The 69668-nt window shown below is 54.3% G+C and overlaps 2 protein-coding genes across 8 annotated transcripts; both read right to left on the bottom strand.

The window, feature by feature from the left end:
- Window positions 1-14460: 14460 nt before the first annotated feature.
- LOC133748831 (zinc finger protein 181-like) lies at window positions 14461-24546 on the bottom strand. Of its 7 annotated transcripts, none has more exons than XM_062177850.1 (5): window positions 24367-24435; window positions 23535-23604; window positions 19030-19150; window positions 18724-18807; window positions 14461-17296 (listed from the first exon to the last, which is right to left on the bottom strand). In XM_062177850.1, exons 2-5 carry the CDS (start codon window positions 23541-23543, stop codon window positions 15819-15821), a joined length of 1692 nt encoding a protein of 563 aa, XP_062033834.1. In that variant the 5' UTR covers window positions 23544-23604; window positions 24367-24435; the 3' UTR covers window positions 14461-15818. The 7 variants fall into 7 exon arrangements, with proteins under 7 accessions (XP_062033834.1, XP_062033828.1, XP_062033833.1 ...); XM_062177844.1 differs by lacking the exon at window positions 24367-24435 and adding an exon at window positions 24478-24546 and having other exon boundaries at window positions 14462-17296; XM_062177845.1 differs by lacking the exon at window positions 24367-24435 and adding an exon at window positions 24121-24218 and having other exon boundaries at window positions 14465-17296.
- A 6078-nt stretch (window positions 24547-30624) lies between these two features.
- LOC133748833 (zinc finger protein 501-like) lies at window positions 30625-39476 on the bottom strand. The gene is made up of 4 exons (XM_062177851.1): window positions 39443-39476; window positions 38173-38211; window positions 35628-35754; window positions 30625-34454 (listed from the first exon to the last, which is right to left on the bottom strand). The coding sequence occupies exons 2-4, from the start codon at window positions 38203-38205 to the stop codon at window positions 33166-33168; spliced, it is 1449 nt and encodes a 482-aa protein (XP_062033835.1). The 5' UTR covers window positions 38206-38211; window positions 39443-39476; the 3' UTR covers window positions 30625-33165.
- Window positions 39477-69668: the final 30192 nt, after the last annotated feature.

Consider the following 69668-nt stretch of genomic DNA (forward strand, 5'->3'; position numbering starts at 1 on the left):
TGTCGGGATTCCTGCTTTTCCCTCACCGGGCACTCGCCGTCCACCCGTTACCGTCCACACAGGATGGTCACTGTCTCCGCTGGTTCCCACAGGGGAGGCCTTTCCCTCCCACACCACTGGATGGAGCGCAGGGCGGGGTTCTCAGGAGATGCTCAGTGTTCAGGCCTTGGGGCTTTGGGGGCTTTGCCAGTAATCCAGCGGCGGGTTCTAGTGTCCTCTGATATCTACGCTGCCACCCTGCCACCTCTGCTTGGCTTTCTAGCCGTTGGTATCATCTGAAGATGTGGCAGTGACCTTCACTGGGGAGGAATGGGGCCATCTGACCTGGCCCAGAGGACCCTGACCAGGAAGTGATGCTGGCCACCTGCAGGCTCCTGGTCTCAATGGGTAAGACCTCATTTCTCTCCTACAGCCTCTTTGGTCCTCTCTATACGTGGTGAGGGATCCCCCTGTTCTCCCAGCAGCCTCAGCGTGCTGTGGTCTGAGACGTTCTCTCCTGTGGACTCCGCGTGTCTCCAGCAGGGATCGTAAGAGACGGTCCCTCTCAGCACGTTCATCCCAGTGTCCCGCAAAGGTGGCCCCAGTCGGATGTCCTTAATGTGGGTTCCCCCGAGACGTAAGGTGGCCGGTCCAGCATGGTCCAGTCACGCATCCTCATGGCCGTTAAGCAGGACCTCTGAGTGACGGGAGGGCCAGCCAGGCACAATGAGGCTGTTTGCCGTCCCCGCTACATGATCTCGGCTAAAGGCTGCTTCAGGCCCTGGTACGTGCGCCATGGCCTGGACTCCCTGTGACCTGTACCTTGGCTCCCTGCAGAGCGTGCCGATGCCCTGTCAGAGGGCGTGGGGGGCAGCCGAGAAAGCTGCCCGTTTTCCCTTTCTCTTTCCTGGCGCTGTTGGTTGATTGTTGGCTCAGGGCTGTGTCTGTGAGCTCTTGGCTAACTTCCTCATCTGCAGGTACAGTAGTGCTGAGCCTGGCACCATGAGCCTGCTGGGGCGTAATGCCGGTCTCTGGATTCGATCATTTTTATAGTAACCCTTCACTTACAGCCAGTGGCCTACGACCTGGGAGGTGCTTGGAAGAAAACTGGCCACAAAGCAAGTGACCGAATCCCAGGTTTTCTCCTACTTAAATCTTTAATGGGCAATTTGCCCAGAAATTGGTCTGAGTAAGAATTGAATGGAGGCCCAAGGTCTCCCCCTCCCCCCAGGCCTGGATGGGTCCCTCTCACAGGGCTCTTGAGGCCTGGCGTCCTCACGGTGGCTCCCAGGAGGTCCGTCATCAAGAAAGCGAGCACCGTGGTACTTTATGATCAATATGACGGAGATTGTGGGGCTGGGTGTTCCGAGCAGGTGGAGTCCCTGGGAGAGGGGGCGCCTGGCCCCCTAACAGACGAAGGAAGCTCTGAGCCCCCTTGTCCTCTGCTCCCTCATGGAGTTCACTGCCAGGCCCGCGGCAGACGCCAGGGAGCACTGGCTCAGTGACAGGTGGGTCTTTCTGGCCTGAGGACGAGGCTTTGTAGTTCCTGTGTCTCTGGGTCCTGAGACCTCCATTAGTGACCTCTCTCCAGTCTTCGCTGAGTCTGTTTACCTTCGGCAAAAATACGTTTGACCGCGTGGAACAGAGCACTGCCTCTGAGTGGTCAATGTGTTGTTCACTCCCGAGAAGCCTAAAACACTGTGCTGCCATGCTGGCCCCAGAGATGATATACATATTTTCTATTGTGTATAAAAAATTGTTACCATTCAGCATCTGACAGCTAAGTCTTCATGGGTCTGGAGGTAAGGGTACAATTTCGTTTTTCCCCATGGGTCACATAATTTTTGTAGAGCTGTTCGTTTGAACATTTCCTCCTTTGCACACTGGACTTCCTGCTACTTCTGTCAAATAGCAAAATCCCACAAACCTGTTTCTGAGGTTCCCTGTTCCGTCTGTTTCCTCTGACCACTGCCATCTGTGCCTGTCACACTGCCTTGATGTGTATAATTCCATCACAATACCAATTCCTCCTTGGCAAGACCTGTCCTACTCTTCTTTAGAGATATTTTATTTTCTAAACAAATTCCACCATCAGCTTGTCAACATCAATGGAAAACCCTGTTGGAACTTTACCTGATATTGTGTTGAATTTACAGATACTTGGGAGGAACGGGCAACTTTATATTATTCTCTGTTCACGTGTCTGTTACGTTCTCTAACTTCCTTTATTTGGGATGTTACCTATTTTGCGTCTTCTTAAGTATAGTCTTTATTCAGATACACCAGACTCGTGCTATCCATCCAGTTGCTGTCTGTCTCCACCTCCCGCACTCTCCTCCTGATTGCTCTGGGAGTCCTCTGCACCTTTAGCAATGCACTCCCACAGCACCTTGTCCAGGTAGCCGCCACTGGTCGCCTTCCGCCGCCCGTCTGGGCCGGGGCCGGTGTGCTTCCCTGTCACCGTAGTGCCGGGAACTTCCTGTCTCGGAGCACATTCCCACCCGCAGTGACAACCGTGACTTTGCCCACCCTCTGCTGCTGTGGAGAGTGAGGAGTCTCCACTCCAGGTTCTCTGTTCCTCGCCCCAGCTTTGCCTCTTGGATTCCCTTTTAAAGACGTCAAGAGGCCAAGGATTAGGGAGGAAATTGCAGACCCGAGTTTAAGAAGTAGAAACACGAGGCCCCAGAGGCACTGTCTTCATCTTTATTCTTCTCCGAAAGTGGGGATTTTGCTTGTTCTGTGTTGACATCACTAAGAGACACTTTCTGTATTGGATTCCCTCCAGGTGAGGAAGCAAACCCCGAGACCATAGCGCCCGCCGCTTCTTGGCTGGCTTTCTCTGCGCAATGTCCCTTCCAGGAACAACTGACCCTGAGGCCACAAGGGATCCTAGGCTGGAGAGAGCCGAGGATGAGGGAGGGCTACCAGAAGTACAAAAAGGGCACCTGAGGTCAGGATCAGACCCCCACAAGGAGATGCACCCTGGGAAATTGAGCCATCTAGGGCTAAGGGTGTGACAGGAGCAAGTCACGCTGCAGAGTGCCCTCCGTCAGTGTGACTCCCAGGGACCAGGCAGGGACCCCATCAGTGGTGCAGGGGATAACCCCTAATGCAAGGAATGTGGGAAAGGGTTTAGCAGGACTTGGGCGTTTGTGCGACATCAGCAGATTCACGGTGGGGTGAAGCCGTAGGAATGCAGCGAGTGTGGGCAGGCCCGTCGCTCCATGGCCGACTTCACCCGACATCGGAGGTTTCATACTGGGGAGAAGCCGTACTAGGGCACCGAGCGTGGCCAGGCCTTCAAACGCCGGTCTCAGCTCCCTGAGCATCAGCGGGGTCACATTGGGGACGAGCCCTGTGTGTGCCGAGAGCGCGGGAAGCTTTCACCCATCCCTCTCCTTTGTCGAACAGGATAGGACCCACATGAGAGAAGAGCCCTGTGTGCAGAAAATGTGGGGAAGTGTTCTGTACAGCTCTTCGGCCCAGCGCAGGAGGGTGCATGGTGGGAAGCAACTTCACGGGCACGGTGAATGTGGGAGGGCTCTCACTCACCGCTCCACTTCGATCCAGCATAGTGTGGCCCACACGGGAGAGAAACCCTTCTTGTGCAAAGAACGTGGAAAAGCTTTTTGCCTCAACTCGTCCTTGCCTCAACACCTGAGAATTCACACGGGAGAAAAACCCTGTGAGTGCCGTGAACACGGAAAGGCCTTCGCCCACCACTCTGTTGTTATCCGACACAATAGGGGCCCCAGTGGAGACAAGCCTTTGGCGTGTAAAGATGTGCAAAAGCTCATTACTGTAGCTCTTCCTTCACCGACACACGCGGATCCACACTGGAGAAACCCTGTGTTTGCAGGGCACGTGGAAAGGCCTTTACCCAGCCTGCAAACTTTGTTCAGCATAATCGGGTCCACACTGGAGAAAAACCTTTGAAGTGCAAAGAATGTGCAAAGGCCTTTCGTGACAGTCTTGCCGTAACTCAGCACAAGAGAACTCACACTGGAGAGAGACCCCTTGAGTGCAGTGAATGTGGAAAGACCCTCAGCCACAGTTCATTGTTCACTCACCATCAAAAGATCCACACTGGAGTTCAAATGACGAAGGAAGGCCTTGTGCAGACGTGATCGGCTCAGTCAGCTGCAGTGAGCCCACACTGGTGAGATACCTTTCCTTTTAAATAGAACAACCAAGGAAAATCTCCTGGCCACAGAAATATCTTACTCGGTATCTCAGAAATCATAGAATTGTTAGCGCCATGAAAGCTTTCTGTGACAGGTTGTGGTTTATCATCTAAAGAATTATAAACATTGTCAGGCAGAAGTCCCGTGTGATGTTTTGGCTGCCCTGAGAGGGACGGTTCCTGGAGTCCCCAGCCGACTTTCACAGCCTTCTCCTCACTGCTGACTTCAGTGTTCTGTTTTACCATCTAGGTCTTCCTTTGTGTCCCCCAGCACTTTCTCTGCCAAACTTTCCTCCACATTTCTTTTTTTAAAAAGATTTATTTATTTACTTGAAGGGTGGAGTTAGAGAGGCAGAGGCAGAGAGAGAGAGAGAAGTCTTCCATCTTCTGGTTCACTCCCCAAATGGCTGCAGTGGACGGAGGTGGGCTGAACGGAAGCCAGGAGCTTCTTCCTGATCTCCCACACAGGTGCAGGGGCCCAAGGACTTGGGCCCTTTTTTATTGTTGTTTTAAAGATTTATTTTATTTATTTGAAAGAGTTACAGAGAGAGAGAGAGAGAGGTCTTCCACCCACTGGTTCACTCCACAAATGACTATAATAGCCGGAGCTGGGCACATCCACAGCCAGGAACCAGGAGCTTCTTCTGGTCCCCCAGGTGGGTGCAGGGGCCCAAGGACTTGGGCCATCTTCCACTGCTTTCCCAGGTGCATTAGCAGGGAGCTGGATAGGAAGTGGAGCAGCCGGAACTCGAACCGGCTCCCATATGGGATGCCAGCACTGCAGGCGGCAGCTTTACCCACTACACTGCAGCGCCGGCCCCCTCCACGTTTCTTATCATTGAAGCCTTTTCCACTCATCTGTCACTGTAGGATCATTTTTATTGTCTCACTGTACGGTATAGAATGTGTTAACAGCAATTGCTTTATGGGAGGTTTTTTTCTTTATATTTTCTGTACCTTTCAGAGCCTTCAAATACTTTTCTTAAGTCCAGCCAGTCAAACATTTTCTCGGCAGTTATCAATAATAGCCTGCTTGACAGTATCCCAAGCTGGCCAGCGCAGCCATGTCTCAGAGAGTCTGGCTGTCAGTAGTCCAGTGCTTCCCTTGCTCATGTCGCGAGCTGCGTGAGCTTTGCTGTAAAGTTCCTTCACGTTGTGTACCTCGAAAGCCTTTAAGCACACACTCTGATGAAGAGGTTGGATGGCAGGTACAGTGTTTGGGGCTTCAAAAGAATATTTAGGGTGGAGTGGGCATTTGCAAGTTCTCTGTGGCAATGAGGCGTTATCCAGAGGTAATAGGAACTTGAAGGCAGCATTTTTGCGGTTGTGGGGCCAATCCTGGAATGTGTCTGATGTTACCATGCATATCTGTTCTACTCACCATGGACTGGCATACAGATCAGGGTTTTCCCTCTGTTTCCTGTGGGTTTGGGGTCCTTTGCAAAGTCAGGTCCACACTGAGTGTCATCTGTGGTATTCTCACACAGCAGCAAGGCTGGGTGACCTTTGCATGACTTAAAGTCAGGGACTGGGAGGCCGTGTGGGTCGAGTAGGTTTATTTGCCTAGGACCTCATAAAACGGGCCAGGCTCATCAACACTGAATCCTGTTTTCCACCAAACCCTTTTCCAAAGTGCATCTTTCCGATCTGCAGAATGTGCTTCGCCTGCAACATGAACAGCCTTTGTCCTGTATTACCACTTGAAATGTAGAACCCGTGGCTCAAGCTTAGGTTTCCACTTTTCTGATCTGAATATCGTAACCCTAGGTGTCTTTGACCTTTGCCCTCAGAGATGCTGTCTTGCATGCTTTGTGAGATCGGTCATCATCATACGAATTCACAAGTTGAGCCTCTTCCATGTTTCCCACAGCCTCACGTAGATGTTGCTTTAACACTTTCTGAACCAGCCTCATTCTTTTTTTTTTTTTATTTTATTTTTTTTTTATTTTTTTTTATTTTTTTACAGGCAGAGTGGACAGTGAGAGAGAGAGAGAGACAGAGAGAAAGGTCTTCCTTTGCCGTTGGTTCACCCTCTAATGGCCGCCGCGGTAGCGCGCTGCGGCCGGCGCACCGCGCTGTTCCGATGGCAGGAGCCAGGTACTTCTCCTGGTCTCCCATGGGGTGCAGGGCCCAAACACTTGGGCCATCCTCCACTGCACTCCCTGGCCACAGCAGAGAGCTGGCCTGGAAGATGGGCAACCGGGACAGGATCGGTGCCCTGACCGGGACTAGAACCCGGTGTGCCGGCGCCGCAAGGCGGAGGATTAGCCTGTTGAGCCACGGCGCCGGCCTGAACCAGCCTCATTCTAAACGGGGGATTCTTCTGCGCCTATCTGGTGGCCCTGTATGGTTGATTGACAAGCACTGAACTTACCGCCAACAGCGGTGTAACCCGTAGTTGAAGGAAGCTTACCTGACACATGCATTTTCTTCACAGGGCACTTCCTGCACGTAGGAACATTAGATGCCACCTCGGCACTATACATGGTGGCAATTTTTAATAGCAAAATCACACACACACACACACACACAGAATGCACCAAACAGACTGAAAAAGATGCTTCAAAGTGTGAGCTTTGAAATAATACAGCACCGTTGTGTGTCTCAGCCAGTGATATGAACGTTGGGCAAGTCAAAACTTTTACCACACCGCACATGACCACCAGAGTTCTTTGAGTATTAATTTGAGGGGTACAAATACATCTTAGTGAATAGATGAATTCACAAATCGAGAAGTCACAAAAATGTGCATAGTCAGTATGTTCCATTTTCTGTTCATCAGAAAAGCATTGCATCTTGAAGATCTCACTCTCCTTCGTGTGGCTATACCCGTGGCTATACATTTAGTCCAACTTGCCGGCTAACAGCCTGCTTCCTGGTGATGGACTGGGGTTTCAGGCCATTTACTGATGACAAGATTGGGTGGGTGACATGGAAAATGTCACCCTGACGTGCAGACACGGAAGCAGGCGGGAACCAGGAAAGAGAAGCAGGCGTCCCGGCCTCTTGGCTGGCAAGAGCTTGCTTGTTGGAGGAAGCAGCTCAAAGTGAAAGTGGCTTCACACGTAGAGCAGCAGTTCGCGGTGGGGTGGAGTAGCAGGGCCAGATCAACAGCACCGTGAAAATCTGAGTTCACCTCTGACTGCCCTGTTGCACTGGATTGCTCTGGATAATTTTAGCAAGTACCTAAGTATTTTCTCCTGTTTCCTAAAAATTTTGTAGTTGTTCTACTTTCGGGGTAGACATTTCTCAACTTAAGCTTAGGTCATTAATTCCAGGCCTTTTTCTTTTCCTACACAGGCTTTTAGCACTACAAATTTCTCTCGGGGCCGGCGCCGTGGCTCAACAGGCTAATCCTCCACCTTGCGGCGCCGGCACACCAGGTTCTAGTCCCAGTCGGGGCGCCGGATTCTGTCTCGGTTGCCCCTCTTCCAGGCCAGCTCTCTGCTATGGCCCGGGAGTGCAGTGGAGGATGGCCCAAGTGCTTGGGCCCTGCACCCCATGGGAGACCAGGAGAAGCACCTGGCTCCTGCCTTCGGATCAGCGCGGTGCGCCGGCCGCGGCGGCCATTGGAGGGTGAACCAACGGTAAAGGAAGACCTTTCTCTCTGTCTCTCTTTCTCACTGTCCACTCAAAATATTTTTGGTCAAAAATAAAAAAATAAAATAAAATAAATTTCTCTCTAAATGCTTACTTAGTAACATACATTTTGACATACATTTTGATTTCAATCAGTACTAATAATTTTGAAATTCCCTTTCAGTGTCTTCTTTGGTCTGTGGAATTTATCTTACGTTGACTGTGGTCCGAGCACACACTTTGTATAGCTTGAAACTCTTTCTTTACTGAGATTTGCTCTACGACCCGGAACATGTATATTTGGGTGATTAGTCCAAGTGCACTGAACATGACGCACGCTGTGCTCTCTGAGCGGAGCGTCTGAGTGCAGAGTGGGTGTAGATGGTCGAGAGCGCTGTCTCTGCACCCTCCCTGTCCCTGCTGGTTTTATCAACCACACAGAGTGGGGTTTAAAGATCCCTCTGCTGCGAGTGGAGGTCTAGCTATTCCTCCTAGCGTACCTATCATCTTTTCTTTATATTTAAGTGCTTTTATTAGGTGTATAAATATTTAGGTGATCGTCTTTGCTCTGAAATTAGTTTTATGTGGCATTATGGTTACCATGGTGTGTCTCTGTGCTTTCACTGTTTGTATCTTTATATTTACAGTGGTTTCCTTGTAGGCACGTTATTTCTTACTTTTTACCTGCTCTGAAAAAGCTGTCTTTTATTTAGAGTATTTACAACCTTTACATTCAGTCTGTCCATAGTTTTGGGCTTTTCACTTTGCCATTTTGCTATTGGTTTTCTCTTTATCCTTTTCTATATTAACTTTTTCTCCTTTTTCTGGCTTTGGATTGCGTATTTCTTATGGTCCCTTTGTTGTTGAAACTATTTAAATTGTTCGTTCATAGGATGGCCAGTCAGGCGTCACACGAGAGGTTTGAAGAACAACATCTGTTACACTCCCAAGTCCTAGAGAGACAGCCATTTTCCAACACAAGGAGGCCACACAGAGGGGGAAGGGACAGCAACAGGGTAAGCACCCAGGGAACAGGCCCAGAGAGCCAAGAGAACAAGGAGCCACAGCGAGGGCCCTTGCTGGGTGTCAGGATGAAGTACACAAGTGAAAGGCACAGGCAGCCTGCGTCAGGGCCAAGCTCGCCACACTGGTGCATCGGCTCACCTGGCTGGGGACACGGATGGGACAGGAAAATCAGTTTAATCGAGTGATGCTGTGGTAGCTCATCTCTAACAATCCGCATGTTGGATGGGTAGTGCTTACCTCCTAGACTGCGGGACAGCTTGCTGCAGCCACCGAAGGTAAACTTTGATGAAGACACCTAGGAAGACGCTTTGGTGAAGTTTTATCATTTGGTTCATAATCAGGCACTCCACTTTGTGGGAGAAAACCAAAAGCACACGGCCGGCGCCGCGGCTCAGTAGGCTAATCCTCCACCTTGCGGCACTGGCACACAGGGTTCTAGTCCCGGTTGGGGCACCGATCCTGTCCCGGTTGCCCCTCTTCCAGGCCAGCTCTCTGCTGTGGCCAGGGAGTGCAGTGGAGGATGGCCCAAGTCCTTGGGCCCTGCACCCCATGGGAGACCAGGAGAAGCACCTGGCTCCTGCCTTTGGATCAGCACGGTGCGCCGGCCACAGCGCGCCTACCGCGGCGGCCATTGGAGGGTGAACCAACGGCAAAAAGGAAGACCTTTCTCTCTGTCCCCCTCTACTGTCCACTCTGCCTGTCAAAAATAAAAAAAAAAAATAAAAAATAAATAAAAAAACAAAAGCACAGGTCAGCTACCTCTGGATTTAAGGAAACTTGTTGGAATATTCGGCTGCGTTATTAAATGCCTTCACTGCTTTGCCTGTTTCTCATAGCTTGGCCTATACCTGTCAAACGTCATTAAGTAGATAGAATAGGAGATACCTTGAATGGCACAAACTCCTCCTTCGCTGGTTACTAAATAGTTAAGAGCAGCTTATTGCACAAGGTGCAATGTTTCATTCACCCTTTGAGTATGATCAGAAGGGGGCCACCAAACCATGCTGGTTGGTAGACAGGGTTTGATTTTGTTTGACCAAGGCTGCTGTACTGGGGCCAACAGTGGTGGGTCCTGTAGCTGTGACCTCTAAAAGGACTGTTGCCCATCTTGCGTGAGGTCCACGGGTTGATGGAAATAGAAAGGTACCCATCAGATGAGAAAATATGACAGTCCCTGGTGTGACTGCCATACCCTGGGGTGTGGTTTCATTAGGGAAAATAGGAGTGGGTAGAGAGGAAAAACGTACAAGATGAAGGAGCACAGTGCACCTGTGAGGACATGAGGTAAGGAAGGTGAAGGTCCCACTCAGGGACTGGCCAGCAGGTGGGCTCCTGGGCACAAGTGGCAGGTTGGGGTGTTAGAGTGGCTTGATTAGAACATGCAGCCATCCCTGGTTAGTGGTTATGAAAACAAGGGGCCGGTGCTGTGGCACAGAGGGTTAACGCCCTGGCCTGAAGCGCCGGCATCCCATATGGGCACTGGTTCTAGTCCCAGCTGCTCCTCTTCCGATCCAGCTCTCTGCTGTGGCCTGGGAATGCAGTAGAAGATGGTCCAAGTCCTTGGGTCCCTGCATCTATGTGGGAGACCCGAAAGAAGCGCCTGGCTCCTGGCTTCGGATCGGCACAGCTCTGGCCGTTGCGGCCAAATGGGGAGTGAACCATCGGATGGAAGACCTCTCTCTCTCTCTCTCTCTCTGCCTCTCCTTTCTGTGTAACTCTGACTTTCAAATAAAAATAAATAAATCTTTAACAAAAGAATGAAATCAAGTGATTACTCAAGCAAATGGAGGACTTTGTTTATAAGGTACTAGACAGAAAAATAGACCCAAGGCCTTTAGGTCTCTAACAATACCTTAATGGAGTTGTGAAGTGTGTTAGAAAGATGTGCCTATGAAGATGACGGGCCCAGCGGCTGTTGGAGGTTGTAACAGTTGGTCAGTAAACTGTATGTAAGAAGCGGGGTATTCGTGTGTAATCAAGCCGGAAAAGTGACCAGAGAAGTCACCAGGGAGTGGAGAATTCTCTGCAGGGCCGAGGGCTTCACTGAGAGGCAGACGTCTCCTAGGGAAGTGGTCATTCCTACCACATTTCGGAACAGCAGAGATGGTAGTAATCTCTACTAGATTTTCTTTAGGTATTGGCGTGTAGGCTGTGCATTTTGACAGAGAGCAAGGAATAGAACAGGAACATGGGGATAGGCAGAAAGCTCAGAAACAGAACCCTTAGTGTCTAAGGAAAGGAAAGCAAAATTACCCCGTGTCCAAGGGCATCACTGGGTAGAGTTTGGTGTGTTGGGTGAAGTTGTCCCTGGCACAGGAGGTGAACTCATCTACAATGCCAAAATCTTTTTTTTTTTAAGATTTATTTTATTTATTTAAAAGTTACACAGAGAGAGGAGAGGCGTGGTTTGTGTGGGGGGGTCTTCCATCAATGGTTCACTCCCCATTTGGCCGCAACGGCCAGAGCTGTGCTGATCCAAAGCCAGGAGCCAGGAGCTTCCTCCGGGTCTCCCACATGGATGCAGGGCCCCAAGGACTTGGGCCATCTTCTACTGCTTTCCCAGGCCACAACAGAGAGCTGGATCAGAAGAGGAGCAGCTGGCTCTTGAACCGGCACCCATATGGGATGCTGGCACTGCAGGCCAGGGCATTAACCCCCTGTGCCACAGCGCTGGCCCCGCCAACATCTTAAGCTGGGGAGATGCTGCCTCTGTACATAGCTAAAACCTTGTCCACAAAGATCGTGTGTGACAGAACTGTTGAGGATCTCCACGGGTCACCCAGAACACATCACCTTTGGAAGTGAAGGTAAAAGAGGTCAAGAGACTGTTGGAATAGGCATGGAACAGAACATGTTAGCCAAATGTACACAAGCAAACTAGGCGCGAGCTGTTGATTGAATAGCATCAGTAATTTTGATAATATTAGCTACAGACAGGAACACAGCATTAGGGTTGTAGTAATCCTCCAAATGAGGTGCCTCTCACTACCCCCCCCCCCCTACTCCCACAGATTTAAGAACAGGCAAGGTCAGGATGTCAAATGGGGACATGGTGGGGATAGTCACCCCTTTATTAGTTTGGTTTCCTATGAGCTTTTGAAGACCCTATTGTAACCTGTATTGGGCCATGTTGACTATTTTAATTAGGGGCCCATGAGGTCCTATTTTATCAAGTCTGCTTCTAAGTGTTGAAGAGTTTACCTTCTGATTTATTGTGTTCCAGGATCTGTGCTCCAACAAGGAGTGTCCTGTGGTAGTGGGCACGGCTATGATTATAGAAATTTAGGCAAGTTACATTTTTTAAAAAGATTTATTTGTTTGAAAGAGTTACAGAGAGAGGTAGAGACAGAGAGGTCTTCCATCCGCTGGTTCACTCCCTACATGGCCACAACGGCCAGAGCTGTGCTGATCTGAAGCCAGGAGCTTCCTCTGGGTCTCCCATGTGGGTGCAGGGGCCCAAGGACTTGGGCCATCTTCTACTGCTTTCCCAGGCCATAGCGGAGAGCTGGATGGGAAGTGGAACAGCCGGGACTAGAAGCGGCGCCCCCTGGGATGCCGGCGCTTCAGGCCAGGGCTTTAATCCACTGCACCACAGCGCCGGCCCTGCAAGTCTACATTTAAAATGAAACTTGTCTAATTTCTCCTCTATTTTCTATGTACTCACTTTGTAAGATTATAGGAGGCAGACTGTTTAAACTTAATGGATTCCATGGCTGTAACTATAATTTTGAACCCCAGTATAGATTAAGTGCAAAGAGTTTTCTTTTGATACATTTTAGCAGGTGCTTTTAACATTTTAACATCTTGTAAAGGCACAAAAGCCAATCATTGCTCTTTTATTTTTACTATATAAATTCTAATATAAGTTAGTACTTAAGTTTTGGATTTACAATTGAACCAAATTATGCAACTTTAATTTATATATTTAATTTATATAAATTAGCATACACTTACATACAGTATTCAATAGCTATATGTAATTTAGCTGAATACCTGTTGTTTTCTCCCAGTGTTTGTAGGGGTTCATTTTTGCTTGTTTATTTTTAAATCCTTAGTTGTTTGAGAGACAGAGAAGAGTGCTCACCCAGCTGCTGATTGATTCCCAACAGCCAGGGCTGGGCTAGGCCAAAGCTTGGAGCTGGGTAGCAGGAGCCCAACTGCTGGAGCCATCACCGGTGCCTCTCATGGTCTGCAGTATCAGGAAGTTCCTCAGGGGCCAGAACCAGGATCAAACACAAGCACTGACTGCAGTGTGGGTGCAGGTGCCTTGCCTGGCATCCTACCCGCGAGGCCAGATGCCTGCCCCCTGGGTTTGCTTGAAAGGGTTAGACAGTCTAGAATCAGCATGTTTGCTGGGCCTGGCATTTGTTCAGCACACAGGTTTAAATGTCCTTTTCCTACCCCTCCTCCTGACATGGGTTCACAGGCACCTAAAGCAGCAGTGTTGTTTTTTCCTTTTTGTTGTTTTTTTTAGGCTTTTAGCTGCCTGGAACCTCAGCCTTTAGTTTCTGTCCTTGAAGTGCCTACCTAAAATCTCAAGGCTGCCCAAAGAACTTAATGTTCCCTTTATGGTGACTTTTCAAGTTCTCACAACCACAATGCAGACATTGAGAAGTGGGTGAGTGTAGCCACAGCAGGCTGAGTTCGAATCCAGGCACTAGGGTCCAGAGCTGCGTTAGCATGTAGCCCTCGAGACAGGCCACAGGGAGGCTCGGGAGCTCACTGGAGCTCACTGTTGCGGCGGTAACCATCCTGTATTTACCTGTAACGTGTGCGTCTTTCTCGTCACACTGCTCCTTTCTGCACCTCTCCAGTCACATGGCCTTGTTATTGTGTCTTTTGTCGGTGACTTTTACAGGGAAGGCTTCATGCTCTAATGCAGTCTATTTAAGCAGTGCCTGCCCAGCACAAAGGTAGGCTCCCAGAAAATGCTGTGTGGTAAGTGCCTTGGGTCTACTTAGATCATCAGCAACAGGCTCTAGTGCTTCTGACTGGTCCAACACTAATGAACCCACTTTCCAAGCACCAGTGACCTTCAAAGTCATGGCTGTAACCTTTTTTTTTTTTTTTTAAAGAATTGTTTATTTTTGTTTATTTATTTGAAGGGCAAGCGAACAGATGGGGGGAGAGGGAGAGAGAGAGAGAGAGAGATCTTTCATCTGCTGCTTCACTCCCCTAAATGGCCCAAAGAGCCAAGGTGAAGCCAGGCCGAAGCCAGGGATTCCAACCAGGTCTCCCACAGTGTTTGGGGGGCAGGGCCCAAACATTATTAGCAGAGAGCCGACTTGGAGGTGGAGCGACAGAGACTCCAACCAGCAGTCTGGTGTCACATGTAGCAGCTTAACCCGTGTGCCCCAGCGCTGGCCGCTGCACCTTGCCAGGGGCCCCGGTACTGAGAGGTGGCACTGAGGACCAGGGAGTCTGGGCTCACTGAGCAGAGCCCCACCTCTCCACCAGGCAAGGTGCTTTGTGTCAGTTCGAGTCCCGGCTGCTCCACTTCCGATCCAGCTGTTATGGCCTGGGAAAGCAGTGGAAGATGGCCCAAGTCCTTGGGCCTCTGCAGCCATGTGGGAGACCTGGAAACAAGCTTCAGGCTCCTGGCTTTGGACTGGCCCAGCTCCAGCCGCTGTGGCCATTTAAGGAGTGAACCAGCGGATGGGACGATCTCTCTCTGCCTCTGCAACTCTGCCTTTCAAATAAATAAATCTTTACAAAAAAATAATAAACCACATGCTGGACGTGAAAACCCAGTCATACGCTAATGGAACCAAGAGGTTAGAGACAACCCAGGATGGTGTTCAGGATGTGGACCTTGCGGGAGGCCCTAGGTCTCTGGGGACGCGCCTGCAGAAGGTGGTTCTCCCAAGGGCTCCCTGCGTCAGCACTTTCTCTACTGCCGGCTTGCCTGTGAGCTGTCCCCCCAACACTCTACCATTGCCGTCTGCTGTCATCAGAGGCCTACCGGTGCAGCTGCCCCATCCTGGATGTGCGCCTCCAAAACTGAGCTGAACGAGCCTTATCCTCTTGACAGTGTGTTGCCATGGGTACTTTGTTATAGTAACAAAAAGCTAATCTAGTGCTCATCACATAATTAGCACTCACCCAGTAAGATTCAATTAAAAACCACACACACAGCCAATACTGCTCTAATCTCCCACTAAAGGCTATAGTATGGCTAAAACAAATTCTTCAAGAAGTAGTAACACTTTTTTCAAAAGTCACAGAGAGTTCATTATATACAAAATAATTTTTATTAGAGACCAAAAATTTTATTAATACTATTTTTACTTCTTTGACAGCTTTAATTTTCAACAGTGTAAAATTTACTGGAACCACTAGATGGCTAGATATTTGCACATAGCCATTAGTTAAAAATAATTTCTAGGGCCCGGCACTGTGGCGTAGCAGGTAAAGCTGCTGTCTGCAGTGCCGGCATCCCATGTGGGCTCCGGTTGGAGTCCCAGCTGCTCCACTTCCAGTCCAGCTCTCTGCTGTGACCTGGGAAAGCAGTGGAAGATGAGCCAAGTCCTTAGGCCCCTGCATCCACGTGAGAGACCCGGAGGAAGCTCCTGGATCCTGGCTTTGGATAGGCACAGCTCCGGCTGTTGCAGCCATTTGGGGAGCGAACCAGCAGATGGAAGACTCTCTCTCTCTCTCCTCTGCCTCTTCTCTCTCTGTGTAACTCTTACTTGCAAATAAATAAATAAATCTTTAAAAAAATTTTTCTATAGAGCATATGAGCAAAACTATGTTACTGCTGTAAGAAATGTATATTTATTTATAATAAACTTGCTTGCTCTCCTGTAGGATTCTGTTTACAGTGCTGCTGCCAAACAAGGTTTAGATATAATGCCCAACCCTTCAGGTTGCCTTACTGTTAATCTGATGTCTAGCAAGACAGCTTAGTGGACACCTGGCAACATGTCTCACACTGCATGAGTTCTTTAATGCACAATGAGGAATGCGCTTAAAATAAAGGACTTCGACTTCTATTTTTCTGCATTCATAGAGCTTCTCTCCGGCAGAAGTCTGGCTTTTGCTGACTTAGGATCTACGGCTGAGGTTTATTTTGAATCCTACTTGCACTCGCACCTGGTCTCTCACATGCATAGTCGTGAAATGGCCCAACGACTTTGCCATACTTATTGGGTTTATCGCAGTTATGGATTCTTTGATGGGCAGTGAGATTCGAGCCTTTGCTGAAAGCTTTTCCGCACTCACTACACGTATATGGTTTTTCTCCAGTATGAATTCTCTGATGTACAGTAAGGTTGGAGCTACAGCTGAAGGTCTTCCCACACCTAATGCATTCATAAGGTTTCTCTCCAGTGTGGATTCTGTGATGCTGAAGAAGGGATGATCTATGACTGAAGGCCTTCCCACAGATGCTGCATTCGTAAGGCTTCAGTCTGACGTGATTTCTCAAATGCATATCCAGTGATTCGGCCTGGCTGAAGGACTTCCTGCATTTCTGACACTCAAAGGGTTTTTCTTCAGTGTGAATACTCTGATGCTGAGTGAGAAACGGGAGGCTACTGAAGATCTTCAGACACTGGTTGCATTCATATTGTTTCTCGATGGTATGAATCCTTTGATGTCGAGTAAGGTGGGAGCTACAGCAAAAGGCTTTCCCACAATCGCCGCATTCATACGGTTTCTCTCCGGTATGAGTTTTTTGGTGGTGAATGAGAGATGACCTATGAATGAAGGCCTTCCCACATACCGGACACTCATAGAGTTTTTCTTGAGTGTGAATCCTCAGGTGTTCAATGAGATGTGAGACACGACTGAAAGCCTTCCCGCAGCGCATACATTCATACGGCTTCTCTCCAGTGTGAGTGCTCTGATGATTCGTAAGCGATGAGACGTGACTGAAGGCCTTCCCACATTGAGCGCATTTGTAAGGTTTCTCTCCACTGTGGCTTATCTGATGTCGAGTAAGGGATGAGCCATGGCTAAAAGTCTTCCCACATTCGTGACACTCATAGGGTTTCTCCCCTGTATGAATTCTCCAGTGGCGATTAAGGATTGACTGTTTGCCAAAGGCTTTCCCACATTCTCTACATGCATAGCCTTTCTCTCGATTATACAAAGTCTGGTGAAGGCTAAGTGATGTGCCCTGGTTGAAGGCCGCTGCACCCTCATTAGAGTTCAGAAGCTTCTTCCCGCCATTCCTTACACCGGACGTTCTTGGTAGGCTTGTCTTCAGCGTGGCACAGGCTCGTAACTTTGCTTCAGGAGAAAGCCTGTGTGGTTCAGAACAAGTGGGCTTCAAGTGGAAGGTGCTTCTAAACACATTGCAGAGTCCAGTGGGGCTCTCTCTACAGCGGAGAGGCACTGGTCTGAAATGTGTTCCCTGGCTCCTGGGCCTCCCCTCCTCCGTCTCTGTGCACTCCGGGTCCTTACTGACACTTGAAAATTCACAACTCGGTTTTACAGTTTGTTCTGTTCTTTCTGTTTGGGGTGACTCTTCATTACAAAAATCCCCTTTTGTTGATAGTTCCTTGCTTTCCCATCCTGGTTCCCAATCTGAAATATATAAAGAGAGTAAAGTGGTGCTTTTTCTCTACTTCTTAAAAAGGAATTTCTAGGATGGAAACAGGAGAAATAAAACCCCTGGAAAACACATGATTCTGACAAGTCATACATTTCAGCTATTTCTGAGCAAAGCTCACAGCGAACACAGAGAACTCACAGAGGCAAAAAGAGTGTCATTAGGGAAATGGGTAAATACAGGCAATCAGTTAAAATAAAAATGCAAGTGGGGCTGGTGCTGTGGCATAGCGGGTAAGTATGCCGCCTGCAGTGCCAGCATCCCATATAGGCGCCGGTTCACATCCCAGCTGCTCCACTTCCTATCCAGCTCTCTGCTGTGGCCTGGGAAAGCAGTGGGAAAGATGGCCCAAGTCCTTAGGCCCCTGCACCCGCATGGGAACACCTGGAGGAAGCTCCTGGCTCCTGGCTTCGGATCGGCACAGCTCCAGTCATTGCGGCCATCTGGGGAATGAACCAGTGAATGGAAAGCCTCTCTCTCTCTCTCTCTCTCTCTCTCTCTCTGCGTAACTCTGACTTTCAAATAAATAAATAGGGGCCGGCGCTGTGGCGCAGTGGGTTAAAGCCCTGGCCTGAAGCGCCGGCATCCCATATGGGCACCAGTTCTAGTCCCGGCTACTCCTCTTCCAATCCAGCTCTCTGCTATGGCCTGGGAAAGCAGTAAAGATGGCCCAAGTCCTTGGGCCCCTGCACTCCCGTGGGAGACCAGGAAGAAGCTCCTGGCTCCTGGCTTCGGATTGGCGCAGCTCCGGCCGTTGCAGCCATCTGGGGAGTGAACCAGCAGATGGAAGACCTCTTTCTCTATCTCTACCTGTCTCTGTAACTCTCTCTTTCAAATAAATTAAATAAATCTTAAAATAAATAAATAAATAAATCTTTTAAAAAAATGCAAGCTATCAGAAAGAAAATATGGAGGTCATTCTGGATTCCAAGCCATCATTTTATACTATATTTATGTGAACATTTTATCTCACAGTCTTCTTCTCCAACCTTCAATTAATTTGTTTGCTGCCAGATTAATGATTAAAATACATAATTTATACTACTACATTAAACCATTACAATGACAACAAAATAACTTAAGTACTATCTATGGGTCACAAAGGTTTAGGCTTTCTGAGTTGTTATTTCTTGTGTTGTTTTGTTTCAAATAAAGAGCATTTTTAATTATTATGATGGCAAAAAATTATGATGACAAAAATCTCATTTTGATTAGATAACATAAGCAATGCAGGTAACAGTTTGGAAAAGAGGAATGACCATTTTGAAACCTAAGCTCAAGACCTTTCCATTTACCTCTGGAATCCCTACACATAGCTCTCCTAAAATGCATCCACTCTCTCTGCCAGCATCTTTCACAGAGCCTTCCTTCGCCTACCTCACACGATTAGTTGGAAACGTACCTTTTGATAGTCTTTTTCCCACCATCCAGGGCTCTTTTCCATCCTCCAGTAAAGCGATCACACATGGCTTAGCCGCAGAGAGGCCTGCGTGTAGGAAGACAGAACTCGCTTAAACCGCGGTCCGCAGGAATCAGCGGTCACCACAAGAGGCAGCGAAGGGAGGCGTGTTCACTAAGATGGGACGACACGCTTGGGGCCCGGCACAGAAGGGCTAAACATCTCCTTGGGAACGTGGTATAGAAATTCGGCCATTTAACATCTCCATGGCCCCTGGAGAAGGAGGAGTGGAAGGAGAGGTATCCTCACCTAGAGAGACGAGGTTCTCGTAATTCTGGACCATCACCTCCCTGTATAAGTCTCTCTGTGCAGAACTGAGCCATGCCCACTCTTCAGGAGAGAAGTCTACAGCCACATCACTGAACGTCACCTGAAACAGCAAGGACGTTTAGCTTGGCCACAGCCCAGGCCTGTACTGCCCCGAGGTCCCCTGTAGAGTGACGGGACCGAGGTCAGCCAGTGATCTAGAATCTGGTCCAGTTTTTCAGTAACTGCATAATCACAAGCTTGCTGTACAACTAGGGTAACACACAAATCTTAGAGGGCTGAAGGCCCAAGCCAGGAATTCAATCGGAGTCTCCCGTGTGGGTGACAGGAACCCAAGTACCTGAGCTGTCATCTGCTACCTCCCAAGATGCACATTAGCAGGAGGCTGGAATGGAGGGCTGAGCCAGGACTCGAATCCAGGCATCCCAAGTGGGATCAAAAGCCCACAGCAGGGGCCGACGCCGTGGCTCACTTGGTTAATCCTCTGCCTGCAGCACCAGCATCCCATATGGGCGCTGGATTCTGTCCCGGTTGCCCCTCTTTCAGTCCAGCTCTCTGCTGTGGCCCGGGAAGGCAGTGGAGGATGGCCCAAGTGCTTGGGCCCTGCACCCGCATGGGAGACCAGGAGGAAGTACCTGGCTCCCGGCTACAGATCGACACAATGCCAGCCATAGCGGCCATTTGGGGAGTGAACCAACGGAAGGAAGACCTTTCTCTCTGTTTCTCTCTCTGTCTATAACTCTACCTGTCAAATAAATAAAGCCCGCAGCGAAAGCCTGCCCCTTCTGCCACTGCCATTTTTGTGCACGTTGCTATTGACTAGTGACACAGGTCTGGCTTCAAAGGGGTGATCTATGTTTGTCAGGAGGTGGGGAATACTGAAACATCAAATCCCCTGCCGCTGCAGAGAGCCCTCTCCAGAGACGCAGAGCAGAAAGTAAACAGCGCGCCCCTGACCAAGCACGGACACAGGCTGCGCTGCACTTCGGGGCAAGCCAGGAGGGGTCGGCAAGCAGACGCCAGCTCCCGTCCACAAAGCCAAGCAGATAGAGCACGTTGTCCGGGTAACTTGTCCTCAGGCAAGAGGGCTTCACAGCACAATGTGCTACTTACACTTCCTTGTAACGGAATGGCCACCACGTTAATCAACCACCTTTATTTCTCAAAGAAAAAATAAGATTTACAGTACCTTTATGGTAAGCAGCTGGTTTCAACTTGGGAACCAGGAGTCCAGGTTAAATTCTCTCTCTCTCTCTCTCTCTCTCTCTCTCTCTCTCTCACACACACACACACACACACACACACACACACGGGGTGGGGTGGGGGAGTACTTTCTTCCTCAATGTTTGCATTTCAAAACGTTGGTCCCAAGGGCCTTAAGAACAGCTTGACAAACCAGTAAAACTGGCAAGAGACCTGTGCAGCTTTTAGAAAGATTTGCACACACCTCAAAGTGGTAAATTCTTTTATTTATTTATTTTTTATTTTTTTTATTTTTGACAGGCAGAGTGGACAGTGAGAGAGAGACAGAGAGAAAGGTCTTCCTTTTGCCGTTGGTTCACCCTCCAATGGCCGCCGCGGTAGGCACGCTGCGGCCAGCGCACCGCGCTGATCCGATGGCAGGAGCCAGGTGCTTATCCTGGTCTCCCATGGGGTGTAGGGCCCAAGCCCTTGGGCCATCCTCCACTGCACTCCCTGGCCACAGCAGAGAGCTGGCCTGGAAGAGGGGCAACCGGGACAGGATCGGTGCCCCGACCAGGACTAGAACCCGGTGTGCCGGCGCCGCAAGGCAGAGGATTAGCCTAGTGAGCCGCGGCGCTGGCCTCAAAGGGGCAGTTCTATCATTAGCCCTTCTCAAAGAGATGCGCTGAGCAAACAGGGGTGTCTCCATCTTTTAGTAGGGAAGAAAATTCCTCTTTACTTGTGGCTCATATTTACACTCTCCCAGGTATTAGGGTTGTTCCAGCCTTATCATATCTCTTCCTACTTTCCATAATGGTTTTTAAATGATTAGCTTCTACAAATGTCATCTCATAAACCAAATTAAAAACTCAACACTACGTCAAATGCATAAAATAGCTTCATTCCACAAATGCAAAGCTACTTCCCACTGTTCTGAACATATACTGACGTCACTGTATTAACAGCTTGCAGGAGGAAATCCACACCCCCTCTGAGATACCCTCTGCTCTGTGTAGAGCCTGGTTCCTCAACCTTGACACCTCTGACATCTGGGGCTGCGTAATTCCTGGCTGGTAGGAGCTGTCCTGTGCATCAGCAGCATCCCTGGCTTCTACCCCCACCCCACCGCCATCCTGGTTATGGTAACCAAAAGACCCAGAAATGCCTCTCGACATGACCTTATCAGTGGAGCCACAGGGGGAGAAAATCCCCCGGATTTGAGAACCACCCCTGCAGGAAATCTGTGCAGATCCTTAAGAGATCCTCGTGGGCCGACCCACTACACTCAAGGCGTCTCCTCAGGTCGTGTGAGTATGCTCCTGCCTCTGCCTCCCTGGTGCCATGGGCCACCAAACCCAGCTCCTGCCTTTCCCTGGGGACGCGGCCACCTGCATCCCCCTCCGTGGCGTGGGCAGCCTTAGGTGGTCTCCTCAGGCATTCATTCGTCTTTGTTCCCAGAAGAACTTGGGAAAGCTGTCCTAGCACTCCCTTCAGATCTTATGCTCTCTTTTCTGCCAGTTCCGTACTGCTCCACGCAGCAGCCGCTCTTCAACCTACCCACAAAACTTAAATCACTAAAATGTTTCAAATTACATAAAATTTAATGTTCAGTTCCTCGGCTGCTAATAGCCACAGCCCAAGTCACGTGGGGCTGCTGGCTACCGCACAGGATGGCACACACACGGAGCATCGCTCCCGACGTAGAAAGTTCTCTTAGGAGTACCGCACAAGACCACCTAGTCCTGCATGTCAGCGGACACCCAACCCAAACTCGATTTTCCTAACAGATACTTCCTAAGAGTTTAGCAAATGAACCAACAAATGATTTCGCTTTTACTTTTTAAAACAAGATTTTTTCCATTCTAATTATCTAATATTCTCAAGAAAACAGACTGCCCAACATGCACGTCCGTTACTCATGCCCTCTCTGGTGCAGGTTTTACCTGCCACCCCATGACTCTGCCCCACTGTTTTGGTCACTAATTTTACTGATGCAACATCTGTTTTGTGCCAAGTATCCCTGAAAATAGAACCGTCAACAAGCTCCCAGCAGGAGACAAACAATGAGCGCGTGCACACACTAAACCTATTAGCCAGCCAGTGACAGGTGCTGCGAAACGCAGCCCTGGAGCAGGTGAGGGAGGGTGACTTCAAGTTCAAATACACTTCTGGGAAGCAACACTTGTAAAGTAACCACTGAGCACAGACACAAGGGAATAGTGAGGTCTGTACGTGTCTGGGAGGAAAATATTCCAAGCAGATAGTACGGGCACAGCAGCTTCCAAGACCTGGAGGCCATGGGGGAAAGGAAAAGGAAGGTGAGGGCCAGCACTTTGGCGTAGCAGATAAAGCCGCCACCTGCAGTGCCAGCATCCCATATGGGTCCCGGTTCAAGTTCCGGCTGCTCTACTTCCAGTCCAGCTCTCTGCAGTGGCCTGGGAAACCAGCTGAAGATGGTCCAAGTGCTTAGGCCCCTGCACCCATGTGAGAGACCTGGAAGAAGAAGCTCCTGGCTCCTGGCTCCGGATTGGCACAGCTCCGGCCATTGAGTGGACCAGAGGATGGAAGAACCCCTCCCTCCCTCCTTCCCTCCCTCCCTCCCTCCCTCCCTCTCTCTCTCTCTCTCTGCCTCTCCCTTTCTCTCTGTGTAACTCTTTCAAAATAAATAAATCTTCAAAAAGAAAGAAAAGGAAGGTGGGATTAGAGAGGCAACAGCCTATTTATACAAAGTTTTATAGTCACTGAAAAACTCTGACTTCCATTCTGAGAAAAGGCCGCTGAAATGTTGAAGCTGAGGAAGGACAGCATCCCACGTGTCCACGGGATCGCCGTACCAGCTGTGCCGAGCACAGAGAGGGCGCGGCCAGAGCAGGAGAGCCACCCAGGAGGCTGCTGAGTGAGGGGGCCGGGGCCAGGGCAGCAGCGGTGAAGGCTGGGAGGAAGACCAGCGGGCAGATCCTAAGTATTTCCGATCCAATGACAGTCCCGCCCCATCATCCACTGACCACGATACAGCTTCGGCAACCGTAAAGTAAGTAACCTCGAATTCTAAGTTTGCATTCTGCGTTGTAATAAAAGAAGTTCCTTTTGGCACAAGACTACAGCAAGGCTTCCACCAGAAAGCTAGGGCACCAGGACAGTACCGTGGCGCCCTCCGGCGGGTGCCACCCTCTCTTACAACCAAGTGAGCCGGAGATCCGGTCTGTCAATGGCCGCCACGGAGTGAGGACTGGCTGTGGAGGCAAAGCAGACACCCAAGATCCAGGTAAGCAAGTGTTCCACGATGCGGGGGCATACCGACTCACCTGAAACATCACTTTGCAATTTCCAAAAATGCAAGCAATCCAAGCTCTTATCTTACCAATGGGCAGTGTTCTGAGAAGACAGAATAAAGAGAGAGAGAAAAAAAAAAAAAACAGTGATCAAAAGTCGGGCTTATCTTGCAGCTCTGTGCCAGCCAGCACTGGGGCCCCAGTCCCCTCCCCGGGAACTCGCGGGTGTGTCCTGGCACAGGTCGTGGGTCGCCCCCTGCGGGGACAGCAACCCTCCACACACCAGGGGCACAGGCGCAGAACACAGCTACAACGTCAGACACCACCCCACGGAATCCCAACTTCCTTCTTAAACGGTGACAAGGCTGCACCCCCCATCTGCTGGGGGTCACGAGTGAGTGACATCAGATCTACGTCTGTGGCGTCTGCCGTGGGCGCGTGCTGTGTGTGCTCTGTCGCCCCGTCCCGCGCACGGCGGCTCTGAGGGGCGAGCGCCTTCCTCCCCGCCCTCACCCAGGGCAGCACAGCAGCCCCGGGAGGCGACGGTCCTGCCCGAGGTCCCCGTGATGCCGCCCGTGACCCGCAGCTGTGGGACTCCCGGGAGGGACCCCGCCGGCACCTCCGTGTCTCACTCGTGAGCGGACGCCGGCGCCGGGAACTGCACCGCCCGGCGTCCTACCGACCCCAGGAGCCGGCGCCGAGCCGCCGCCGACCGCGGGGCCAGCCAGGAGCGGCGCCCACGGCCGCGCGATTTCCCAGAGTCCTCCGCGTCCGGCGCGACCCGCGCACCGGAAAACCACGCCTCCCAGGAGCCTCTGCGGGGCGACGCGCCCAGCGGCTCAGCCGGGACGCACACGCCGGGTACCGAAGCGCGCAGTCGGCTTGCTGTGAGGACAGTGGCGCTCCGACCACGAAGCTACATTTCCCAGAAATCAGGCGGCTGCGACAAGGTCTCCGGGGTCATCCGTGCGCTCACGAGCACATTGTTCACTAGGGTCGTTGCAGGCGTCCCCGGCTCCTCTCGTTCACAGCCCGCAGCCGCGCTGTCCGGGTCGTGAGGTCGTATTTAGCGCCCACCTTCCCGGACTCCAGTTCCCAGGATGCACTGCCGCCTGTCCAGCTTTGCCCCGCCCACCAGGGCCGTTTCCCGGAAGTCCGTGCGGAGGCGTCAACTCCGCGGTGCTAATAACGGTGCCCTTACGTGCCCGGAAGGATTGGAAACACTGAACTCCAGGGAGCGCTCCCAAGGCAGTGGCCCTCACCCCGGGAGAGACTCCCCCTCCCACGGCCCAGCCCGGCGTCCGAAGGGCGATGGACGTCAGTGTCCAGAAGCCAGGGCAGACTACTGTTGCTGTATGAGTCGGTTGTCTGCTCTCTTTTTAAATTTAAATTATTTACTGTTTGAAATTAAACACCATGTGTCTGAATGTTCTCGTCAGAAACCAGGTGGGATATACGTTAGGCAGTGCGTCTCCAGGGATAGGCCGGGGGCTATGGCGTGTAATCCCTGTAGCAGCCCTAGCTTTGAAGGCATGGCATCAGCTGCGATGGCTGACGCACAGTGTGTCCCCTCCTATGCCCTTATTGCACGATGACACTGTTTCCCAAAACTACCAACCTGCGCTCCTACTCGAGTCATTGCTTTGGTTGCTGTTAGTGCCCCACTTCATTTGTGAAACAGATTTTTCCAGTGCTAGGTGTGAAACTAACTTGTGTCTTGTTATCCTTTTTTTTTTTTTTTTTTTTTTTGGTTAAGTATTTTCATACACGCACATTTTTAAAAAGACATACTGTATTTATAGGCAATAAAAGTGTCGATCTATGGAATCTGCAAGGAAAATAAATAAATAAGCCATAAAGTACACAGGATAAAATTGGCTATTTTTTAAAACTGTTTTTCCATGTATTATCAAGTTGAAATTTTAAAATAGTGTTCTTTACAAAGAGCTTACAACACATCTCTTACATGAAGATAAATAAGATTGTAAGATATGTACAACTAAAACTATAGAAGATTGTTCAGAAAAACTAAAGATTTAATAAAAGGAGAGGTATACCATGTTTATGGATTGGAACACTCCACATTGTTACTGTGTTAATTCTCTTCAAATTGATTTATAAAGTGGTCTTCAAATAGTTCATGAAAAGCACACATGAAAAACTATGCATGGATTTCAATTTTTTTGTCACCAAAATAAACTCCAGCTAACTTGTTATAACATGTCAACACAGGGTCTGGTTTTGAGGCATTAGGAAAGATGACGTCAGCCCCATCAGAGCAACATGAATTCTGCTAAAACTGAAACAAGAATAGACATCAAATCTATGGTGAAGACTGGGTAGGAGAGTGAAAAATGTATGTAGACTGCCCCAAAGAGATGAGATAGAGCAGATCATGCATCTCAGCAAAGGACAAGAATGTTGGCAGAACATCTACATCAATTTGGGAGGAAACATCTCTTCCGTGCCCTAACTGAAGAGGACCAATGACTAACAGCAGAAACAAACTGCCAGCACCAAATACCTCTACAGGTTCATCTTACACAATTCCGACTGAAAAGGTTGGGCACACTTTCTGCTTGATGGGTGCCAAAGCTGCAGACAAGAACAGCGCTTATAATGGAAATTTTATACAAGTGGGATCAAAATCCTAAAGCATTTTTTAAAATTATATAACGAGAGATGAATCATGGCTTTACAAATAAAATCCTGAAAACACAGCACAAAGCAGTAGCTACTAAGAGTTAGAACTAATCCAGTCAAAACAAAAGTGAACCAGCCAAGACAAACTGTCAAGGCAACAGGGGAGGATATTAAAGCATTTTTCTTGTTGGCTCTCTGGAAGGCCGAGGACCAATAACATCTGCTTACCATGAACGTATTCTGAGACAGTCAAAACTTTGGCAGAAAAATGCCTGGGAAAACTTCACCAGAGTCCTTCTCCCCCACAACAATGCTCCCACTCATGCCTCTCATAAACCAAGAGCAATCTGCTGAGTTTCTCAATGTTTATTTTCATCTACTTGAAAAGCAGAGTAGTAGAGACAGAATTTCTTCCATATTCTGGTTCACTCCCCAAATGCCTGCAACAGCCATGGCTGAGCCAGTCATGAGCCCAGAACTCCATATAGGTCTCCCGTGTGTGTGGCAGGAGTCCAAGCACTCGGACCATTAACTGCTGTCTGCCAGGATGTTTCAGAATTAAAGCTGGGGGCCGGCACTGTGGCATAGCGAGTAAAGCCATATGGGTGCCAGTTCAAGTCCTGGCTGCTCCACTTCCGATCCAGCTCTCTGCTATGGCCTGGGAAAGCAGTAGAAGATGGCTCAAGTGCTTGGGCCCCTGTACCTGTGTGCAAGACCCAGAAGAAGCTCCTGGCTCCTGGCTTCAGACTGGCACAGCTCCAGCCGTTGTGGCCATTTGGGGAGTGAATCAATGGGTAGAAGACTTTCTTTTTCTTTCCCTCTCTCCTTCTCTCTCTCTCTCCCTCTGCCTCTCTGTAACTCTGCCTTTCAAATAAATAAATCTTAAAAAAATAAATAAATAAAGCTGGATTAGAAACAGAGTAGCCAGGACTCAAACCAACAATTAGCCCACTGGCCGGCACCGTGGCTCAACAGGCTAATCCTCCGCCTTGCGGCGCCGGCACACCGGGTTCTAGTCCCGGTCGGGGCACCGATCCTGTCCCGGTTGCCCCTCTTCCAGGCCAGCTCTCTGCTGTGGCCAGGGAGTGCAGTGGAGGATGGCCCAAGTGCTTGGGCCCTGCACCCCATGGGAGACCAGGAGAAGCACCTGGCTCCTGCCATCGGAACAGCGCAGTGCGCTGGCCGCAGCACGCTACCGCGGCGGCCATTGGAGGGTGAACCAACGGCAAAAGGAAGACCTTTCTCTCTGTCTCTCTCTCACTGTGCACTCTGCCTGTCAAAAAAAAAAAAAAAAAAAAAACAATTAGCCCACTGATTACAGTGCCCACCCTTGCTTAGAGTTCTGACAGGAAATCATGAAGCGTCACTTTACAGTCTTGATCTTGTTCCTCTTGACTTTTTGGTTCCTAATCCTCAAATATCTTGACAGGGCACCCACTTGTCTTAACAATGTAAAACAAAACAAGACTACAAGGACATGACTGGATTCCCAGTTTGGGGTTTTTGTTTTGTTTTGTTTTGTTTTTTGCGGGGGGGGGGGCGGATAGATTAAATGCTTGTAGCATCACTTACAACAGTGTTTTGACCTTGATGGAGCTCATGTTGAGAAATAAGGCTTACATTTTTATCTTTCAATTACACTCTTTCACAAATTTGCTGAAGTCCTTTCATATGTATTCTGTGCACTCCCAATCCAAATCACACAACGCTTTTGAGGAATATGACAAGAGAATTCTAAAATCCATATGGAAATGATAAGGACAAGAAATTCTTCCTAAGGTACAGATTTAAAATACTACATTACGGCCGGCGCCGTGGCTCAACAGGCTAATCCTCCGCCTTGCGGTGCCGGCACACCGGGTTCTAGTCCCGGTCGGGGCACCGATCCTGTCCCAGTTGCCCCTCTTCCAGGCCAGCTCTCTGCTGTGGCCTGGGAGTGCAGTGGAGGATGGCCCAAGTGCTTGGGCCCTGCACCCCATGGGAGACCAGGAGAAGCACCTGGCTCCTGCCATCGGAACAGCGCGGTGCGCCGGCCGCAGCACGCTACCGCGGCAGCCATTGGAGGGTGAACCAACGGCAAAAAGGAAGACCTTTCTCTCTGTCTCTCTCTCACTGTCCACTCTGCCTGTCAAAAAAAAAATAAATAAAATAAAATAAAATACTACATTACTAGATTTGAAGATACATTATACAATTACGATAAGACTTTAAGATACTCAGCAATAATACACATGAAAAATATCTATAAACAGACCAACATATACAAGATCAAATGAATTTCAACTAAAGTGCAACAGCAACTCAGTAAATAGTACTGGCAACAGGAAACAATTGAATGTCCACATTTTAAATTAAAAAAAAAAAAAAACCCTAGTCTCAAACCTCATACAGTATAAAAGAGTTAACTCAAAATGGATTATAAACCTAGGAATATGAAACTTCTATTATGTAACAAAAGGGAAAATTTTAGCTTGCTAAATGCTTCCTACACACACAAAAACAGTGCTTAATTAAAAGGGAGGAAAATCCACATATCAACAGTAATCACCTCTGCCATAGGAAACACTCTATCAAGAAATTTTTAAAAATGTCACACGATAGAGTATTGACAAATCACATATTTAATGAAGGACTTGTATCCAATATTTAGTAAGATCTCTCAAAATTCAATAATAATATTTTAATGGACAAAAGATACATATTTAAAGATGTAGCGATGGCAGTAGCAAAACTAAAAATTCTCAAATTAGTCACTAGGGAATATATAAAACAAAATCACAGAGAAATTCCACTACCTATCTAATGAGAATGGCAAACCCATTAGATCATGCTGGGAGCCTAGCAAGCAACCAAAGTTCTAGTACGCCGCTGGAAACTGTGGAAAACAGTGTGTCAGTTTCTAAGAGACAAACACCCAGATACCCGTTGACTCGGTGTGTTTATGTCTAACTGCTGATGCTCTGACAGCTGAGCGAGCTGGCCAGCTGAGCACAGACTCCCCCCTTCCACATTATCCTTTCTTCAAGCTAACAAAGGGCCTCACTAGTAGCACAACTCTACGCAATCCGTAATCCCAAATCTCCTGCCCCAACTGCTTCTCTAACTCTCACATCAAGCCAACACACGCTCTGCTCTAAAGCACCCCAGGAGCAGTTCTCAGGTAACAAGAGCATCCTCAGCCCAAAGTCCAGCTAAATTATTCAAACCAGCTCGCCACAAACTGCCCTTCTACGTCTTTCCTGTGGGATTCCCACAGAAGCTGTGGCCTAAGCCTTCCCCTTGCTCACTTCTGCCTCCTGACCAACACGAGTGCTCTCTGTAGCCCTGTGTGACATGATGTTCCCCCATCTCTTAGGAACTGTAGGTAATAAATTCTTTTCTTCAACGTTGGCCTATGTCATCACTTTGTCACAACTGAAATTAAAATCCTATGGTTAGAAATGAGACACTCAGGCCTTTGTCTCCCAGCTATTAACACACAAGACAAATATGTGAATGTTCACAGCCACTTTATTTGTAATAATCCCAAACTGGGAGCAACTCATATGTTCCTTACCAGATATGTAGAAAAACAAATTGTGGGATAACCACACGAGTACACTAGTCTAGACTAAAACAATGAAGTTATCAGACATGGAACATGGAGGAATCCCAAAATAATTACACTGCGTAAAAAAATAACAACTTCTTTAGAACAATATTTTGGTATTCCATTCGCATAAAATTCTAGAAAAGTTAAAAAGTCTGCAGTAGTCCCCTTGCATCACAGGGTGTATGTACCAAGTGGATGTCGACAGTACCAAACCCTGTATATAAGCAAACTGGCCTTTCCTATATATACATACATATGACAATCAGGCATAGCAGATTAACAAACATAGCTAATAAAACAATTCTAACAATGTACCATAGAGACACACAATGTACCACAGGGACCAAGACTGTGATGCAGCAGGTCAAGCCACCATTTACAACATAAGAGTGCACCAGGTCAAGTCCCAATTACTCCACTGCCAATTCAGCTCCCTGCTAATGCTTCTGGGAAGGCGGTAGATGATGGCCCAAGCACTTGGGGCCTGTCACCCCCGTGGGAGACAAGGATGGAGTTCCAGGCTCCTGGCTTCAGCCTAGCCCAGATCTGGTTACTGTGTCCATTTGGTGAGTCAATCAATGGATGGAAGATCTATGTCATTCATTCTCACTCTCTCTCTCTCTCTCTCAAATAAATAAATAACCTTTTTATTAAAAAAAAAATCAAAAGTAATTTTTTTTTTTTTGGACAGGCAGAGTGGACAGTGAGAGAGAGACAGAGAGAAAGGTCTTCCTTTTGCCGTTGGTTCACCCTCCAATGGCCGCCACGGTAGGCGTGCTGCGGCCGGCGCACCGCGCTGATCCGATGGCAGGAGCCAGGTGCTTCTCCTGGTCTCCCATGGGGTGCAGGGCCCAAGCACTTGGGCCATCCTCCACTGCACTCCCTGGCCACAGCAGAGAGCTGGCCTGGAAGAGGGGCAACCGGGACAGGATCGGTGCCCCGACCGGGACTAGAACCCGGTGTGCCGGCGCCGCAATGCGGAGGATTAGCCTAGTGAGCCGTGGCGCCGGCCAAATAAAAGTAATTTAAAACCTGAATTATTTCTGAAATTTTTCATTTAGTATTTTTTTTGACTCTGATTCACCACAGCAAAACTTTAGAGACTGTGGGGGTCCCACATCATGACAGGTTAAGCCACTGCCTGCAACACCAGCATCCCATGAGCCCTGGGTTGAGTCCTGGCTGCTCCACTTCTAATCCAGCTTCCTGCTAATGCAATTGGGAAAGCAATGGAAGATGGCTCAAGTGCTTGGGCTCCTGCCACCCCTGTGGGAGACCCGAATAGAATTCAGCCTGCCCAGCTGTTGCAGCCAGTGGGGGAATAAACCACTGGATAGAGGATCTCTCTCTCTCTCTCTTTCTCCCTCTCTCCCTTTCTCCCTCTCTCTGTAAGTCTTTCAAATAAATAAATCTTTTTAAATAAAGAAAGAGACATATGGCGAGAGAAAAAGGAAAGGAAGAAAAAAAAAGAAACTGGATCAAGGGGGATTTCTGTAAAGGATGAGGCAAATCTGTGGTTGAGAAATATGTTCATTATCATGACTGTGGTGAAGGTTGCATGGATACATAAAAATCATTCTTCACACATTAAATACGTACAGTTTACTGAACATCAACTGCATCTACATAGAGCCTTCAAAAACTGGTTCAAGGGGTGGTTCACTGTGGTGTAGCGGGTGAAGCCACTGCCTGCAGTGCTGGCTTCCCATACGGGTGCCGGTTTGAGTCCCAGCTGCTCCATTTCCAATTCAGCTCTCTGCTATGGCCTGGGAAAAGGCAGTGGAAGATGGCCCAAGTGCTTGGGTCCTTGCACCCATGTGGGAGACTCAGAAGAGGCTCCTGGCTTCAGATCAGGCCAGCTCTGGCCATTGTGGCAATCTGGGGAGTGAACCAGCAGATGGAAGATATCTCTCTCTCTCTCTGCCTCTCTGTAACTCTCTGCCTTTCAAATAAACAAATATTTTAAAAAAAAACAACCGGTTCAGGGCAGGCACTTTGCCTAGTGGTTATGATGTATGTCCCATATCTGAATACCTGGGTGACTCCCTGGTTCCAGCTCCTGATTCCAGCTTCCTGCCAATGCAGACCCTGGGAGGCCGTACTGATGGCTCAAATAGTTGTGTTCCTGCCACCTACCTAGGAGACGAGGTTGAGATCTTAGCTCCCCAGCTTTGTCCCTGGGCCACTGCAAACATCTGGGTAGTGAACAAACAGATGGGGGCTCTTTCTCTAATAAATAAATAAATAAATAAATTTTAACAGTTCAACATGGAAATCTGGATCCTTCACTTCTCTTGAAAAATGAGATGATTTGGCAAACACATCTTAAATATGTTCTTCTTTGGGGGTCCGGTGCTGTGGCGCAGGTTAATGCCCTAGCCTGCAGTGCTGGCATCCCATATGGGTGCCGGTTCAAGTCCTGGCTGCTCCACTTCCAATCCAGCTCTCTGCTATGGCCTGGGAAAGCAGTAGAGGATGGCCCAAGTCCTTGAGCCCCTGCACCCACATGGGAGACCCGGAAGAAGCTCCTGGCTCCTGGCTTCGGATCGGCTCAGCTCTGGCCGTTGCGGCCAACTGGGGAGTGAACCATTGGATAGAGGACCTCTCTCTCTCTCTGCTTCTCCTTTCTCTGTGTAACTCTTTCAAATAAATAAATAAATATTTAAAAAAAAAAAAAAAAAAAAACATGTTCTTCCTTTGGAAGGGACAGCCCTACATCAAAGGAAGCAAAGCCTAGCAAGCAATAGATGCTAAATAAGTCACATGCCTAAACAACCAGCGCTTTTCTTGGTTTCTTTTTCTTGCCTGTATAGCAACAACCTTGAGGTAAGCAACCCAAATAGTCTTGACAGTTCAGAAAACATTCAGATTATTTGCCCTACCAGTGATCTGAGCCACAGGAGACATTAAATCTGGAAGTTGTGAGAATACCTGAACACCCTAGTCCCTCACAGCTATAGTGACAGAATATTTCTCTAAGCACCACTGGATAAGGCACATGCCTTCTGGTTTGCTGGCTCCAATTCTATTAACCCCATCAGTGTGTTAAGCTGATTAGGGTAAACTGTGATGGCCTCACGTCACTTGTGGTTTCCTACAGGGGACACAGTACAAAGACTGGCCGTCCCTCGCACACTGGGCGACCTGATGGTACAGAGGAGACAGTTTCTGCCATTGGCACCGGCAGGGAGAGAACTCAGGGAAGGGCCTAGAGCAGGTCAGACAGGGTATCGCACCTCCGGAAGCCTACCCACACACTGCGGCTTGCACGTCAGGTGCCAGGTGTAGCCTTTGGCTGACGGCCACTTCACAAATCTGTTCTCAGAGCTTTTCTGCCGTCATGCGTTGACCAAGCAGATAACACTCTTGTATTCCACAGCCTTTCTTCAGGGCGAACCCTCTGGTACCAAGCGAGGGAAGGCCACTGGCTCAACACTCTCCGACATGATTTTGCCGGTGTTGAACGAGGTTGGATTTGTGGCTAAAGAACTTCCTACGTTTACCACGCTCATACGGTCTTTCTTCAGCGTGGGTTCTCTGGTGTCGAAGAAGTGTAAATTTCAGACTGAAGGCTTTCCCGCATTCACTGCACGCATAAGGCCTCTCCCCAGTGTGCACTCTCTGGTGCAAATTGAGGCTAGACCTGTGGCTAAACCATTTACCACATTCGGCGCATTCATAAGGTTTCTCACCGGTGTGAACTCTCTGATGTGAGACAAGGCCAGAGCTTTGGCTGAAGAGTTTGCCACATTCCGTACACTTGTAAGGCCTTTCTCCGGTATGGATTCTCTGGTGCCGAACAAGTGTGATTTTGCGGCTGAAGAATTTTCCACACTCACTGCATTCGTAGGGTTTGGCCCCTGTGTGGATTCTCTGGTGTCCAATAAGGCCAGACCGTTGTCTAAAGGATTTCCCACATTCTGTGCACTTATAAGGCCTTTCTCCAGTGTGGATTCTCTGATGGCGAACCAGTGTGGTTTTACAGCTGAAGAAGTTCCCACAGTCTACACAATTATAAGGCTTTGCCCCCGTGTGAACTCTCTGATGTTGAAGGAGCCCATAGCTTTGTCTAAAGGACTTCCCACATTCCGTGCATCCGTAACTCCTGTCTCTGGTGTGGATTTTCTGGTGTTGAACGAGTCTGCATTTCCGTCTGAAAGCTTTGCCACATTCGTGGCACGCATGAGGCTTGTCTCCAGTGTGAACCCTCTGGTGCTGAACGAGTCGGTGCTGGTGGCTGAAGGCCTTCCCGCATTCACGGCACCTGTAACGCCCGTCTCCAGCGGGAATGACCTCGCTGCACCCTGCGCTTCTGGGCGGACGCCCCCGGAGGTCAGTGGGCTGGTTCTGCAGAAGGCCTGGGTGGAGCAGGAGATCCTCCCCATGGTCCCCGCACAGAAAGGGCTCCTCTGACAGGTGGCCTCTGCAGCCCGTAAGCGGTGACGCCCCCTCCTCCTCCCCGCTGAGGAGCCCCTCTCCGTTCTGTGGCTGAGGGACACTTAGGTTGAAGCAGAACTGTCTTCCACACGCCCCACACGCCTGAAGCTTCTGCCCAGAGCAAAGCCCCTGACGTTCAGCCAAGAGCAAAACGTCCTTCATGACCGGGCCACACATCCCACATGGCTCGGCACTCTGCGTGGCCGAACCTGACCCGGGAGTCCTGATGTGCGGCTCTGCTTGCAAAGGCGCCTCCTCATTCTCCATCCGAAACCAAGAGCCTGAAAGCAGAGAAACACTGCCGTACACGCAGATACGGGCGGGCAATCCCAGAACGCACGGGGCTCCTGGGAGGACGAGGTGGCCGCAGCTGGGCGAGGCGGGTTTCCATACTGGGCCCGGCAGCACTGCAGCACTGGGGGCTCTGGGGAGGAGCAAGAACACAGGACAGCAAAGGGCGCGCTGTGAGCCTGACTCGCTGATCTGCCGACGGCTTCAGCGGGGGCTCCTCGGCTGCTGACCTGGAAGCCCTGAACGGAAGGCCGCGTCGGATCTGGGAAAACCAACTGCATCCGAGAAGCTGCTGAAGCACGACGCGGGCCAGGAGCGCGTCTCACAGCGCGGTATGCGTAGCTCCTTGTTGGAGAGCACGACAGGTGGACAGGAATGGGGGAGACTTTCAGGCAAGAGAGGGTGTGCTTAGCTCTGGTCAGAAATCAAACAGGAGAGGTAAGTGGAGAAAATGGTAAGAAAAGGAGAGACTGAAATGAGTTATAGCCTGTCTTGGCAGACGTGCTGGGTGCCAGGAGAGCCCAGCCCTGACACTGAACTATGCCTGCCTTGGCGCTTACCAGGGCCAGGTCCCCTCCAAGCCCCTAGTGCTGCAGCTGGCCCAACGCCTGCCCTGCCAGGCGCCCAGGTGCCTTCCCCCGCCTCCAGCCGGACAACTACACGGATCTGGGAAGAAGCAAATCCTAAGAGAAAGACAAAGCAGCCAAGTGGATGGACACCAACAGCCAGAGCACCCAGCCCACCGGGAACGACAACTGGTATTACAAGAAGAACCTCGGAGAAACGTCCTATAGGATCGGCCCACTGCCCCCAAAACGGGTTCTCCAACTGACGCCTGTGATTCCTGACATGGGGCAAGAGGCAGCGTCAGCTGGAGGAAGGAGGGCGCAGTAAAGGGCAGAGAGGGGCGGCAATCCCGGACAGTCCCCCGACAAGGTGAAGCCACGTCAAGTGGAAGCCATGGGCCCCCATATCCTTCCCTGGAAGGCCTGAGGGCACCAGACACTGGGACTCCGTGGGAGAGGGTGAGGAATGCCTGAAGCCTAGGAAGAAGACCCAGGAAGGAGGCAAAGTCCACAGGCGGCTGTGGGAAGGGGAGAGAGGCCCCTGGAGAGAGGAGGAGGGGCCAGCCCGGCCCGGACGCTGCGAGGTGAGGGACTTACCCAGCGAGGCCACCAGGGTGAAGTTGTCCAGCATCACATCCCGGTACAGGAGTCTCTGAGGCTCGCCAAGAAGCTGCCACTCCTCCCAGGTGAAGTCCACAGCCACATCCTCCAAGGTCACCCTGCCCTACCATGATGAGGACAGCAGTGTCTCTAAGCAGCCTCTCTCCCCAGGGCCCTCTCTATCGCTGGCTCCCTAAACCCAGTCCTTCCCACCCTCCTCTGAGGAAGGCTCACGGGAGGCAGAGGCCAGCTATCACCACAGTCCCCTCGCTGTGTCCCCCACATCAACTACAGACATGTGGGCAGGTAAATGCTGAGCCCTGGGACTGACGAACCCCCCTGGGCATGCCTTCCGTTCATGCCTCCCGTACCAGCGAACACGGGCCCAGCGTCCTCCCTCACCTCCTAGGGCCCCGCCCCTGGGAGCCTCAGTTCACGCTCTCTCCCTTGGCCACATCCCTCTGGACACTATCAATCATACACATTTGGATTCTCACTGCCACTGTCCATGCCCTGCGTATACCATGGGCATCTCCCTGAGCTCCGGGGAGAACCCAGAAAACGCTGGGAAATGTAAGGGTGGTTCCATCCCAAGTCCCACATCTGACAGCCCACAGGGCCAGGGCAGGCCTCTCGCCCTGCTGTCCAGACCTCTCCACCTCGTCCTGGCCCCTGCTTCAACCTCATCCACCACGAAACACGTGCAGGTGGCAATACCTTAAACCCTCTTCTACTGCTGTGCTGTGCGCATCACGGCCTCCCCTGTTGCAGCTGTCCTCTTCCCATCAAAGCCTCGTTCAGTGCCCAGCTCCCCTGGCCGCCCATCCGTCACCGACTCTCCCACTGGCCCCTGAGCTTATTCGTAAGCCTAAGTAAATTCTCCAGCCCCACCAATGGTCACCATAAGAAGACTGGTGAGCCTTGACAAGGGGGAGTAAGTGCGGGCTTTGGGCTGCCATGTCACCTCCATCACCACTGTCCTCCTATGGTCACTCCCCTGGGAAGCTCAGCCATCTGCCATACCCACCTCAAACCCCACAGCCACCTCTCTGGTGTTACCTCTCTGTGACATTCACCGACCCTAGGCAGGTGCCCAGTAACATGGTCACCATGACCTGAAGACTTTGCCTCCTAAATGGGACTCACAGCTCTGCCCCAGGCCACACACAGGTCACCGACTTGTGCTGTCCTCAGCATGAACCTCTTGTCTGAACTCCAGCTGTGTGTCCAGCTGTCCACTCACCCAGTCCACTCAGGGTCTCTGGAACATCACAGAAGGACCATAGCCCAACCTACCTCCTGATAATTCTGAAAGTTATGCCTACTACTGACTTCTCCTTCTCAGTTGATGGCATCTCCTTCCTGCTAACTACAAGGGTCAAAATTCCATCCATCTCTTGATCACAAAGTCTGATTGGATATATTTTAAAAGCAAATCCAGGGGCCGGCGCTATGGCTCACTTGGCTAATCCTCCACCTGCGGCGCCCGTATCCCATATGGGTACCAGGTTCTAGTCCCAGTTGCTCCTCTTCCAGTCCAGCTCTCTGCTGTGGCCCTGGAAGGCAGTGGAGAAGGGCCCAAGTACTTGGGCCCTGCACCCGCATGGGAGACCAGGAAGAAGCACCTGGCTCCTGGCTATGGATCAGCGCAGCGCCGGCCATGGCGGCCATTTGGGGAGTGAACCAACGGAAGGAAGACCTTTCTCTCTGTCTCTCTCTCTCACTGTCTATAATTCTACCTGTCAAATAAAAAAAAATTAAAAAAAAAAAAAAAGCAAATCCAGGGGCTGGCACTGCCACACAGCAGGTTAAACTGCCACCTGCCATGCCAGCATCCCACATCAGAGCACCTGTTCGAATCTTGGCTGCTCCACTTCTGATTCAACTCCCTGCTAATGTGCCTGGGAAAACAGTGGAAGACACCTGGGCCCCTGCCACCCATGTGGGAGTCCTGGATGGAGTTCCAGGCTACTGGCTTTGACTTGGCCCAGCACCAGCCATTTGGGGAGTGAACCAGTGGACAGAAGCTTTCTGTGTCTTCCTCTTTCTCTGTAATACCCACAGCCATGAACCTATACCACCTATCACAGATCCTCTAGACTATTAGCAGCATGCCCCACCACCGCCCCGATCTGTTCTCCATTCTGCAGCCGGAAGAAACACTTAATACCTGCTTCAGCTAAGTCTCCTCCACTCGAAACCCTCCCTGTCTCGGCATACAGGCACCTCCTCAGCTAGCTGCCCCAGGCCTGACTCCCTCATCCTGGCTCGCAGGTCCTCGAAGACATGCAGAGGCCTGTGAAGGCCGCCTGCCAGCTCTGTCTCACCACTGTGCACGGGCACATGCTGACCCTCTGCCTATAACACCTGCCACAGAACATTCTGCAGGTGGCCAGAAACTGGCCTAGATGCCAGATCAGGTGTCTGATGACACATTACCCCGGGCCAAACTGAGTAATGTGGCAGACAAGCAGTAGCAGGACAAATCCAGGAGACCATATGGGTCATGGGAAGGTATGAAAGGGGGACACTATCTACTCACCTGTGCGTGGTCCGTGAACGTATCTGAAGCCATGGAAACCTGTGGGAAGAGTGAGACTGTGAGTGACAGGCATCCATGCTGTGCCCCAAGGGATCTCATGATCATGCCCTGCAAGGTGACCTTGGGCTAACTGACCACGTTTTGGGTTTCAGTCCTTGGTGCGACCTCTTACCTGCTATGTGACCCAGGACAAGGATTCAACTTTCCGGTGCCTGTCTTCACTGAATGGGCCTAAGAATGACACCCACATCCTGGGGTTGGAACTGGTATCGAACGCATTAGTAATTACGCATCAAGCGCTAAGCAGGCTCTATCACTATCCACAAAATCAAGGCTTAATCAGCATAAGTCATGTGACGGGTCTTTGACAGTACGAGGACGCAATACTGTGATGTTTAGTGTTTTAACGTATCGCTCTGGGAGTATATTATGGCGTTAACCACATATGCATTGCATGCACAAATTTAACTTGCTAAATTCCCACAGTTCAGTGTTTATATGCACACTTTTAGAGGAACGTTGATCCCTTAATGTGGAAGCGAGTGGTTGTTCCATTTCTCCCTAAGTTAAACCGGGGCGTGGTGGCTCCCAGGCGGAGGATACCTTCTCTGTTCTCGAAGATCTGCGCACCACTGCATCGCCACTCTGGTCCAGCAACAGTGCTCCCTGCCCCCTGCGCCGCCTGTCTTCCCGTCTCTCCTCTCCTCGTCAGTCACCCCTGCCTTCTATCCCCAGCCGGCCGGCTTCTTCGTAACCTTCGGGAACCTTTTAAAACCGTCCCTGGGATCCAGTCTTTCTGGTGACAACCGCCAGGGCCACCAGTGCCCTCAGATTAGCTCATCTGCTCGCGGGTCCCAAACGCTTCCCAGCCGCGTCCGCAGGCTCTGCACACCCTGGTCCCTCTGTAAGGGACACTTCTCCATCACTCCGCCTGTCAAAAACAGGGGACAGACCCGTACCGCCCTGGACTGCCCCGAACAGAGCTGCGGCTGCATGCCCTGAGCAGGCGCCTGCACTCGGGGCTCCAGCGGGGTGGCGGGATCGGACAGGTCAGCACCAGGGGTCGCAGCACCGACCTCAGCGGGTAAGCGCAGGCGACCCAGCCAAACCCCGACGCCAGCCCGCCCCGCGCGAGGAGTCGCCCCAGAGGGCGCCCCCCCGAGCCACAGACCCGCCCCCCTGCACCGTGAGCGACGCTTCGGCTCGCGCCTTCCCGCTCCCTTTACCTTGGGCCGGACCAAGAGCTCAGACCCTGACCAGCTGGACCGACCCAGGAGTCACCAAAAGGACCGCCGCCGCAGGGACGCCGGAAGTCCCGCCTGGACGTGCCCACGCCTCCCTCTGCACGGCCCTCATTGGCTTAGCGCCGCAGGGGCTCTGCGCAGGGATTCTGGGTAATGTAGTTCTCCCAGGCCTCGGCGCTGGAGGGCGCGCGCGCACCAGACTCTGGCACAGGTGGCAAGTTGAGACCCACGTGCTTCCCAAAGCGACAAAATCAAAAGACAAACTAAACCACGTCGGTCCGACGCACACACACACGTGTGCACTTATTATCTTAGGAGCTAATCAAGATCATAGTACTTTCCTTCATAGATAGAAATTTGTAAAGTCAGTTCTGTGGACTCGAGGGCGTTAGGGTGATGACAAGAGAGAAAATAAAAACTGCAGAGGCTCCGATGGGAAAGCTTGCAGGGTACCAGCACGTGGACAGGTGTGGAGCTCTCCTGCTGATTTCCACAAGCAGCAGCCCTACTGTGCGCATGACCCAACCCATCAACACTGTTTTATCCGGGTAATGTGTCTTGCTCCGTATTCTGAGATGTATTCAAGTACTTTTAACGAGTTTGACATCTATCTGAAAGAAGAGTCTTTTATCAAGTGACATTTTCTGTGAAGACAGCACCACTGGTGAAGGAAATGTGGAAGGGGGCATCTTTTTTATTTTTTAGAGATTTATTTATTTGGGGCTGGCGCTGTGGTGTAGAAGGCTAAGCCTCCTACAGTGCTGGCATCTAATGTGGGCGTCAGTTGGAGTCCCAGGCGCTCCCTGCTAATGACCTGGGAAAGCAGTGGAGGAGGTTGTATTTGCCCTGATTGGACAAGACACGTGTACCCGTGTGTCAAAACAGCTCTTGGCATCCCATAAACATAGACGGTTTTATGTGTCCAGCACTAAGTTGTCAAGTCTATGCACACAGGATACCTTTTCATTTATTGAGGTCTTGCATGATGTCTCTCAACAATGCTTTGTGGTCTTCAATAGCTTGTTATTTTCAGTGTACAAGTCTCGCTCTGTTGGGGTTAAATTTATTCCTGAGTAAGTTCTTCTTTTTTATGCTGCTTTTTTTTTTTAAAGATTTATGTATTTTTTTGAAAGTCAGAATTACACACAGAGAGAAGGAGAGGCAGAGAGAGAGAGAGAGAGAGAGAGAGAGAGAGAGAGAGAGAGGTCTTCCATCTGCTGGTTCACTCCCCAGTTGGCTGCAACGGCTGGAGCTGCACTGTTCTGAAGCCAGGAACCAGGAGCTTCTTCTGGGTTCCCATGTGGGTGCAGGGACCCAAGGACCTGGGCCATCTTCTACTGTTTTCCCAGGCCATAGCAGAGAACTGGATTGGAAGTGGAGCAGCCGGGACTCAAGCCGGTGCCCATATGGGATGCTGGCACTGCAGGCAGCGGCAGCCTTACCCGCTATGCCACAGCGCCGGCTCCTTTATGTTGTTATAAATGAAATTGTCTTCTTAATTGCATTTTTGTATTGTTCATGGCTACTGTGTGTTAAAAAACAACGATTTTTGTGTGTTGGTCTTGGATGATTTAACTTTGCTCAATTTACTAGGTTTTGCAGATGCTTTGGGGATACAGCGTCCTGTCATTCCTAAGTATAATTTTGCTTCTTCCTCCCCGACTGGATACCTTTCATTTCTATTTCTTGCCTGATTGCTCTGGACTTCCAGGACAATACCGAATAGTGGTGGCAAAAGCAGCCATCATTGTCCCTTATTGACCTCGGGGCCAAGCTCTGTCCTTCAGCATTGCATCTGGTGGATTTTATACCAATGTCCTCTGCTAGGTTGAAGAGGTTCCTTTCTATTTCTTTTTTTAAGGATTCATTTATTTATTCAAAAGTCAGAGTTAGAGAGAGGAGAGACAGAGAAAGAGAGAGAAAGAGAGAGGTAGAGACAGAGAGAAAGAGGTCTTCCATCCGCTGGTTCACTCCCCAGATGACCACAACAGCCGGCACTGCACTGATCCAAAGCCAGGAACCAGGAGCTTCTTCCGGGTCTCCCACATGGGTGCAGGGGCCCAAGGACTTGGGCCATTTTCTACTGCTTTTCCAGGCCCTAGCAGAGAGCAGGATCAGAAGTGGAGCAGCCGGATTTCGAACTGGTGCCTATATGGGATACCGGTGCTTCAGGCCAGGGCTTTAACCCTCTGCACCACAGCACCAGCCCCATCCTTCTAGTTCTAATTAACTGAGTGTTTTCAGCATCCGATTTTATTGGATTTTGTCACGTGCTTTTTCTGCATGGGCTGATGGTGTGGCTTCGTCCTTCATTTTAGTAATAGCGTGTGTTGCATTGATTGGTTTTCACAGTGAGCCACTCTTGCATTCCTGGGATAAAACCCGCTTGTTCATGGTGACAGAAGGCGCGTCGAGACAGAGCTGGAAGCGGACCTTTTTGATTCGTGGAATAATTAGGCAGTAAGCAATCATTAACTGCTAGAGCTGATAAAATAGAATCTAAAGACTCAGGAATAGCAGTTGTCAGAAGCTGCCAGTCGCCCTCGAAGGGGCGAACGCCTGACGAAGGGGCCTCCAGGGCTGGGTTCAGACGCCAGTCGAGCAGGTGGATGTGGGACTCCCCGCTGGCTGCTGACCAGGAGGGCACTTCAGTGTTGGCATCCAAACCTGCTGAAAGGGGAGGCTTCCTAGAGTTCTCACAACACAGGTGCACGGTGGGAAGGAAAAGAACAAATTCCGGCCGGCGCAGCTCACTAGGCTAATCCTCCGCCTTGCGGCGCCGGCACACCGGGTTCTAGTCCCGGTCGGGGCACCGATCCTGTCCCTCTTCCAGGCCAGCTCTCTGCTGTGGCCAGGGAGTGCAGTGGAGGATGGCCCAAGTCCTTGGGTCCTGCACCCCATAGGAGACCAGGATAGGCACCTGGCTCCTGCCATTGGATCAATGCGGTGCGCCGGCCACAGTGCGCCGGCTGCGGCAGCCATTGGAGGGTGAACCAACAGCAAAGGAAGACCTTTCTCTCTGTCTCTCTCTCACTGTCCACTCTGCCTGTCAAAAAAAAAAAACAAATTCCAAAATCCCTTCGGCTCTGCTTTAGTGCATCTCCTACACCCTCTACTGGCAGAGCTTGGTATTGCACCAGCAGAAAACCAATAAACGCAGGTGCAGCTTCTGTGTCTTACTGCAGGGCGGAAAGAAATCGCGGCTGAGAGGCAATAAGTTCACAGCACCGTGGTCTGTGCCTTTGGGTGCTCAGCTCCCATACCGCTCTTCTACACACATCTGAGCTACTAGAAAAAGTAAAAATAATCCTGTTCCCAGCCGACATGACTCAGCTAGCTTTCGCACAGGTAAAGGAGTCCTCATGCTTCGCCCAAAATAAGGAAGCAACAATCGCCGACTCCATGAGACTCAGCAGCCGGTCCTCAAATTCATTATGGTTGGCCAGCGCCGCGGCTCACTAGGCTAATCCTCCGTCTGCGGACCCGGCACCCTGGGTTCTAGTCCCGGTTGGGGCGCCGGATTCTGTCCCTGTTGTTCCTCTTCCAGGCCAGCTCTCTGCTATGGCCCGGGAAGGCAGTGGAGGATGGCCCAGGTGCCTGGGCCCTGCACCTGCATGGGAGACCAGGAGAAGCACCTGGCTCCTGACTTCGGATCAGCGCAGTGCGCCAGCCGCAGCGGCCATTGGAGGGTGAACCAACAGCAAAGGAAGACCTTTCTCTCTGTCTCTCTCTCTCTCACTGTCCACTCTGCCTGTCAAAAATAAAATTCATTATGGTCCCGCTGAACATTCCGTAACCTGAAAACTGTATGTAAAGACAACCCCAGCAATGGGCGTGGAAAACAACAGCAAGGGAGAAGCTGCGAATCGTCAGTGTCTGTACGTAAACACACAGAACAGGCACAGGGAAAATGCCTGCAGCCTCAGTCCTCGTCACAGGCCACTTCTCTCTGACCTGCTCCTGCCACTGCTTACTCCACGTATCTCCCGCACAGCCACTGCAAATGAAAACTTTCTCAGGGGCTGGCGCTGTGGTGCAGCGGGTTAAAGCCCTGACCTGAAGTGCCAGCATCCCATATGGCTGTTGCGGCCATTTGGGGAGTGAACCAGCAGATGGAAGACCTCTCTGTCTCTGCCTCTCCCTGTAATGCTGCCTTTCAAATAAATAAAAATAAATAAATCTTTTAAAAAAAAACTTTCTCAGGGACAGTGCTGTGGCTCAGCAGGCAAAGCCACTGCCTGCATGCTGGCATCCCATATCAGCACTGGTTTGAATCCCAGCTGCTCCATTTCCAATCCACCTTCCTGCCAATGGCCTGGGAAAGCAACAGAAGATGGCCTAGGTACTTGAGCCTCTGCCACCCAGGTGGGAGACATGGAAGAAGCTCCTGGCTCCTGAATGTGGCCTGGCCTTTCTCTCTGTCTCTCCCATTCTGTAACTCTGATTTTCAAATAAATGAATCTTAAAAAAAAAAAAAAAAAAAAAAAACAGGCTAAGTGAGAACTCTGACGTAATTAGTTTATGAGGACTTCTCCCACAGCAGTCCCCATCTGAACACAGGTGAGGCTCAGCTCCTAATCATACTGTCACTTTTGATCCTTCAAGGCTCAAGTTCAGAAAGAAAACTCCATTGCTGTGCTCATGTCGGTTTGCAGGTCATACTTGCTGCTTGTTAGGTGAGTTTCCCAAAGCAAGGAAAAGGTCGATTATCTTATCTCCTGCAACACGGCTTCCATCAGACACCTAGAACAAACCCTTTTCTACACCAAAAACTTCATATGTCAGAAAGCAACAAAAATCACTTTTCCCGGAGCGAACAATGAGCCAACGCAAACACCTAGTGCACTCTTGCAAGAATTGTGCCCCCTCGCCCCGTTAGGCCCACTGCAACAAGCAGGAGTGCATAAGCTCTGGGAAGTGGATGTCACCCACATTAACGCCTTTGGTCAACTTAAGTTTGTCCATGTGGTGGCGGATACTTATTCAAAGGCTGCATTTGCAACAGCCCAGTCCGGGGAGGAGGCTAGAAATGTGATAAAGGCGGTTAAGTCACCCATGCTGGTCCTCGGTGTCCCCTGGACCATAAAGACTGATAACGGGCCAGCGTCTACACCACAGGGATTGAATTCCTTCCTGAGGTCCTGGAACATACAGTCTGCCGCAGGGATCCCATACAACCCACAGGGACAGGCCATCATTGAAAGAACTTATAAGATGATTAAAGATCTCTTACAAAGACAAAAAAAACCATCATATGCCCCCAGACCCACAGCTTGCTTTCACTGAGGTCCTTTTCACTATCAAGTTTCTTACTCTTGATTCCCCAGGGATCGGCCCAGCTTATAAACACTGGGGATCCTTTCCATCCCAGACCCCAGCCCCTATGGTTAGGTGGAAAGACCCCCTGACAGGAGAATGGAAGGGACCACACCCTCTGCTAACAAAAAGGTCGAGGATATGCTTGTGTCTTCCCAGAGAATGCGGGACAGCCCATTTGGGTGCCAGCCAGAAACATCAAGCCTGTGACTGACAGCCAACCAGAACCAGCTGAACAAGACTGAGGGTCCGCCTTGTTAGCAGACGCACCTCCCCTGTCATCCTACCCTGAGGAACTGCCCATAGCCATATCCACTACTGCTTTATACCCCACTAGCTCTGGTCAGCCACTCAAATGGCCCACAGCCTGTGTGGTCATGCCATTCCTGACTACCATTGTTCCTCATTCCTACCCCCATCTGAGCAAGCACTCCTGTGGTCTCTCGATATGAGCGCTGGTTAGTCAACCAAGGGTAAGATCCCCTGGGGGACAACCTAAGACAGGCACAGCCGAATACGGAGACCACATGGAAACGGAGTCAACAATGGTATGGCCAAGAATCATGCCTCCCGTTGTTCAAAAAAAAAGAAGGAAATGTGGTGGAATGAGAAGGCCATGCCAAGGTGGCCCTTCCCGCCCACAGCAGGCTAGCTCAGCATACAGACCAGGCCCCTCCAGCGCTGCTCCAGCCCTTCCTAGAGAACCGCTCTGAGTCCCAGGGCCAAGGGCTCTGCTCCCCTGGTGCTCACACACAGGCACAGCCACATCGCCCATGGAACCCGGCCTGGGAGACCAGTGCCACCCACCTGGCTCGACAATCCCCAAGCCGTGAGCATGTCCCATTACCTCCATCGAGAATCCTTGGATTCTATCAAATGTGCCTCCTGCCTACACTACCAACACCTGGTGAGTTGGGCAGTAGACGCACTGCTGGCCACTGGTCACCTCCCAGCCCAGAGTGCGCAACCTCCCCCACATGGGAGAGACACGTGGGGTCAAGCCAGAGATGCTGCAGCCACGGCCACCCAGGTCTAGAGGAGAGCATAGAGGTGACCCCGGCCCTCCCACCACAGCTGTTCCTATTGTGCCGATCTGTCCCAGAGGTCACGGGCACTCCCGGCTGCTGCTCTCCCACCCTGACCCAGTCCCCGCACAGGGCACAGCTGAATCTCAGGCATTGCCTGCAGGGTCCTGAGCGGGTCTCTGCCTGGGGCTGGGGGCTGTGGAGCCGCCCACGCTCTCCAGGAACACGGGGAAGCTCTGCTGCAGCTGGGCGCCGGGTCACACACGGGAGCAAACAGGTTTCCATGGAACAATTTAATACAGGCTCAGCACCACCTGAAGGTGGCGGTGGGGAGGGGGCGGGGAGGACAGTACAGTGGCTCCTGGCACGGCCGTTGTCTTCCAGTGTCAGGGTGTCCTGGCCCCAGGAGGAGCCTGCGGGGTGGGGGCTCAAGCAAGTGTATAGGATGCCGTGAAGACACACGGAAGGCTGCTGCCCAGCCTGGGCAGGACAGACGGCGGACTCGGTCTCTCTTCTAGGAGGCACCCATCATCCAGGTGCCCCATGGAGTAGGAGGTAAGGAGGCCTCGGGCCAGGGAGGGCACGCGGGCCTGGTCTCCCAGCCCAGGGCTGGCTCTGGCCGGCTCCAGCCCCTGACTGTCCCCGGAGTGCGTGGGGCTGCCACGCCAGTAGGGGGCAGTCTTCAGCCGTGGCCCCCAGGCGGGGACGGCCTGCATGGGCCCTGGTTCCGGGGGCTTCGAGGCCCGTGGAGGAGCCCACATCCACAGGCCCTCCCGGCTGCCAGCGTCGGAGGAGTCATCCTCCCTGGGCCCTGGCCCGCTCAGGTTAGGGAGACTGGCGCACTGGCACAGGCCTCCCCTCCCCCTCGAGCACTCTGGAGACTCCGTGGGGCTGGCCGCACCTGGAGACTCTGCGGTCCCCACGGGGGAGCCCAGGCCCAGGGGCTCTGGGCTGCCTTCCCAGCTCTCCTCCTCCTCCTCCTCCTCCATGCTTTCCCTCTTGGCGATGCGGAGGCCAAAGCTTTCTGGAGGATGGATCAGCGCTGCGCGGGCAGCGGGAGCCCTGGTCTGCTCCCACACTGCCACTGTGTCCTGAATGGCGAACTGGGTCTTCGGAGCAGTGGGGGCAGGAACGAGCTTCTGGGGGACGCGTGCCTGCCCCAGGGGCCTGCTGCACCGTTCGATGGCCTTGGCTGGAAGAAGAAGAGACACGGTTTGCTTCTCCACGACCCCAGTCTGGCCTGCAGGGTGCCTGCCCCGACCTCATCCTGGGGTCCCCATATCCGCGTGTGAGGCTGAGGACACCTCCAGGCTGCTGGCCTCAGAGGGGAGGGTGTGTGCAGCCTGGGCCAGGGGAGCCCTGGGATACCTGTGGCCCCTCTGCACAACCCCACAGGGTGGATGGCCCTGCCCTCCCCGCCTCACTCTCTCATCTCTGGGGACCGAGGCACCAGCTCAGGACCCTGTCCCCTACCCCACATGACCTCCTGCGCCCTAACAGTGCATTGGCTGAGTTACCCGCATCTGAGTCCCTCCTACATGGCTGGAAAGGAACAGAGCCTAAGATGATGGGGTGAGAGCTGGGCTGTGGGGCAGACATGGACCTCAGGGACAGGGAATGCTGCTTCTAAAGAGGTGGCAGGGGTGCCCCGTGTCCTCTGCCCCTGGGCCACTGTCTCTTTCCCAGTGAGACTGGGCTGTCACCGCTTGTGTCCCACGAGCACCCAGGGGAGGCAGCACCTGGAGGCACAGTGGGCCTCCCCAGTCCTGGACAGCCTGCCCCTGGGCCCCCACTGCCAGCCTCTAGAGCTGGGACAAACCCATCTCTGCTCTGCACGGGGACCCAGGCGCTCAGGTCCGTGATGGAGCAGCAGAGGGGACGAGCTCGGGGACCCCTCCCCACCCGAGGCCAGCGCTGTTCCGGGTCCCGCTGACTTCTGTTGGCCCGAGGCTGGGGCTGCAGAGCCCACACTCTGGAGTTCTGCACTTGAGTTCTGCCGCGGGGGCCCCAGCGCCTGTCTCTGAGCCCACCCTGCTCACAGGAGTGCACTCGGCCCCCACACCTGGGCTCAGGGCACCTGGGCCTTCCAGGGGATCTCAGATGGCTGAAGGGGATCCAGTGCCGGCTGGCTTTGGCCTTCACTGCACAGGGTCTCCCACAGCCCCACCTCCCTCTAGCCCTGCCCACATGCAGGTGGGAGCCCCGCCCACCCCATCCTAGGAGGGTCCTGTGTGCAGACAGCTGTGGTCATCGGGCCAGGAGCCTGTGTGGGGTCAGTCGGGGAGAGGCCCCCAGGCCAGGCAGGGCCACTTCTCATCTTGCTGGAGTGGGGGTCCAGCTGTGCTCCGGGCTCTTGGGGGCACTGAGCCAGGGCACTTGCTCCAGACCTGGGCAGGGTAGCCCAAGCCGGGGTCTCCAATCCACTCCAGAGTGGGGGTCAGCCGAGGAGCTAGAGCCACAAGCAGGGCCCTGAGGACAGCTCCACAGCCCGGCCCCAGCATCATGGAGGGAGAGCCGTCACCCACAGGAGGATTCTGGGAAGCTGCCCGAGGCCCCGCCAGGCCATGCTGGCAGAGCTTCAGAAAGCAGAACTGCTGAGGCCAGGGAGGGCAAGGAGGACCAGGAAGAGGGGAGGCCCTGGGCGGGGCTGCCAGGGCCTGGCACTCCCACTGCTGACTCCCCCAAGGGAGCATGGGACGGGCCGGGTGCTGGACTCACCTTCGGGAGGCAGGAGGCACTGGAGCTTCCCCAGCTCACGCATGGAGGCCCGCAGCTGCCTGATGACCGCGTCCTCGCTCAGTGACCAGGCCTGCTTCAGGGTCACCTGCAGGAACTCCCGGAGGTGGTCCCGGGGCATCTTCAGCAGGCGCTCTAGATATGGGGGTGGGGGTTAGGCTGGGAGGGGCCCTAGGGATGGCGCAGCCACCATGGCTGCTCCAAGCCCTGTCCCAGCGCCAGACATGGGCTGCAGACCCCCTTGGACACCCTTGGGTGTCAAGCCAAGCACTGGAGGGACTGTTCAGGGCCACTTTCCAGTGCGATTTCCCTGGCCACTTCTCCTATGGTCTGTGGGGGCCTGGGAATGGTTCCCGAAGGGAACCCAGGCCTCCCAAACCCCCTCATCCCTCCCTCAAGCCCTGCTCACGAGCGACAGGCAGGGCTGTCCCCAGCTCCTCCGTTCCCAGCACCCGGGCCTCTGTGGGCCCTGAGGACTCACTGCGATGGATCTTGAGGGCTGTGTACGCCATGCTGGTGAGCACGTGCTCACCCTCAAGTATGTAAATGTCCCATATCCTCAGAGCCAGCGGGAATGGCACCTGGGGACAGAGGCATTGGAGGACCCGCCCGTCAGGGCCTCAGCAGGGTCCACAGGGGAGGGTGTGCAGTGTCACTGCCCTAGGACAGAGGGAGACTCCAGGAGGCTACATCACACAAGAAGGCCAGAGCTCCTCCTGGGAGGGGAGGGGAGGGTGGGGAATCCTTTCCTTGGGAGGTGAGGCCATGCCTCATGGCCACATCCCCGCCCACTCAGGGAACCAGACCCACAGAGGATGACCAAGTCCTGTCCTGGACCCTGGGGACTGCACTCTTTGGAAACCAGACAGTCCAGGGACCTGAGGAGGGGTCAGCCCTCGGGCTTTGCTGACACCAGCCTCTGCCCCTGGGGTCTATGCATCTCCTGCCTCTCCCTGTAGGGCTCTGGCCTTTGCCAGGCTCTCAGGATGGGGCCTGGTGGGACCTGTCCCCTCCTTGCTGGCCCTGAGGCTCAGCCTGAGCTTGGAGCACCCTCACTCAGCAGGGCAGGGCCTGCCTGGTCTGCACAGCAGGCTCCCTCCTGTGTGTGCTGGGGCTGGGGGAGCTCAGAGTCACAGGCCACCAGGGCAGGAGAGCCAGGCACTGGGGCAGGAGCATCCCTGGGCAAGGGGTCCCCGGGGCACTTACCCCCTCCAGGAAGCACTGGCTGTACCAGTGGGCGGTGGAGTCCTCCAGGCACACACCCTCCTTCTCCTAAGAAGAGGCAGAGGCAGAGGGTCTCAGGGCCCAGGGCCCAGGGCCCAGGCCTGACTCCCTCGAATCTGAGCCCTGGGGCAGAGCCCTGGGTGCAGGAAGCCCAGCAGCAGGTGCATCCCCCCTCCCAGCCATGCAGGTTCCTGAAGGCACACAGGTCCCTCAGTCCACTCTGTTCTGGGGACAGCGTCTCCCTTCAATCTACACCACCTCTGGGGGACCATGCTGGAAAACACCCAAGCTGCCGCGGACCCCAGGAACCAAGGAAAGTTTTGGCAAGGACGTGGCCTCCCCTGGCTCAGGAAGCAGTCCCATGAGCCCAGAGCCCCCAAGAGGAGAAAGGAGATGCTTTCCTTACCAGGTGTTTCTCCAGGGAGGGGAGCGCACGGTGCACAATGTCTCCCAGGTGGTGCTGGAGTCGCTCCAGTTTTGGGGTGTTCGGTTTGTAGAAGCCTGAGTAGAGTCAGCCACATCCCCATGTTAGAGCCTCCTCCTAGGACGGCTGGAGAGCCCAAGGCCGGGGTGGGGTGTTTCTGAGCCCTGAGGGTCAGGGGAGGCTCGACCAGGAGCAGGTGGGAACGACCAGGCCAGGGCAGAGGATCTGCTTGGGAGGTGGGTGCAGGTGGGTGACTGTGTGCAGCCCAGGCCAGGCTTCCCCCTGGAGCCCGCTGGGCTGAGTGCTGTCAGACTCGGTGTCTCCTGACCATCCCAAGACTCAGGAGCGAGGAGCAGGTGACCCTACAGGGGATGCTGCCTTCTGCAAGTTCCCTGGGTGTGGCTCTGTGCTGGAGAGTCTGAGTAGAGATGTGTGAGGCAGAGAGCCAGGACCGACCTGAGTCACTGGACAAGGACAGGAGCCCTTGTTCTGAAGGTTCCCACACCCAGGATGGCCATGGCCAAGCTGCAGGGCCTTTGGGTGGTGGTAAAAAGGGGGCTGGCTCAGTCTGGGAGGCCTCTGCCAGCCCTGGCTTCTAGGGACCCCCCCCCCCCCCGCCCAGGGACACTGTCCCGCACAGTCAGGAGCCAGTGAGGGCCGTGCACGGCCTTGCATGCACTGAGCCCCACACGCCATCCACCTACCGTGCATCGCGTGCTTCCTGCTTTCCATCAGCTGGACCAGGGCCCAGAAAGAGTCCTCCTCGGGCATGTACATGAGGAGCAGCGCCACCACATGGCTCAGACCCTGGCTGTAGCCCACCTCCTGCAAGACCCCAGAATACCTTTAGGAGACTTCCCCTGGCCAGAATGATATCCTGGGATGGCCCACCTCCCAGGGAGATCAGGGTCACCCACTGAAGGTCTAGGAAGATTGGGGAGGGAGCCCCTGTGCCTGAATCCTGCCATTCGGTGTCAGCAGCCCTGGGATCGGAGCCCATAGAAGTTTTCAAATTCCTGGAGGGAATCCTGCAGGGCCTGAGCTTAGGATGCACAGTGGGGAGAGCTGAAGTGTGGACAGCTGTTACCCCCAGGATGTCTGCATGGGCCAGGTTGCTGTGGGAATCCAGATCCACGCCCATGGAATCTTCTGGAGCCCTGAGCTCAGCAGGTGCCCCGGTGGCCCTTTCTCACATGAGGAAGAAGTAAGCCAGGAAGTGCTACCAGGACCGGAACAGGTGGTGTGCCTCTGGCATGGGTGCAGGCCTGGGCTTTCTGAGTGCCAGGCCCCCTGGGAACCAGGGCACCAGGCAGGGTTGGCCTGGGGCAGGTCAGGGGGTGGGATGTGCAGGGCTTGTGGGTCACCCATGAGCCCTGCACCTGCTCAACACATGGGAAAGGTCTGAGTGGGTGGTTGTGGCAGTGGCGCTGTGTGGAGTGGGATTCAGGCCCACGGGTCCAAGCACAGGTCTGGTGGGTGTAATGGCATCAGTGGGACCCAGACTCCACTTGGATGAGCAAAGTCATACACCTGATCTGCCCTGCCTTCGCCCCCCGCCCCACTGTGTTGAATGCTAGTCCTGGGAGGGGCGTCCCCACACGACCAAACTCCTGGGGTCTGGAGTGGCTGCCTTTCTCCTCCCAGAACTTGAGGTTGGGTCCAAGGAGGCTTGGAGCCTGGCCTCTCCCCCTCTTCCTCGGAGCTGTGGATAGAGAGGCCGCCTCAACCCAGCCTGGGATCTCTGTGACCAGGGGTGCCCTGCAGGGACTGCCGGGATAGCACCTGTGATATGATCCCAGAATACTCACGGGATTGTAGACGGAATATGCCATAAGAATGTGGAATAAGGCTTGTTGGCTGGAAGAGAGAGCACAGAGAGGCCTCCAGGTCAGCCCAGGGCCGAGCCTCGTCCTGCCTCTCCCTGAGTCCCGTTCTAGGATTCAGCTGTGACACGGGTTGCTTGTCCGTTTCCCCACTGAGCGGCGTGCAGGCTCCTCCTGCACCAGTGACGGTGAACACAACCTGAATCGTGTGTGTGTGTTTTGTGCACTCAGCTGTTCTAGTGGTTGTGTCCCTGTGCGTGTGCGCTGGGGGTTCGTGTGGAAGGGGTGTGTTTCTCATTGTGAGACCCGGCCCTGGGTGCTGCCGGGGGCCTGGGCCACTGTGCTCTGTTCCTGCAATGACCCAGAGGGGCGCTCGCCTCCCGTTCTCCCCAGCACCCGGCGTCCTCAGTGTTTTAGTTCCCGCATTCCCACAGCTGTGCGCTGCTGCCCCATGGTGGTGTAGGGAATCAGCGTGTGTTCATGCGCTGAGGAGGGGAATTGTGTGCGCTTCCATGCAGGGTTCCCCGAGCCTGTGTCCCTGGGGTGCCGGGAGGTGCCCACTGCTTCCTTGTTACTGAGGTGAAGGCTCTGTGAATATTCTGGAACTAACACCTTTCTTAGATAGATTGCTAATATTGTCTCCCCTGGGGTTTCTTTTCATCATTCTCTCCACAGTGTCTTTGGGCAAGTGTGTACACTATAGAAAAGGCAAGTGTGTTTTCTGTGCTAAAGGAACTGTTTTAGGTTTGCACCCAAGTCTGCCCTAGGGGCCCCATGTGCCCCAGGACCCTTGCTCCTCCCACCCCTGGGGCCTCCCCAGCCCAGAGGCCTCACTTCATTCCGTAACGTTCCCGGAACATGAGGTGGTTTCTGAAGGTCCATGTGATGGCGGAGTCGATGTGATGGAAGTGAGTGGCGCCCAGCCTGGCCAGCTCTTTCATCTCCTGCAGGGCAGGGACAGGGGGAGGGGCCAGCCTCAGGACCTGCAAAACCCCATTGCCACACAAGGACCTCCAGTCCACCCAGCTCCTCTGGCTGACAGGGAGGGTTCCTGCAGGGAGCTCATACCCTTCCGGGTCCCACGTTGAGGGAGGGTCCTGGGCTCCCTCCTTGCCTCAGTGCCCACGTCACCCCGACGGTCAGCGTCAGACAGGGGCTCTGAGAGGTCCCTGTGTACCACCCCTGCCGCCCTCAGCTCTCAGCACAGACGCGGTCTGCCCCCAGCCAGGCTGCCCAGCCTCCTCGCTGGCATCTCTGGCCCTGCCCTCCAGGAGTCAGCCACAGCCTGACCACTGCTCCAGGCTGCCCCCTGCTGGAGGGGCCCATCTCCGTCTCGACATTGGAAGCCGCCCTTGGCTTGGAGTGAGCCTGGGCAATGACTGTCTCCAGGCCCAGCTCCCAGGGCCAGCCCCAAACGGCAGACTTGGGGGAGGCAGGGTGGGCCACACAGCTGGGCCCTGCTCCCTGATGGCTGCCGGGGACATGAGAGCCAGCTGGAGCTGACAGCCCTCTGCTCACACCAGCCCTCGTTCCCTCCTTTCCCGGAAGCAGTGAGAGCTGTGTGACCATGGGACCGGCCACTCCAGGCAAGGGCAATGCCAGGGGCTGCAAGTCCATGTGAAGGCGGGGCCAGCAAAGGGCAGGCCTAGGGGAGGGCCGGCCAGCTGTGGGCAGGCCCTGTTAGCACAGAGCTGTGGGGGCTCCCTACCTCACACCATTGTGATCTCATCCTGGGAGCCCCCGCCCATCATGACCAGCAATTCCTCTGTTCTGGCCGTCTGCCAAGCTGCCCAGCTGAGCTCAGCAGAGAGCAGGTTAAAGCCTCTGGCACAAAACACACATGTGCAGTCCCAGCTGGGTCTGAGGAGACGTGGAGGAGGCACTGACTAGGATCTAGGGAGAGGAAGGCAGGATGGGGAGGAGGCTCCCGAGGGCTCAGTGAGGGACGGTCCTCCACGGAGACTCAGGCTCCTGACCAGGCCAAGCAGGCCGGGCCCCCTTGGGCTGAGCACAGAGCCATACCCCGTATGTGCCCGGATTCTGGGCCTTCCTCTTGTCCACCTCCAGCATCACGGCCCACACCTTCCCGCGCACCTGGGCAGGGATCCCTTTGTAAATTCTGCGCTGAAACTACAGGAGAGAGGAGGCTCTGGTGAGTGGGTACGTGGGCCCTCGGGGAGGGAGCGCAGGGTGAGACAGCAGAGGGAGAAGCCAGGGGCTCCGTGTGTATTGGCAGAGGGAGGATCTGCCTGGATGGGGGCCTTATGAGCCACAGTGACTGGGGGGCCAAGGGCTCAGGGGCAGCCGCTCTGCCGTGCACGCACTGCCCCCTCCAGGGCTCCTGGAACCACACCTGCCCTGCATGCGGGATTGTCTTCAGCAGTGACTTCCGATTTTCTACCCGGACAGTGTCCTGCGTGTATGGGGAAGGGGTGCGCAGGACCCGTGTCCCTAGGGGCTGGACAGTTGCCCCTGGGCATGTGAGAGGCAGGCGGTGCCTGGCACAGGAATGGGCACTGCTCAAACCCCGACTCAGCTCTCAGTGTTCCCGAGGGGCCCCCCTCAGCTCAACGGTACCTTCTTGCTGCCGTTGTATTTACAATGATTTTTGATCATCTTCACCCATTTCTGGGTCCTGCGCACCTGTGTACGCTGGAAAACAAGACAGGATGGTGTGAGCCCAGCTTGGGGCTCTGAGAGGGGCCCTCGGATGCAGCTCAGGAGCTCTGTGGGCGCTCCAATGGAAGGAACCAGAAAAGGCACAGACCGTGAGCCCCAGATCTTCTGTCTGGGGGAGCGTCGGTGGCCTGGCCTCTGACCCGAGCTGCCCCGTCGTAAAGGAAGAGCCCCTGAGCTCCAGCCAGGTCACTCCCAACCATGCCAACGAGTCAGGGCAGCCGACAGCAGACACCCCTGAGCTGCGGCTCAGTTCTGGGACAGGTGAGTGTGGTCAGATGTCAGCAGGTGCCGTGTAAGTTCCGCATCGCGGGGCCTTATGGCGCTCCCACCACCACTGCCGAGCCCCACGTGCCCCCTCCCCCCAGCTCTGCTTCCAGGTGACTGGCCATGGCCAAGGACTTGTCCTTACCTTGGCCCCCGGGGTGCTGTCCTGGGGCAGCTCCTGCTCACTGGAAAGCAAGGGAGGCAGAGAGGTGAGGACGGGACCACAAGCGGCACCGCGACCTCCCTAGTGGCCAGGGAAGGACCAGCTTCATCCTCTCAGCCCAGGGCACTGAGACGGGAAGGGAGGGGCTGGTGACCGTGAGCACAGGGAGCCCAGGGCCAGGCAGGGGCCCGTGCTGCCAGTGGGGGTTGCCAGGCCTGTCAGAGGTCCCCCTCCTATGTGTGCGGCAGCCCCCCACAGCGGTTGGGGGGTGGCTGTCCTGAGCAGGGCCAGGCTGCCCAGGGCTGAGGGAGCTGTGTCCCCACATCAGCTGTCCCAGGACGTCACCCTGGAACTGACCGAGTCCGGGTGGCCTGCCTGAGAGATGCTCCGTGCTGTGAGTGACACCTGGGGCTCCAGGCACCTGGGACCCCCACACCCCGCAGGGTCCCCACTGCCCACCCCCACCCCCATGCCCTGGCCGCCTGAGATGCATGCGCCCCACCTCACCCTCCTCTGACAGCCCGGACCCTGGCCGTCTCTCCACCACTCTGCTCCTACTTCTTCTCCAGGTTCTGGCACAACATGGAGGCAGAAGCCCTTATCCCCATCCAAGGTTGGCTGCTGAGTCATGCCAGAGACGGCCCGAGATGGCTCCATCCCTCCAGGTCACCGGAGCCCACCCTCCAGCCACGGGGCCTCTCTCCCTGACATCGGTGGGAACAGCCTCCAAGTCTGACTGCAGCGCCCAGGCCCCACTCCTGCCAGCACAGACCCGGGGGCAGGGCCCTCAGCCGCACCCTCCCCGTGCTCTGTACTGCGGGAGCCCACAAGCAGGTTCAGAGCCACAGAGACCACAGCCCTGGCCATCCCTCAGACTAGGTCTTCAATAGCGTTGAGCCAGGCTTCTGAACCCAGGCACCTGCTGGACAACTGCCCACCTGCTAGGCTGGTGCCCCAACCCTGGGACACAGGTCTGCAGTGGCGATGGCCAGGCTGTGTTGCCTGGGAGCCACCCCCTCTACTTAACAGAACAGAGGCCTCAGAGGAAGAGTGCCCAGTGCTTGCCCCACATCCAGCTCTGTCCGTGCCTGCAGTCCTGAGTCCTAGGGTCACTCGGCTCTGGCCAAATGCTGACTTGTCCCTGCCTGTGACCACAGCTGGGCTCAAGATTGGGGCCTGGAGACAGGTGTGGCGCCTCATGTTGGGTTTCTGACCCCAGTCCCTGCCCTGGGAGAGCTGGGGTGCAGAGGACTCACTGCAGGAACCCGAGCCTGTCTGGGACAAGGCAGCCGCCCTCATCGTCCTCTTCTTCAGGCTCCACCAGTGCCGCTCCTCGGCGTCCCTGCAGCCGAGAGGGGACCCGGATGAGAAGCCTGGGTCTCAGTCACTGGGGAAGTGTGCACCCGCCCCCTCTCCCTGTGTCCCCAGGGAGGCGGGGTCTGGCTCTCCTAGGCACAGTACTAGAGGCAGGGCCCCACCTCCTCCCCCAGCACCCTGGCCCCTACCTGCTCATATTTCCAGATGATTGCTGCTCGCTCCTGGGCCCTCCGGGACCTCAGGGCGTTCATATTCAATCTGTAAGACACACACGCACATGTGAGCCAGCACCGGGGAGCCCAAGGGAGCTGCTGCCCTGAGGGCTGTCCCCCTGGTCAGAGGGGGGACCCCTACACAGCCAGGCAGGCGGGCACCTGCTGGCCGGGTCCCAGGGCACAGGGACTAGGGACGGTTGGGGAAGGACAGCCCCCACCTTGCCTCCCCTGCCCTCGGAAAGAATGCTTCTCCCCCAGCCTGGCAGCCACGTGTCCTCCCTGGCCCGCTCCCAGCCCCTGCATCTCTGGGGCTCTCAGAGCCGGCCTCCCTGCCCCACCTGATACCAGCTGACCCGACACCTAGTCTTGACCCCGTGTCCAGACTCAGACTCACACCAAGGCCCATTCGACACTGGTGCCCAGCAGAGCGGGAGGAATGAGACGACTGTATACACGCTCTGCACACAGGGGCACCACTGAGAGCTCCGCCACATCGCCCATGGACACCGGCGTGGGAGACCAGGGCCACCCACCTGGGCGGGACCTTCCCCACGCCGCAGCGCATGTAGAGAGCCAGTCCCACTCACCTCCGTGGAGAACTCATGCGATTCTGTCCAATGTGCCTCCTGCCTGCACTACCAACTGGTCAGCTGGGCAGCAGACGCACTACTGGCCTCTGGTCGCCTCCCAGCCAGAGAGTGCATCTCAGTGATTGTGACATCACAGAGGCCTGCCGGCCCAGCCCTAGTGGCTCTGTGGTGGCCGGGTCAGGGGCTCGGGCCTGTCTTCTAAAGGTCACCAGAAGTGGGGCCTGTGTGCTCCCCAGGGCCCAGGTGATGAGGGCAGGGCTCTGGCAGAACCGCCCCGGAACCAGGGGTGCCAGGGCCCTCTGCCACCTGCTAAAAGATCCCGAGTCCCAGGCCACCAGCTCCTCCTGGCCCTCCTTTCTTCCTCTGCAATTGTATCACAGCACCACAGGGAAGGCCTCTTTCTTTGAACACAAGGTTGCACGGGGAGCCCCACATAGACCTGTCCCCACACTCCGGGCTGCCCCTGCCATGACCTGAACTGAGACCCCCGGGGTACAGCCCCTGTCCTCCCACAGGCCCCACCCCAGCACTGCCAGCCTCTGCTGCCCCTCCTGCTCTGCTCCAGCCTTTCTGCCCTGGACTTGTAGGAGGGGACACAGGGGCTCCTCTGGGATGGAGGGCAGGGGAGCGTCCCGCTGAGCACCAGCTGCATAGGACCTCAAGCCAGCTGCATAGGACCTCAAGCCAGCGTGGCCCAGCCTGTCCAAGCGGGAACCAGGGCCCTGTCCTGGACACGGGCCAGGGCTTCAGGCACAGAGCACTGAGAACTCCTTGGCACCAGCACCTGAGCCGCCTGCTGGTAATACCGGGCTGGGGCTTACCACAAGGACAGGGACAGCACGTGTCAGGCTGCAGGCAGGAGTAGCCACAGGCCTGCAGCTCCCCGGGGTGCTGATCGCAAGGTTGCTCCCCCTGGGAAAGTGGCTCAGCCCTCGCCCAGCACCTCCTTGGTCCTGGCCCACACCGCCCCTAGGCTGCCACCTTGGGGCCACAGGCGGTTCTTTTCCCTTCAAGGGTCCATTGCTCTGCCTCTCTGCCCACTTCCCCTGCTCTGGCATGGAGACCACAGGCTCCAGGGCCCTGGTCACCCACACCTGCTGGCCTCCTCTGCGGAGTGTGAATGCGTGCCCAGCTCTATCGTGTCCAGAGATGTGTCCAGCATCACTTGGGTCTGAACTGATTCTTTTATTCCCCTCCCCCACTCAGCTTCTCCGCTGTTAAATTGCACTGTAAACTCTTTTGGAGATGCACAAAGTGCTGTGAGATAACACAACGGATGCTGAATGGGGATCACCCAGCGTCAGCAGTCAAATATTCCTAATTGGGTGGAAGACGCCCATGCGTTTTCCTTTCTCTGCCTGAGTTCCAACTCCAGAGGCCTAGGCTAGTGTTCTCCAGATTGCATTTTCCTTCACTGGGGAGGAGGTTTGTTCCCCAGGGTCCGTGTGCTGGGAGCATGGGAGCATGGGCCCTACCCCAGCTCCTACGTGGACTGACGCTGGCCTCCTGGGGTGGCTGAGGGTGCACAGGACTGAGTTCCCGTTGTTGTTGCTACAAATGTTTAATTCGTGGATCTTGGGGGGTGGTTGCTTCCATCCACTGTTCCCCTCACCAGAGGCCTGCAGTGGCCAGTGGCTGAGGCCTTAACATAAGTCAATCTTTAAACAATAAAAATTAAAGTTCAAAATAAAAGCAAGTTCCTCTACTTGTCTCCCTGTTTCTCTCTACATTTTGGACTTTCCCCGCCTCTCCCCCCAGGGCTGCACCTGCTGACCACGTAGGCACGGGGCGGCCCTGGGTCTACTGGCCACGATGGCTCCCTTAGTAAAGAGGATCTGAGAAGATTTTATTCTGCAAAGAGAGGTCAGGACACCTGGTGAGGGCGGGGCCAAGAGACACCTGCAGGGCACAGGCACAGGGCACTTCCTGGAGAGCAGCTGCAGCCTGGCACTGGATCTGGGCAGCTAAAGGCAGATCCTCTCCTGCACCCCGGGTGTCTGAGAAGCTCTCGTAAAATCCCTCCCTTGATGAGGAATGATGAAGAGGTTTTCTGTGGGGGATGCAGGTGAGGCTGGGACAGGCAGGGTCTATGCGGAAGGCCTGGCAACATGGCAGGGGCATCGGGGGCCTCCAGGAACGCACAGACCCTGTCTGCTGGCCCCGTCTGTCTCTTGCATGCTTGCAGCCTAGTACCCGTCCCCAGCTGCACTCCACCTGCAGAGTCAGGGTCCCCTCTGCTCTTCCCCAGCCACCGCCAGGCCCGGGAGGACAGGAGGGGCTGTTGGAGGCCTGGTTCCAGGCTCAGGAGCCCCAGATGGCCCTTTGGGGTCCAGGAAGAAGGAAACATGAGGTGTGGGGGTGGAGGAGGGCACCCGAGGGGTCAGGGTGAGGAAGTGAGATTCGAAGGCAGGCAGCACCCAGCGCCCACGGCTTGAAGAAGATTCGGGCTCAGACGCTGGAGAATCTGCGGTCAGGGAGGCCAGAGCTGAGGTCTGACACAGAGGCGGAGCTGCCGTGGGGACAGCGGCCCTGGTGGGTCTCGGGCCTGCCTGGGGGAGCTGAACAGCCATGGAGCCCAGGGCTCCTGGCCCACGCAGTCTCCCTGTCCTTGCCCGCACCGTGGGGGGCGGCCCGCAACTCTGCCTCCTCATCCGGAGGTTCTTCCTGCAGATACCCAGGCCGGGCTGTGGTGGGCACGAGGAGTGCCCCCTCCCCAGGGCCCCGGAAGGAGCCGGTGTGGGGCCAGGCCGGGCTGGACTCACCACGGCACTGATTGCGTGCCCCTTATCCTGGTGTGCTTGGGGCTCCCCAGGGTGCAGCCCAGGAGCCCAAGTCAGACTCTTCCCCTGTGAATCCCCCAGTCGCAGACATTCTGTAGGAGCGACAGCAAGGCTCAGCCCCGGCGCACACTCGGCCCTGTGCGCTCGGGCTCGCCCTCCCCTGTCTTCAGTTCTCCGTGGTTTCCCTCCCTCCTGGAGGGATGGCAGCTCCGGGAACACCAGGGCTGTCAGAGGAGCTGAGGGCGTGGCCTGCTTCTCCCAAGTCTCTAAACAAGGACACGTTCACATCGGTAGGAGAGGACTTCAATAAGTTCATGGAAATCAGAATTTAAAGTGTAGGGGCCAGGGTGGTGCTACAGCAGGGTAAGCAGCCACTTGCAATGATGGCATCCCACATTGGAGAGCCGGTTCGAGTCCCGGCTGCTCAGCTTCAGATCCAGCTCTCTGCTAACAGGCCTGGGAAAGCAGTGGAAGATGGCCCCGATATGTGGGCCGCTGGTCCCGTGTGGGAGCCCCAGTTGGAATTCTGGTTCCTGACCTTGGCTTGGCATAGAACTGGGTCTCAAGGACTTTTTTGGAATCAACTGGTAGAAGAAGGATTTGTCTCTCTCTCTTTCACTGTCACTCTACCTTTTGAATAAAGAAATAATTCCCTTTTTAAAAAGATGTATTTATTTATTTGAAAGTCAGAGTTACACAGAGAGAGGAGAGGCAGAGACAGAGAGAGAGGTCTTCCATCCACTGGCTCACTCCCCAGATGGCCACAACAGCCAGAGCTGGGCCGATCCAAACCCAGGAGCCAGGAGCTTCTTCTGTGCCTTCCACACGGATGCAGGGGCCCAAGGAACTGGGCCATCTTCTACTGCTTTCCCAGGCCATAGCAGAGAGCTGGATCGAAAGAGGAGCAGATGAGACTAGAACCAGCGCCCATATGGGATGTCGTTGCCTTAGGCCAGGGCATTAACCCACTGGGCCACTGTGCGGGCCCCAATAATTCCTTTTTTAAACACAGTAAGCTGGGGCCGGCGCTGTGGCTGTGGCATAGTGAGTTAAAGCCTCCGCCTGCAGTGCCGGCCTCTCATATGGGAGCCAGTGAGTCCTGGCTGCTCCACTTCCTTGGGCCCCTGCACCTGCGTGGGAGACCAGGAAGAAGCTCCTGGCTCCTGCCTTCGGATTGCCACAGCTCTGGCTATTGGGGCCAGTTGGGGAATGAAGCAGCAGATGGAAAACCTCTCTCTCTCTCTCTCTCTCTCTCTCTCTGCCTCTGCTCTCTGTGTGTAATTCAGACTTTCAAATAAATAAATAAATCTTTAAAAAAAAAACCAGTAAGCTTATTTCAGTGCAAAAATTTTGAAAGTCACATATGACTTTCTCATAAAATGCATCTTCCATTACATTTTTGAAGGTCTTTTGTGAATGTATAGGTGTTGCCTCATATTATTATTTTTTTAAAAAAAAGACTTGTTTTATTTATTTGAAAGACAGAGTTAGAGAGATAGAGAAAAAGAGAGAGAGAAAGGTCTTCCATCTGCTGATTCACTCCCCAAAAGACTAAAATGGCTGGAGCTGTGCCGATTAGAAGCCAGAAGCCAAGAGCTTCTTCTGGCTCTCCCACGCAGGTGCAGAGGCCCAAGGACTTGGGCGCTCTTCTACTGCTTTCCCAGGCCATAGCAGGGAGCTGGATTGGAAGAGGAACAGCCAGACTTGGCCAGCATCCATATGGGATGCCAGCACTGCAGGCCAGGGCTTTAAACCCACTGAGCCACAAGCCAGCCCCTCACATGAACTTTTAAAAGTGCAGGTTTTAGATGTCACCATATGTCAACATTAGGGTCCGTGTGTGCCTTAACTGGTAAAGCTGCTGCCTGCTGTGCCGGTATCCCACGTGGGCACCAGTTCCAGTCCCGGCTGCTCCACTTCCGATCCAGCTCTCTGCTATGGCCTGGGAAAGCAGTGGAAGATGCCCCAAGTGCTTGGGCCCCTGTACCCAAATGGGAGACCCAGAGGAGGCCCAGCTGCCATTGCAGCCATTTGGGGAGTGAACCAGCGGACTGAAATTCTTGCTGGCTCGCTCTCTCTCTCTCTCTCTCTGTGACTCTGCCTTCCAAATGAATTCAAGATTAAGCACTTTTGTTTTGTTTTGGCTGGAGGCACTCTATCAACAACAATGACAGAATACGGTTTGCTGAGCCTCAGAACAGAAAAGACACACAATTATTTCGACCCCAGGGAGAACCCTGTGCCAAACAGGATTCCCATCCGGCAACTGCGTTTGGCAAAGAAGCACCCAGAGCGGAGCGCCCGCTGCCCGAGGTCCACCTGTCCTCGGGGCTGGGAGCTTTCTCAGCCTGTCCTGGGTTTTCTGACCTTGCCACTCTAGGGGAGGCCTGGCCGGGGATGACCCAATGTCCGCTACACTGAGCTCTCCTTGTAGTTGGGACTGGGGTTGGAGAGTTTGGAAAGAAAACCAAAGAATTCAGGTCGCTTCTTGTCACCTGGCGTCCAGGTGTGCATGACAGCTGTGACTGACCACGGGTTATCACCGGAGGACAGTTCACGTCTGCAGGGAGGGGCAGTAGCTCCCCCTGCTGGAGCGGAGTCAGCCATTGACTACTTGGGTCTCTCTCAGGAGTATTTGTCTCTCCTCCATCTGTCCCCTATGCGGTCATCTGTTTGTATCAGGATGCACTCACATGTGGGGTGTTATTCATGGTGATAACCCGATATGAAGTTACTCTTCCTGCTGCTCACCGGCTTCCAGATAAGAGCACAGGCAGCTGTCTCGGGCTCGCCTCTGCTAGCGTTTCCATGGACACCCTCATCTTGTTGGTGCCAACACACTGTGCCCCTGCGTCGGAGGCTGCGGGGAGCTCTCCGGAGGGTCTAGGCAGAGCAGCACCGCCCCTGGCTGACCCGGCGCGTGGGCCTGTAAAGCTGCAGCCCTCGGGGGCCAGAAGAGCTCAGGACAACTCAGTCTGGGGAGATGCCTCTCTCCCGCCACCACCTGTGGGTGCTGGTGGAGGCACGGGGCGCTTCAAATCTCCCAGGGGGCCCTGAGAACTCTGACGTAATGAGTTCATGAGGACTTCTCCCACTCAGCAGGCCCCATCTGAACACAGGTGAGGCTCAGCTCCTAATCATACTGTCACTTTTGATCCTTCAAGGCTCAAGTTCAGAAAGAAAACTCCATTGCTGTGCTCATGTTGGTTTGCAGGTCATACTTGCTGCTTGTTAGGTGAGTTTCCCAAAGCAAGGAAAAGGTCGATGGTCTTATCTCCTGCAACACGGCTTCCATCAGACACCTAGAACAAGCCCGTATTCTACACCAAAAGCTTCATATGTCAGAAAGCAACAAAAATCACTTTTCCCGGAGCGAACAATGAGCCAACGCAAACACCTAGTGCACTCTTGCAAGAATTGTGCCCCCTCACCCCGTTAGGCCCACTGCAACAAGCAGGAGTGCATAAGCTCTGGGAAGTGGATGTCACCCACATTAACGCCTTTGGTCAACTTAAGTTTGTCCATGTGGTGGCAGATACTTATTCAAAGGCTGCATTTGCAACAGCCCAGTCCGGGGAGGAGGCTAGAAATGTGATAAAGGCGGTTAAGTCACCCATGCTGGTCCTCGGTGTCCCCTGGACCATAAAGACTGATAACGGGCCAGCGTCTACACCACAGGGATTGAATTCCTTCCTGAGGTCCTGGAACATACAGTCTGCCGCAGGGATCCCATACAACCCACAGGGACAGGCCATCATTGAAAGAACTTATAAGATGATTAAAGATCTCTTACAAAGACAGAAAAACCATCATATGCCCCCAGACCCACAGCTTGCTTTGACTGAGGTCCTTTTCACTATCAAGTTTCTTACTTTTGATTCCCCAGGGGTCAGCCCAGCTTATAAACACTGGGGATCCTTTCCATTCCAGACCCCAGCCCCTATGGTTAGGTGGAAAGTCCCACTGACAGGAGAATGAAGGGACCAGACCCTCTGCTAACAAAAAGGTCGAGGATATGCTTGTGTCTTTCCAGAGAATGTGGGACAGCCCATTTGGGTACCAGCCAGAAACATCAAGCCTGCAACTGACAGCCAACCAGAACTGGCTGAACAAGACTGAGAGTCCACCTGGTTACCGGATGCACCTGCCCTATCATCCTACCTTGAGGAACTGCCCATAGCCACGTCCGCTACTGTTTTGTAGCCCACTAGCTCTGGTCAGCCACTCAAATGGCCCACAGCCTGTGTGCGGTCATGCCATTCCTGACTACCGTTGTTCCTCATTCCTACCCCCATTTGAGCAAGTACACCAGTGGTCTCCCGTTTTGAGCACTGTTTAGTCAATGACTGGTAAGATCCCAGGTTACAACCCAAGACAGGCAGAGCTGTGTACAGAGACCACATGGAAACGGGGTCAACAATGGTATGCCCAAGAATCATGCCTCCCGTTGCTCAAAAATAAACGAAAAGGGGGAAATGTGGTAGAATGAGAAGGCCATGCCAAGAAGGCCACGGGCAAGTGAGCATCAGTTACTCAGGAATGGCTTTGAATCCTACCTGGCAACGGAGCCTGCCTGGCAACAGGCTGTGATTGGATGGCTTTGGAAACCACATGGCAAATGGAGCCTGCCTGGCAACAGTCTGTGATTGGATGGCTGCCAATACTGCCTGACAACAGGCTGTGATTGGTTAGGGCATAAACCACCCCTTGACCGGATTGGCTGTTTTAGCTATATAAGCTGTTGTACCAACTGAAATAAACGAGTCTGCTGGCTGCTTGCCTCAGGCCCGCTTTCACCTGACTCCCGGGGTCTGTGTGGTGACTCCGCGCCTCTACCACCACCACGCTCCTCCTCTCAGAATCGAATCCACTGCAACATTGTTGAGAAATCAACAGTGCACATGTGTAAGAAGCTGGACTCAGGGGCCGAGGCAGGGATGCACCCCGGGTTGTCCAGGATGGGATCATGTGTCCCAGTGGTGTCTTCCCCACGTTTCCTGCCCTGGGGTTGTTATCAGGGACAGGGCCTGGTCCTCCTCCACCCCCATCTCACTCGGGCTCCTGCTGGGTGAAGCTGTCTGCCGTGAGGCCCTCACCAGAAGCTGGTGCGGTGCACAGGCAAAGTGAACTTCTTTCATTTTCTAAGCAACGCGGCTTCAGGTATTTTGCTATTGCCACCCAGAGTGGCCAGGACTGCCCTCCAACTGCAGCTAAATGCCCTCCACTGAGCCTAAAGGGTTTCTGAGAAGGCCTCTTCCCAGAACATCAGGTGCTCCTCATCCCGGACTTCAGGTGAGGTCTCCCGAAGACCCCTCTGGCTTCCTGTGGCACCCAAACACCCAGGCACTGAGTCCTCTGTGAGGGTGACTGGGGTACAGGCACATCCAGCTCAGCGGCACTGCTCATGGCACCTGGGAGTCCGGCAGGACTTCGAGTCCCTCAGGTCAACCTCTAGAGACATCGCGGGGCCTCATCTGCATCCTGGGAAACAGGAGCCAGGCAGGAGCCGGGAAATGCTGAGTCTGCAATTCCCCGCCAGTCCTTACAGGGCTCTGGAGCCGCCCCTGTGTTTCAGGTGAGCCATGGCCGCGTGCACGGCTGAGAGCTGTGGGGTACACGGTGCAGAGATCTCCTCTGACAGTGGTGGTTGGGGGAGTGCAAGGTGAGCCTGCATGCTAGGGCCCTTCCTGCCCACAGCACGTGACCTCCGCACACAGACCAGACCCGTCCAGCGCTGCTCCAGCCCTTCCTAGAGAACCGCTCTGAGTCCCAGGGCCAAAGGCTCTGCTCCCCTGGTGCTCACACACAGGCACAGCCACATCGCCCATGGAACCCGCCTGGGACCTGTGCCACCCGCCTGGCTCGACAATCCCCGAGCTGAGAGCAAGTCCTTCTCACCTCCGTCGAGAATCCATTGGATTCTATCAAATGTGCCTCCTGCCTACGAAACCAAGGTCATGGGCGCTCCCGGCTGCTGCTCTCCCACCCTGACCCAGTCCCCGCAGGGCACAGCTGAATCTCAGGCATTGCCTGCAGGGTCCTGAGTGGGTCTCTGCCTGGGGCTGGGGGCTGTGGAGCCGCCCACGCTCTCCAGGAACACGGGGAAGCTCTGCTGCAGCTGGGCGCCGGGTCACACACGGGAGCAAACAGGTTTCCATGGAACAATTTAATACAGGCTCAGCACCACCTGAAGGTGGCGGTGGGGAGGGGGCGGGGAGGACAGTACAGTGGCTCCTGGCACGGCCGTTGTCTTCCAGTGTCAGGGTGTCCTGGCCCCAGGAGGAGCCTGCGGGGTGGGGGCTCAACCAAGTGTATAGGATGCCGTGAAGACACACGGAAGGATGCTGCCCAGCCTGGGCAGGACAGACGGCGGACTCGGTCTCTCTTCTAGGAGGCACCCATCATCCAGGTGCCCCATGGAGTAGGAGGTAAGGAGGCCTCGGGCCAGGGAGGGCACGCGGGCCTGGTCTCCCAGCCCAGGGCTGGCTCTGGCCATCTCCAGCCCCTGACTGTCCCCGGAGTGCGTGGGGCTGCCACGCCAGTAGGGGGCAGTCTTCAGCCGTGGCCCCCAGGCAGGAACGGCCTGCACGGGCCCTGGTTCCGGGGGCTCCGAGGCCCGTGGAGGAGCCCACATCCACAGGCCCTCCCGGCTGCCAGCGTCGGAGGAGTCGTCCTCCCTGGGCCCTGGCCCGCTCAGGTTAGGGAGACTGGCGCACTGGCACAGGCCTCCCCTCCCCCTCGAGCACTCTGGAGACTCCGTGGGGCTGGCCGCACCTGGAGACTCTGCGGTCCCCACGGGGGAGCCCAGGCCCAGGGGCTCTGGGCTGCCTTCCCAGCTCTCCTCCTCCTCCTCCTCCATGCTTTCCCTCTCGGCGATGCGGAGGCCAAAGCTTTCTGGAGGATGGATCAGCGCTGCGCGGGCAGCGGGAGCCCTGGTCTGCTCCCACACTGCCACTGTGCCCTGAATGGCGAACTGGGCCTTCGGAGCAGTGGGGGCAGGAACGAGCTTCTGGGGGACGCGTGCCTGCCCCAGGGGCCTGCTGCACCGTTCGATGGCCTTGGCTGGAAGAAGAAGAGACACGGTTTGCTTCTCCACGGCCCCCGTCTGGCCTGCTGAGTGCCTGCCCCGACCTCATCCTGGGGTCCCCATCACCCCGTGTGAGGCTGAGGACTCCTCCAGGCTGCTGGCATCAGAGGGGAGGGTGTGTGCAGCCTGGGCCAGGGGAGCCCTGGGATACCTGTGGCCCCTCTGCACAACCCCACAGGGTGGATGGCCCTGCCCTCCCCGCCTCACTCTCTCATCTCTGGGGACCAAGGCATCAGCTCAGGACCCCGTCCCCTACCCCACCTGACCTCCTGCGCCCTAACAGTGCATTGGCTGAGTTCCCCGCATCTGAGTCCCTCCTACATGGCTGGAGAGGAACAGAGCCTAAGGTGATAGGGGTGAGAGCAGGGGCTGTGGGGCAGACATGGACCTCGGGGACAGGGAATGCTGCTTCTATAGAGGTGGCAGGGGTGCCCCGTGTCCTCTGCCCCTGGGCCACTGTCTCTTTCCCAGTGAGACTGGGCTGTCACCGCTTGTGTCCCACGAGCACCCAGGGGAGGCAGCACCTGGAGGCACAGTGGGCCTCCCCAGTCCTGGACAGCCTGCCCCTGGGCCCCCACTGCCAGCCTCTAGAGCTGGGACAAACCCATCTCTGCTCTGCATGGGGACCCAGGCGCTCAGGTCCGTGATGGCAGCAGCAGAGGGGACGAGCACGGGGACCGCTCCCCACCCGAGGCCAGCGCTGCTCCGGGTCCCGCTGACTTCTGTTGGCCCGAGGCTGGGGCTGCAGAGCCCACACTCTGGAGTTCTGCACTTGAGTTCTGCCACGGGGGCCCCAGCGCCTGTCTCTGAGCCCACCCTGCTCACAGGAGTGCACTCGGCCCCCACACCTGGGCTCAGGGCACCTGGGCCTTCCAGGGGATCTCAGATGGCTGAAGGGGATCCAGTGCCAGCTGGATTTGGCCTTCACTGCACAGGGTCTCCCACAGCCCCACCTCCCTCTAGCCCTGCCCACATGCAGGTGGGAGCCCCGCCCACCCCATCCTAGGAGGGTCCTGTGTGCAGACAGCTGTGGTCATCGGGCCAGGAGCCTGTGTGGGGTCAGTCGGGGAGAGGCCCCCAGGCCAGGCAGAGCCACTTCTCATCTTGCTGGAGTGGGGGTCCAGCTGTGCTCCGGGCTCTTGGGGGCACTGAGCCAGGGCACCTGCTCCAGACCTGGGCAGGGTAGCCCAAGGCGAGGCCTCCAATCCACTCCAGAGTGGGGGTCAGCTGAGGAGCTAGAGCCACAAGCAGGGCCCTGAGGACAGCTCCACAGCCCGGCCCCAGCATCATGGAGGGAGAGCCGTCACCCACAGGAGGATTCTGGGAAGCTGCCCGAGGCCCCGCCAGGCCATGCTGTCAGAGCTTCAGAAAGCAGAACTGCTGAGCCCGGGGAGGACAAGGAGGACCAGGAAGAGGGGAGGCCCTGGGCGGGGCTGCCAGGGCCTGGCACTCCCACTGCTGACTCCCCCAAGGGAGCATGGGACGGGCCGGGTGCTGGACTCACCTTCGGGAGGCAGGAGGCACTGGAGCTTCCCCAGCTCACGCATGGAGGCCCGCAGCTGCCTGATGACCGCGTCCTCACTCAGTGACCAGGCCTGCTTCAGGGTCACCTGCAGGAACTCCCGGAGGTAGTCCCGGGGCATCTTCAGCAGGCGCTCTAGATATGGGGGTGGGGGTTAGGCTGGGAGGGGCCCTAGGGATGGCGCAGCCACCATGGCTGCTCCAAGCCCTGTCCCAGTGCCAGACATGGGATGCAGACCCCCTTGGACACCCTTGGGTGTCAAGCCAAGCACTGGAGGGACTGTTCAGGGCCACTTTCCAGTGTGATGACCCTGGCCACTTCTCCTGTGGTCTGTGGGGGCCTGGGAATGGTTCCCGAAGTGAACCCAGGCCTCCCAAACTCCCTCATCCCTCCCTCAAGCCCTGCTCACGAGGGACAGGCAGGGCTGTCCCCAGCTCCTCCGTTTCCAGCACCCGGGCCTCTGTGGGCCCTGAGGACTCACTGTGATGGATCTTGAGGGCCGTGTACGCCATGCTGGTGAGCACGTGCTCACCCTCAAGTATGTAAATGTCCCACATCCTCAGAGCCAGCGGGAATGGCACCTGGGGACAGAGGCATTGGAGGACCCGCCCGTCAGGGCCTCAGCAGGGTCCACAGGGGAGGGTGTGCAGTGTCACTGCCCTAGGACAGAGGGAGACTCCAGGAGGCTACATCACACAAGAAGGCCAGAGCTCCTCCTGGGAGGGGAGGGGAGGGTGGGGAATCCTTTCCCTGGGAGGTGAGGCCATGCCTCATGACAACATCCCCGCCCACTCAGGGAACCAGACCCACAGAGGATGACCAAGTCCTGTCCTGGACCCTGGGGACTGCACTCTTTGGAAACCAGACAGTCCAGGGATCGGGAGGGGTCAGCCCTCGGGCTGTGCTGACACCAGCCTCTGCCCCTGGGGTCTATGCATCTCCTGCCTCTCCCTGTAGGGCTCTGGCCTTTGCCAGGCTCTCAGGATGGGGCCTGGTGGGACCTGTCCCCTCCTTGCTGGCCCTGAGGCTCAGCCTGAGCTTGGAGCACCCTCACTCAGCAGGGCAGGGCCTGCCTGGTCTGCACAGC

The sequence above is a fragment of the Lepus europaeus genome, chromosome 19 (assembly GCF_033115175.1).
Source record: "Lepus europaeus isolate LE1 chromosome 19, mLepTim1.pri, whole genome shotgun sequence".
Classification (NCBI taxonomy): domain Eukaryota; kingdom Metazoa; phylum Chordata; class Mammalia; order Lagomorpha; family Leporidae; genus Lepus; species Lepus europaeus.

Excerpts from the sequence above, each read along its gene's own strand:
- LOC133748833 (XM_062177851.1), bottom strand. The coding sequence starts at position 38,205 with ATGGCTTCAGATACGTTCACGGACCACGCACAG. Across the intron at positions 35,755-38,172 it reads CGTTCACGGACCACGCACAG|GGCAGGGTGACCTTGGAGGA; the intron begins GTGAGTAGATAG and ends TCATCATGGTAG. Across the intron at positions 34,455-35,627 it reads CACCCTGGTGGCCTCGCTGG|GCTCTTGGTTTCGGATGGAG; the intron begins GTAAGTCCCTCA and ends CTCTGCTTTCAG.
- LOC133748831 (XM_062177844.1), bottom strand. Across the intron at positions 19,151-23,534 it reads ATTGCAAAGTGATGTTTCAG|GTGACGTTCAGTGATGTGGC; the intron begins GTGAGTCGGTAT and ends TTGCTGTTTCAG. Across the intron at positions 17,297-18,723 it reads GGGAAAAAGACTATCAAAAG|ATTGGGAACCAGGATGGGAA; the intron begins GTACGTTTCCAA and ends TATATATTTCAG.